Source organism: Coturnix japonica, chromosome 9, assembly GCF_001577835.2.
Source record: "Coturnix japonica isolate 7356 chromosome 9, Coturnix japonica 2.1, whole genome shotgun sequence".
NCBI lineage: Eukaryota > Metazoa > Chordata > Aves > Galliformes > Phasianidae > Coturnix > Coturnix japonica.
The window spans coordinates 10,835,590-10,904,787 of NC_029524.1; the positions used below are offsets into that span (position 1 = coordinate 10,835,590).

Below are 69,198 nucleotides of genomic sequence, written 5' to 3' on the forward strand. Positions count from 1 at the left end.
AAAGCCTATGACACGATACTAGTTATAACCTTTAACAATTAATGCCAATACGACACACATCAACCCAGATCATCTTCCTCCACACTTTCTGTAACCAGGACTGTGTTATATAATATCAGCTTAACAGCTTCTTAGTTGACTTCCTGATGTAAAGATAAACATCATTATATAACCTGCCTATTTTAACTTTCTGAGTCAAACGAAGCAGAGGGTGCTGAGTTGAGTGGAATGAGTCTGTGTGAAAACCCAGCCTAAGAAGTAAACCTGCCAGTAGCAACTTACACCTTAGGAGCGTTTTGCTATGAAAAGCGCAGCAGTTGCTTTGAGTTTTGACTGATCACATGTAACAAGTGTGGTCAGAATGTTAGTTTGGGATTTTTTCTACTACCAGGCATTAGGCAATTAAAGTAAAATCTAGTCAGTTTAACTCTCACATCATATAAACGTTTGCCATCTCTCAGGCTGCAGGCTGTTTGCTCTGTGCTGATTTTGGTCTCTTCAGGAGCTGCCCCAGAGTCCCGGCACTGCCCTACACTGGGTCGGACATCTGTGCCTCAGCCACGCGGTCCAGCAGCACGCAGCAAATTGACATCACTGCATATCACATCCAGATACCTTTGTTTCCTCAGCACAAACAATGCAGCACTTGTAGCAGAGAGCACAGGGCTGTGCCTCACACACCACGGTCAGATCTACAAACCTCTGCTGACATCATGTTGTCTACCATGTGCACCTGAAGGAATAAATACCCTTTGAGTTTTTGGCATTACAGAGACACAAAGGATTAGGTGAGACAAAAAGACAAGAAAGGAAGTTTGATGGTAGTGATTTCTATCTGATGGAATCAAAGTCACACATGTCAGAAGTTGCCTTCACTAGCAGCTAAGTATCACCGTACAAATGAGACGCTCTTGCAAGACATAGGGACACTGCAATTCTCACCAAGGACAGTTCTTAGCCTGGCCTCCACACACTACCCCCCTAGCAGTTCTGCTCTCTGCTACATACAGGCTGTGCTGAGGACACCCAGATCACCAGCTTTCCACCTCCTACCTCCACTCCCTGCTGCTCAGTGCTGCAGAAGGGTTGTGCAGAGTTCTTGGAGCCAGCAGCTCCACTGGCCCCCAGGGCTACCTCTGTGGTGAGCAGGTAACTGGATTGTCGGACACACCTTCCTTTTCATGGGCTTCTCCCTGCTTGTTCATGGAGAAGCTTTGAGAGGATAAAGGTGACTGTGTGCAATAGTTATGTGGAGGAAAAAAAAAAAAAAAAAAAGCAGCTCTAAAAAGGAACTCACACACAAAAAAAGCATTCAATAAAGGTTTGATCTTGTTTTGAATTTTATGAATAATTTATATCACAGGAGGGAGAGGCTGCCAATGAATGAAGCTGAGAGGTGAGTCCGCCAGTGTCACAGCTCTGAGTGAGCAGAGAGAAGAGGCTGTGCCTGGCTGAGCTGACCCTGCTGATGAGAGAAGCAGCTCTGTGGGGTCACAGACATCACCCACAGGAATGAATGAGTTTCCTCATGCCCTTGGGTGGTGCTGAGCTCACACTAACAAGGCACTCCATAGTGCCTGTATGCTCTTCTGTTTTTCTTCGAGGTATGTTTAGGTGCAGGAAGTCCTTGTAAACTTGTGGTGTTTTTGGGACAGAACACTGCTTGGAGCCATCATGAGTTTCTGTAATGCCTTCAAATCCCAATGATATTGTTTCTACCCTTACGGACACAAAAGAGGCTGTCAGAATCAAAAGGAACCTGTTATTGATTCACACATGGATTCCAGTTTCTCCTTTCAGTAAGTCCTGTGTGACAGATCGCTCATTTAAGCCTTACAGCTTGCGTGATCCTTTTCTTACTCATATTCCCTAATGAAATACTGCTGCAAGTTGAATTCAATAGAAATTTAAGCGGTTTCTGATACATTCCTACTGGCCTCCTATCAGGCTCTCCATATTACTTCCAAACACGCATAGACCACAACTGTTGCCAGCAGCTTGTGTGGAAACACAACTGCGGCAGCCAGGCCTGAGGATCTGTCTTTGTGCTCCAAAAAGCTGCAGGAAACCAGCTGCAAACATCAGGCATACACACAGAGACGACGAGCACTGTCATACCATTCACTGCTGAAAATCCAGTGCTTCTCATTCCATCTACTCGCTCTTCACTCCCCAAAAATAATATTCTTGGAAATATATATAATTTTTTTTCTCATTTTAAGATTTGTGTGTGTGTATGATGGGAAAATCTTCCGCTGACTGTGGATGTTCTTTTTAGCAAGGTAAAAAATGATGTAACCAAAGGCCATACCACATTCCTCCCCAGATCTATGCTATTGCAACAGCAGAGCACATGGAGTAACTAGTTTGTCCGATACCAAGACTGACTCATAAGCACAAGAAAAGTTGGAAGACAGGTGTATGCTTGCAGTCCTTATCCTATTTCCTTGATAATTTAGACATCTGACAGAAGAAAATATCATCCTGGTGATGCAAGGGCTCTCAAGGATGAGACAAAACTCAGCTATGAGGAAGAGCAACATTTCTCTCAAAGCTTCATGGTTTCTTTTTGATGAAGGGCTGCTGTGAGCACCCAGGTCTTTGCACCAAGAGTGGGCACAGAGGCTTGAGAGAAGAGCTCAGTCTGTGTTGATGGCCCAGCTTGAAGGACTTCTTGTTACCTTCCTGATCAGAAACATCTCCATTTTTGTCCAGGTGTAATGCAGGTGTAGAACATGTCTCACATCTCAGAATCTTACTAAGGATTTATTCAATTTGTTACTTAAAAGCTCATTTTTAATAATCCTATCATGTGCTGGAGGAGACATCGAGTTTCACTGCTAACACTTCATTCAGACTCCAAAGACCCTGACTATCCTTCTAAAAGCAAACGGTGGTCCAAAGAAAGAGAACTGTATCATTATTTATGGCATTACATTACAATTCAGATGAGATAAACCATCTCTGTTTCTAATCTCTTTACAATATAATATGATAAAACATGTTTGCCACGTTAGTTACTGTTGGCTAAAGCTATTTGTGCAGAATACATCTGTTACATAGTCCCAGCAAATTCCTGATACATCTTTACTTTTGCAGATACAGTTTTACTGCATGTTACCTTACTGTAACTAAAAACTATAGTCCTGTGGTTAGTCCCTGCAGTGAGCCTCCTGCTTGTATTTATACCAGAAACATCTCATCTTTGAGGAATTAGTAAACAAAGTGTACCAATTTCTGCCCATGGCTGGAATTAGGTGCTATTAACTCACTATATCTGTTTTCCAGAGGCTCACAAAACCACAAGCATCAAAGAGAAGCTGCATGAGGACAACGCAGCCCCCTCAGACCTCACTCGCTTGATGCTTTATGTGCATTTCATCGCAGCTTGTGCAATTGGTGAGGAAACATTGGGTTCTGCTGACTTGCTCTATGTACAGCACTGTGCTCCCTGCACCAGAACGCAATGGCCCGTTGGCCCCAGTCCTACTGGTAATGTGTTCAGAGAGGTGTCTGCTTTTCTGCTTCTACAGACCTTTAGAAATGGCTCTATCCATGCTGTAAGTGTTGGTAAGTAAACGATGTGGCCTGCCCCAGTGAGTTCAAATGAACATTTCCACACAATACATGCACTTGCTGCTTTTTATAGTGTTGTGGTATGTTATTTCGGTGCACTGCTTGGATGGGTGGAAAGTATTTTTGAATATGTGGAGAAGTTATAAGCCACCTCCCAGCACCCTGCAGATCTTACCAGCCCCACTCCTGAACCAGCTGGGTTACATGGCTGATGCCCACAAAGGAAAGCTATCTGTCAGCCCTAGGCAGCCCCCATCCATGGCAGTGGCACTGGTAAAACCCAGGGAACAGCTTAACGAGCACCACGGAATGAAATCATCAGCCTCACACCCCAACATGTTCTGCAGTGCTGGATATTTAAAGCAATAAGTGTTTTCACTGCACGGATCCCAGTGAATTCCTGGGAGCAGTGCTGTGCAGGCAGCACAGGGAAAGCTTTCCTCAGGGAGTCCTAACACACTCCTTAACACTGCCTGGGAAGGGCACAGACATTTCCCATAGGGCATCTCAGATAGGATTGCTGATAAGAAATGTCTGAGCTGCCTACACTGACTGCATCTGCCTCTTGGGAAACAGATGATGTGGACTTATTCTGTGTCAGAACAAACATTTGAAATCATACAAACCTGAATTGGGAATGGCCTGAACCAGCAGTAGTTTTGTGTGTCCCTCTGTGGCTTTTCAGGTCAGGCACACTGACAGTGGCACTGGGGAAGCCCTGCCTCCACCAGCAGCATCTTTGGGCAGGAGTGAAGTAACACATTCTCCCCCAGCGTGGGAAGATGGCTGAATTGCTTGTCCTAATGAATATTTCTGGCAGTTTTAATGTGTTATATCACTGCACAACATTCCCTACAGTCTCACATTGCTTCTTCCAAAGCTCTCACATGTGGCATAAGAAACAGCCTCTGCTGCTTTTTCTGACTGTATTAGGGCACAGGATAATCACTAGGTCAGGGAATGCTTACAAGGCGCAGTGATGCTTGGAATGCAAACACCAACTAACCAGCTCCAAAGCAGAGCAGTGTACCTACACGCCCCTTGTTGGCTGTGGGATTGTGCCGCTTGTCACCTAACACTGACAGCATTTGAGGTACAGCTGCAAAAACAGCTCAGCTTCTGGTAGACTCTTTACAGCATTCTTTTAAGCACAACTGGGGGTCACTGTTCTTAATTTGGTAAGTAATACGTCTCCTGCACTGGCACTTTACATGAGATAGAATAGCTAATCTTTCCTCTACTTTTATTGGCAAAAAGAACTGTCGGAGTTCACACGATGCCTACACTCTGCTGAGGAAGCAGAATGGCAGCCCTGCCTGATGTCCAACTGGGACTGTAGCCCACTCAGCTGTGGGGCTGATGGTACGGATAGGTGTATGTATATCCCTCTTTCTTGAGTCCCACTGACCTGGGTTAATCCCCAGGATGTGCTGTGAAGATAGAGAGTGCTCAAAGGATGCCTGCATCCCCCTGAAGGCCACACAGCAGCTCCCATTGATCCTAAACAAACATCTAGGTACAATTTGCCTCAAAAAAAGAAATGTCAGTGCATCCATAACGAACAGGAAAAAAAAATGCATGCATATGTAAATGGTTATGTAGAATTGTTTAAAGTTCTGAAGAGTTTGCATGGAAAATAGACGCTGAAATCTCACAGATTTTCAGCATGACTCAGGGGGCATCCAACCAGTGAGTGTGACTCATGGGCTGCGTAGGCAAGCACAGGTATGTGGGTAGGCTTCTGGAAACCATATGGTTTCCAGCAGGAACTGAACTGCAGTACAAGTGGTGGTTGGGAGAAGAAATGTGATGTTTTATCCTTGTAATGTGACAGAAAGCACAGCAATGGCAGCACAGCAACAAGGTCCCAGGCTACAACAAATGTTGATTTGCCCAAACACAAAAGCAATGGGCGTGGAAAGACACTATTTACCTTCAGGTAGTCAAGGATCTCCATTGAGATACCCCCACCTCCCTTTGCCAACCCTTAAATGAGGTCTGGGAAGGGGTACATCCTGGATCCACCCCTTCTATTACTCAGGTACTTTGCACACACACTGCCTCCCCATCAGGTGCTCAGTCACTGATTCAAACTGTGTCTCACCATTTCTTCTGCAATCCCACAATGAGCTACTTGAGCACTGCCTGTCTGAGCATTCCCAACAGAATGGAGCCTGGTGAGGGCTGGCTTCCATCATCATGGCAGAATACCTCTGCTCTGCTGAGGAGTGGGGTCTATTTACAGGAAAGGCTTTGGAGTACATTGAGATTTAAGGGGGTGAGAGGCAATTATATTCCCAACTTGTTTTTGTTGAAACCAGACGTTAAAGAACTCTCCACAGGAGGCTGCGCTCTGGCAGAACAGGGACATCATGTGGGTCTTTGTGAAAGCAGCTGGAAGCAATTTCATCTGAAGCCTAAAAATGTTTCAAAGCGAACAGCCAAACTTAGATTCCCAACAAGACACCTACTCCATAGATGCCAAAGGAGCATTACCTGTTTAACCCAGTCTAAATGAACCGTGAAATATTACGACTACATGTTAAGGTGAGCTTCTATCATCAAAGAATGGACACGCTTCAGTAGCCAGTTCCTGGCATAGACAGGGCTCATACCTGCCATCCAGCAAGAACAAGGGAAGTACGATAAGCTGCTGCACCACTGGGGAACTCAGGACTCCCTTCCCAGGAGCCAGCAGAATTCACATGGCGATTTGCCCTTAGGGTGGGAAGAAATAAGCAGTTAAAGCTGAGTCATGAGTTTTGTGGCTTCTTGTGACATAGGACAGATGCTTTTCAAAGGTGGACTACACAGCACAGCCATACGCTGCCCCTTCTTACTAAGTAAATGCAGCCTGCCAACTATTTCCTGAAAGAGAAAAAAGAAAAGAGTGGATATTTTCCTGTGTTATCTTTCCTGTACCAAGCTCTTCCTCACTCCAAGTCCTACACAAAAACTGAAAAGGGGGAGTAAAATTTGAAATACACTGTTAACAAGGAACATTTTTATTTAAGTCCGTCTCCCTGCTATTTAGCATCTGCTGGAGATGGTGCATTTGCTCCTGTAGCTTCAGTCTTAAGTCCATCAAGAGCAGGAGACCAGTGAGGAAATCAGGATGGATTCATGTTTCTTTTATCAGCCAAAGGTATGTGGCAACATGAGGCTTACATCCTGCTTTGGGCCTGGATCTTGTGGTTGCCAGATGAATGGGGAAACATCTGAGCTGATCTTACCTACATTCACAGCAACCCTGAGCTGCTGTGGAGCTGGGGAAACTCTTCCTCTGTACTGCACAAGTATTCCTTGGAGTCCCTCTCTAAACAGAAATGTTCCAAAAATGTTCTACCTGAAGGCATCTAAGCCCGCAAGGACGTCCAGGTAGAGGGATCTGTGCTAGAGATTTACGCTGGGGCGTTTCACGTAGGGATCTCTCTGTGGCTTTCACAGTGATGGAAAATATTCTCATCACAGTAGAGAATATCCTTAGATTGCACAGATTGATTTGCTCTGATTCAGGAGTAAGTGAGAATTTTGCCAATAAATATCTGTAGATGAAGATATGACCCTTCTGCCAATGCTGCTTTTACGTTGTAGCAGGTTCAGGGAAGGGGAAGAGACAACCGTCTTGATCTAAGAGAAAAAAAATGAAATGACAGAAATAAAACACTGATCTCTGAGCTGTCAGAACATCTCCTCTGCCTTGGGGCCAAGCAAGGAGACAGCAGAGGAAGAGCAGGATACAAGAGGACTTTGACAGCAGTGATGAGCCATGAAAGTTTACTTCCAAAAGCCTTCCAGAAAGAATGGATGTGGGAGTGAGAGCCCCATGTTTGTGTGCCGGTCAGGGTGCTCACCTGCTGTCTCCTGTCAGCCTCGAGGGAGGAGGCAGCGAGCGTGAGCTCCAGAATGGGTCCTGCATCTCGTTCACTGGTGATTGATGCACTTTGTGCTTCATTCTTGATTTAGCGAGATCAAGTCTTTGCAGAGAGTGAATTGCTATCAAATAGACAAACTCTGTAAGCCTTACAGGTTTTGGATGGTGATCTTCCTCCTCTTCTGTACATGATGCTTGACTAAATAAGCAATTGAACTGATTAATTTAACCTTAAGGCAATAAAGATCTCTCTTTGAAAGCTTGAACACAACCAATAGTTAAATAAACTCCTTCTAATTACATCTCACTTGTATGTAATTATCAGTGCCAGCAGGGCTGGCCAGTTGGGTCCAGCCTCCAGCAGAGGGGCAGTGCTCTGCTCTGGGCCTGGCAACCTCCTTCCTCTATCCAATATGGAGCCTGGAGGGGATCCCTGCAGCACATGGCCCAGGAGGGGTCTGTACAGGCTCTGCTCTATGAGAAGGAACAGAAGAGTCTGATGTGAGATGAAGATTTGTCTTGTGACCTCTGTGGTAGGTTAATCAGCACTGATTACAAACCCAATACAATCTCATTAATTTGCAACACAGAACAACAAGAGCTGTTCAACAGAGAGCAGCCCTGCATCCTTCCCCTTCAAGTGTGAAATTCCTACATTTCTTAGCAGCACAACAGGGGGCTGTTTCTAAAGAAAATAGTGTGTAGGTCTGGTAAAGGCCAAAAGCAACTGAGCAGCAGATAACAGCTACCTGCTGAATAGCACATGGTGTTTGATGCTGCTTTTCCCTTTTAAATGTGACCATGGTGCTCGTGCAGTTCAGTTTGTATTTCCTCTTCCCAGTTGGGAGAGAGCAGATCTGAGCTGAGGATTTCTGTGAGACTGTCCCTGATGGATGATGGTGACATAAGCTGGCTGTCTTAGGGATTTCACGTAAGCTGAAGCTTGGAAGGCTGAGCTACACAGAAGAAGCATCAAAGCACACCCAGGAGCCCAGAATAGGAAGCAGAAGCAGTCACACAGACTGAAGTATCTTAGAAGCTCTAGAACTGGGCAGCAGATTAAATATAAATTGCTGTGAATATGGTCTTAACCTAAGCCAGCTCCAGTGAGATGGGTGAGATATCCTGCAGCATGCGACCCTTAGGGACCAGCAGCCTGTGCAAAGGGAGAGGGGACGGAGGGCACAGCCTACCTTTATTTGGCATGCAGCCCTCAAAACACATGGCTTATCCCTCCTTTCTTGTGGCCAGGCAGCAATACAAACAACCAACTCACCTCCAGGTCACATTCAGAAAAATCATAGCCCAGGTGTTTAACATGGACACACCTGTAAATGAAAACTCACAGCTATGCCTTGCAGCACACCATGGAGCAGCATGAAGTCAGGGCACGAGCAGGCAGATGTGCTGCGTGGACAGGTGTGGGGGCACAGATCCGATCAGTGTTACACTCAAAGATGACAGGCAGGTTTTGGGAAGTGCTCATCCTCCCTGTGTGTGAAATACGTCACTTCACTGCTAAACCCAAAACAACTACTACAGCTACTGCATTTTAAAAAGCAAGACAGATGAGGCACACGATTCCAGTTACCCCAGAGGGAGCAGTAAGTAAAGCTTAGAGTCTCCTAAGCAGTTTATAGATTATATGTTACACTTCCGTGCCTCCTTTATGTAAAGCAAAAAACCTGCAAAGTCCTTCATCTCCGGCACCCCTGGGAGCAGCACTGGCACATGGGTCACCGGGTCAGCACAGCAGCAGAGTGTGGCTGCAGTCGGAGCATGTTTGCACCTTCCTCCTTACATACGTTTGGTGTCGGCTCCCCCATCAGCACGGGACACGCTGCGGGGCTGCATAGCTCCCTCTATTCTTCGTATCACAGTCACACCGCACTGTGGCTCAGCATCCCCGGGAATCAAGGGGCTTTTTATCTGGATGAGCTCCGTGTAACGAGGCTGAAATACATCGCACAGGAGTGAAAGTAATCCTAATAGGAAATGAGGGAGTGTTCGCAGCAAGCAACCTGCTCTGCGCCTCTGCAGGAGATGGCCGGACACAATTCCCTTTGCAGCTCAGCTCTATTCATATGTAAATCAAAGCGGGTTCAAAGGCTTTAGCTGAATTCTTGATTCCCCCTGACTCTGGCTTTCAGTTTTCCCCATTATGCCAACAGCTCAGTCAGAAGTCTTTAAAATCACCGGAAACATCTCAATTATATAATTAACTAGAATGCGAATATCTGCGAGCTGCCACAAGGGAAGGATTGGCTGCCCACGGTTGCGAGCACGGTGGAAGCTTTGTGACAATGGTTTTCAGCCAGGGCCCGAAGATCGAAGGTACAGCTGTGACTCTGCCCGTTCCTCCAAGGGCTCGGCAGCCACCGACTGGAGATGGCTTGTGAAAAACTCAGTTCAGAGCAAACTTCTTTCTTTCGGATTGAACTGGAAAGAAGCAGAGATTTGATTCTGAATCCTGGGACTTTGACACAGAAAGGAGAACATAAGACTGCAAGTGGAATGGAGAAAAATACAATTGCTTGTCACTTCTGGCAGCACTCAGAGCAATCTGTGTATCACAGGGGATACCAAACATACAGAGAGGGGCATTCAGATACGTAAGAAAGAGGGATAAAAGGACAGCCTAACTTAACACTTTGCTTGGTTTTCAATAGGAAAACAATAATGACGAATATGAAGAAAAGGCAAAATAGATAATAGGATAAGTAAATACTGTGTAAAAAGCAGTTTCAATACTCAGGGTGGATTGACATGACATCCGAAACATCTGTATCTGAATGAGTCTCTCATGTCTGGAATATTAGCATATGACTTTGGAAAAGAAAACCTTAAGGGAGAAGCAGGGAGGCAAGCTCAAGCTACAGTGCTTAAATTAGGAAAGAATCAGCGTTAATGGAAAACACAAGAACGTTTAATATGGACTTTGCAAAGAGAAATGTTGTCAGACTTTATTCTTTCTTCCTTTGAAAGTCAAAGGGAGCCCCTTAGAGCTCATCTCTTTGGACTTCAGAGAAGCGGCTGACATGGCATCAAAGGGAGATCAGCAGACTGGAGACACTTCAGCTAAAATGCGTTACAAAGAAGGAAGGAACCAAACCAGCCCCAAGGGCAGCGATGAAAAGTAGTGCTGATGGAGGGAGGGTGAGCCTGAAGAGGAGTGAACGATGAGGAGCCTTAAGGGGTGGCTGCTGAGATTTGTATTTCAATGTGTGGCACAATAAGTACCTGTGGTGCTGGGTCACCTTGGGGCAGCAGCTCCCAGGTGAGCAGGGATGCTCATGGCAGCACCGGCCCTGGCCACGGTCCTCACACACTCAGAGCCATTCACCAAGCCAATGACACAGGCGTTGCTCCACGGTGGTCAAACCCTTTGGCTCATAAAATAGGAGCTTGGGTTTCCTGCCTTTCATCATTTCAGGAGCCCTTCATGATCCAGCTCATTGAGGGAAGATAACATCTCTTGGCGCGCGCTCTTTCCTCACTTGTAGGTTAACTTCATTGTTCAGCCCCTGCACAGCACATAATACATCTCACCCCTGGTAATCTCCAGCAAATTTCCCGACTGATGTGGATGGATACCAGCCAGGCACCACCAGTTATGGTGTCAAGGGTTTCATTATCTCTGTGCTCCATTTTTCTCCTGTTTCTACCACCAGCAACACACTGTGGGACTGCACAAGTGTCTGCGAGTGCTGCAAGTAGCCTGGCTCTCCTCTGGTTCTCCTTAGGGACCATGCTCAGCAGTGGTTACAGCCAGCATCAGGTGCTCCTATTCACTTAGATAATGGCACGACTCCAGCAAAGTCAGTGCAGTTCAAAGAAGTTAAGGAGTATAATTTTAATTAAAATTATAAACTAATGAACCAGGTTCCAAAGGGACACAGTAAAATATCTACCACAGTGCTTTCAGAGCAAGGCTAATTGTACAGCCAGAAAATTCAACAATCCTCAGTCTGGAACAGGCGTGGGAACCACACAGAGATCTCTGTGCTTCCTTCAGAGCCCAAACTTCTCAGCATCAGCCAACCTGGGCCTTCCTCCATGGCTGCTGTGGATATTAGCCAGCAGCTCCCCATCATTATTTAAATAGATGTGGTCACCAACCAACAGCTCACTCCTCACCCCCAGGCTGTGCCCTTTATAGCCATCTCCTCATTCCCACAAACCTGCTGCTGCCTGATAGATGCATCGTGCTTTATGTCACGCTACCAGCTGAAATGCCTTTCGCTGCTGTCACTGAGCCTTACATGGAAGTATGGTGAAAAGCAGAAGTGCCTTTGCAATTCAGAAATGCAGCGCTGAGCCTAAAAAGCACATCCCGACAGAAGGCATTCATCTGCAGAAAGGGGACTGATCCAAACTGGGGCCTCATTGAGCTCACCCACAGAGTACCAGGGCTGATCTACTGCAGCAGAGGTGAAAGCAGGAGCAGTCCTTCTGCTTTTTGCTCCACCAGCAACCACGATGTGAGGTTGTTACAGCTCAGTGCTAAGTCATAACTAGAAATGCAGCACTTCTGCTCTGTCAGACTGCTGCCAGGACACCTAGCTCAAATCAGTGCAACACAGCTCTGGTCTGCAGCACACACGAGAAGGCGTGAGGTCGGAATGCAGCTCTGATTTGAATCATTAAACGCTTCCTGATTTACTTCCTACTGGAAATGAGCTGAAGATGTGGACCTCAGGAACTCAGACAGCTTTCCTCACAGCTGACTTCTTAGAAAACCAAATAGTACTACATTGGTTAATGGTGGAAAAAAAGCATTAAATTGGCACCTTCGGAAGTCCATGAGTTCATCAGCTCTGAAGAGCAGTGCTTCCAGAGAGCAGCATGGGGCTGTTTGAAGACAGTTGGAGACCCAGGACGGGAGTCTGCCATTTGCACTGCACTGCCCACAAGCAGGTGGATAGAGACAGCTGTTCCAGATGTGGATTCACAGTGCAGACCAACTTCATCTTTTTTCATGCCAAAACACTATTCCTATTCCTCCAGCGTAGCTTTTCTCATTGAAAATGCCTTTATAGAATCCACAGTAAGGGCTTTTTTTCTTTCTGACTCATCTGATCTACCAAGGTCTATCGTATATGACTTTGCTTAAGGAATAAGAACGACAGAAAGTCACACACGTAAGAATACGGATGTTATTCATACAGAAATTTCTGTGATGCTGCAGCTGTTCATATTTGGGCAGAGATACCAACACGCTCCGGGTAATGATACAAAGGAGCAGCTAACTGTGCTGCTTCAGAAGTTTCACAGAAATAATTCCTTACTGGAAAGTTGGATCACAATCCAGGATGAGGTTTGCACAGTACCTACAAAGGAGGGATTTCTGTTGGGCTGCTGATCAATTAACTTTAATTGTGCAAGCTTTGCCTAAGCAAATCCAGCTGTTCTGCCTGCAGAACTCTGTGTGATGCCCTGGGTATCCTGCAGTGCTGGTGGCTGGGCAGAGTGCTGGGATGCAGCTGGCTATGGCTGCTCTCCAGCACACGAGGCTGTTCACAGGGCAGGGGCAGACTGGTGTCAGCAGGGAACTGGGGCCTGACACAGCAAATGGAGGCAGTAACTCCTGTCGTCAGGAAGGAGTTAGAGTTAGGTAGAAAGAAAGAAGCTTTGTGTGGGTGGTGAGTGGAAAAGGGGCAGATTAAGGAGACAAGGATAAGAATCTGCAAATCACGCAGAACCAGTTCTGTGTCAGGGAGTGATTAACTCGCTCTTTTTCTAGACATGGAGTCATGGTGCTGATCTAGAAACACCCTGTCTGACACCAGGTGGATCTCGGCACACTGAAGTTTGTGTTTTGTTTTGGATTTTCAGTGTTTTTTGTGCATGGTTCTGTCACTGCAGATGGATGGATGTGAATGTTATTTCCACCGCATGTCGCAATCTGTTGGAAAAGGCACAGACCTGGTGAGGGCCAGTGCTTGGGAAAGCAGCTCAGGACAGCTCTGGTCGTAGACCTTTGCCTCCTCAGACCAGCACAGCAAGGAAGGGGCAGATCTTGGCTTTCCAAACCTCTGCAGGACTCGGCTGAAAACAGGGTTCAGGGGACTTCATAGCTTGTCCTGTGAGCAGCCATCAAAAGCCTTGTACATTTTCACATGTGAGAGAGTGCATAACCAGCCTGCATTTAGTGAAGCCAAGGACATGCAAAATCCACTGCTGGGAGAAGAAAGTCATTCCAAAGCAGAAAAGACAGGCAGTTATTATTCTGTCTATACTGGACTCATTAAATAACCCCATGTCTGCAAAACGTAACCTGAAAATGTTCCCTGTCACACCATGTGCCAGCCCACAGCTACATGAAATAGAGAAAACCCATTATGAGTGACCAAAACTATTGGAAAAATAAATAACATTGCTTCAGGCTTCAAGGCCCTTTCCTGTGGAGAGAAAATTTTGCAGTTGTCTCTTAATACTGTTCATGGCATAGAATGAATACTCGTACACTTGGGTTTCATCAAAGGGGTTTTCATATAGGCTGTTCTGAAGTGAATACAAAAGGAGAACACTTCCTTCCTTATTATTCTGTTGTATTCCTACCTCCCTCTCCCCTCCCACCTCATGCATCAGGCACTGGGGAGTGTGAGAACCTAAAGAGCAGAATATCAGTGTGTGGGGACAAGCAGCCATACGGCATGGAGGACCATCACTGGGTTCTCCAGGTAATGACAGATTTCTAGACTAAGAAACGTAAGGAGGTGCTACGAGAATGCTGATTCCATGCAGAAACAGCCCAGGCTAGATCCTACCTCCTCCAATACAAGCCAAGAACTCCTTTGTCGTCCTGTTCAGAGCTGGCTGGGTTGAGTAACCCAATCAATGAAGGCCATCTCCACATCCTCAGGGATGCAGTGAGAATGCTGTGCTCCAGGGTGCAGGAAGGCCTGGTCTGCAGGTGCTGGGTATGGAGAGCTCTGTCCTTTGGAATGCACCGAAGCCCTGTGCTCAGTGAGTCATTTATGACTGCAAAGTCCCAAGTAAAACAGATGAGCTCAGCAGGCAGAGGGCAGGCCCACGAACATCTGTTTGTAGCCATCCCACGTGTTAAAATGGTACTGCTGTGCTCTGGCATCTTAATGGCTCAGAATCAGGGCAAAACCACACAGCAAGCAGTTAAACGGTTTTCTTATCTCACAGAGAAATTAAATGTATTTGTGGCTCTTGCTGTGTACAGGATGGAGCTCGTAGGGGTAATTAGGGAAAACATACTTGAAATAAAGAGCCTTGTTGGGTTAAATATGAGATACTATTAGTGTTTAACTGAGAGATAAGTGCTGGCCTTCTGCACCCTCTGCATCCCACTGTGCCCACTGGAGCTGCATGTGACTCCATGCTTGGCTTCCCACTCAGTGAGCCATGGCCATGGCCAAGCCCTGGGGCACCAGGTGCTACCTGCCCTTGGCCAAACGGCCCAGAGCTGCTGCCCTGTCTGGGGTCTAACAGGCACAGCCCTGCTCACCCCCACTGCTGCTGGGCCCCCCTGTGGCTGTTTGGGTTTGATCAGCAACAAATGACTTTTACTGCACCCAAATTAAACCTGCTCCTTGAAGCTATTGAGAAGGCGGCTGTGATCAAAGGCAAATGGAGTCGCTGCTTATGGAAGCAGCCGCAGCAGTGTGTCAGACACAGGGATGGTGTAGACTGGGGTGAAGATGAAGAAGACACCGTGGCACCTCCTGTGGTCCATTGTTCAGGACTTCAAAGGGCCAGAGATCTGCAGCTCTGCTACTAACTGCTATCTTCCAGCAGCTGCAATTATGGGCTGAATGAGGCTCAGAGACAGCGGCTGCAAAGGGCCGGTAAAGCTGCACCTTTTTGGTTCATTTCCCTGATCACCTCTGTTTCCATTATATCCACCCCTCCAGGATATGTCTTTTAATCCTCCGAACCGATCTATCTCCATGAATATGCACAGTCTGTGGTACACTTATTACTGCTGTCTGGATGTCTCGAAGCTGTTATCAATCATGCCTTAATCTCGCATGCAGCTCCCAGGACTTCATCTAAAATTAAGATGGGAAACATGGAAAATGTAAAGAACCAGGAGAAGAAAAAGCTGAAGTCACTAAATGCTGAAGTAGAGGATCCTGGTTCAGTTTCCCATTGATTTTCCCATTACTGATATTGGAGTAGCTTCTGATCTGGCAGCATTTGCTGTAAGGCTGCATCTGTAGCATCGTCCCATACCTTGCTCAGGAGCTGTTCTAACCCCCAGCCATCGTCACAGCACAGTCCTGCTCCCCCTGCACCGAAGGGTCGCACCAAGCCGCCCTGGTGCTCAGCGCAGGCTGCGAGAACCGGAGGGTGTTCCCTGAAGCAGGGACATTAATCACCACTGCTTTACACATCACTTCGTTCGCGTTTCTTCTTCTACATAAAAAGGGTAAGAACCCTTTTGTCATCAAACGACTGGGAGGAACAATAGCTCTGCTCGCTCCGTCACCGCCCCGCGGAGGCTGAATCACCACCGCGAGGCGCATCGTCCCCGACCCGCCGTTCATCTCCTGCACACCGGTGATTCATTGTGGAGCGGGGATAGGAGCGGAAGGCGGACGCCACAGCCCCCCTGAACCAGCCGTGAATTGAGGGCTGATCTGCGGCTGGCATCGGTGGGTCAGGGCAGCGAGGGGGCGGTGGGGCTGAGGATGATGCGCAGCCAGGAGTGGAGCTGTGCAGGGCACAGAGGGCACAGGCAGCCCATGACTGTCAGCTTTGGGCACGCAGTGCTAATGTTGGGCTGGAGAGCCTCACCTCGGGGCTTGGATCTCATCTTAGTCCCATCTTCCAGCCCAGCTTTGCAGTTAGCAGGGGATCCCCCTGCCCAGGACACTGCAGGAGCCATGTGAGCACCCGGTCACTCCGGGGGTTTGGCTCTGCCCAGTGTCTCCCCAGCACAGGGCAGTGGTGGGAAGGCAGCGGGTGCCGCGGGCTGCTCTGCTGTAAATTAAACGGTGCAAGAGAAGGTCAGAGCATTAGCTCGTCACTAACAGAAAAGTTCAGGCAATTAAGCTTTAAGACACATCGGAGGGTACTGGCAGTGATTACAAATGTCAGAAAAACATTTTACGGCAATAAATAAGAAATGAACGCAGACTTTTACCAGGCTCTTGAAGTCTGGAGGAAAATAAGGCCTTTTATTATTTTTTATCTTAGTAACTTCCCCTCTTCAAAGGCAGCCAGCAAATGCTGCTATTGTAGGAAGGAGGCTGCCTTACTCCACCATCTCCGAATAGTCAAATCTGTCCCCACAGATAACCTGCTCAGAGATCTTACAAACAGACCTGCAAATGAGCAGGACCAGCAAGCTGCTGCTGCTGCCTGAAGGGCGGTGTGGGCATTACAGTGCTGGGCTGCGGGTGGTTGGAGCTTATCAGAGCTGGCTGTAAAGCTTCACCTCGAGGTACTGTGTACTGCCTCAGGACATGCTTCCACAGCTATTTCCAAGTTATTATTGAAGCCAGAAGAATGAAATAGAACATTTAATGCAGCTGATAGCCCCAAGTTCCCATCTGCTGCCCACATCTGGTAGAGTGGCATCTCCCTGTACCCCGTGCGTGTGTCCCAGCGAGTCCAGTCCTTCCTTAGCCACCTCGGGGCCTCTTTGCCCCAGAAATGGGAAGGGTCTCCTGCTCCCTCCCTCGGTTTGGGAGCTTCTCAGGACCAAGCCAGGCTGCTCCCAGGAGCTTCAGCCTGCTCCATGGTGAGGGAAGGCTGACACTCCTTGGTCACTGCCCCAGCCCAGAGGTTACAGCTCCAAGAAGAGGAGAGCCGTCAGCCTCCTGGGCTTATACGGCCACCAGGAGCTGCTGGCACTGCAAGCCAGGTCTGTCACCAACGGGGGAAGGCAGAATCATATACAGGGATGTGATCTGGCTGAAATCCTGCTCTTATCCAGTTGCTGCCTTCCCTCACAGAAATCCCCCAGGATGGCTGCAGTCTCTTCCAGAACGCTGCTATCTGCACCCCCAACTTTGTCCACTGCTGCAGCACTGCATGGGCCCACATGAGCTCTCCCACTGCATCTCAGATCAAAGCCAGCCAGCCCAAGGCACTGCTGAGAGTGGGTTTTAAAGAGCTGCAGCTCAGTCCTAAATAAATCCCATCTGCTTTCATCCTCGCTGCAGTTTAACAGACATTTACAGGCCCCTGGGTAGTGCCTCAAGGATTCCCTTTCTCCCCACTGTATCAAATGGGGATGAATCCCATTGAAATACCCATTTCAAAGACATCGGCATCTCCTCTGCCCCATATGCATGGGTGGGGAGCAGTGAGGGAGGTGCAGCACTCTCCAGGAGCACATTGCCATGTGCTCATGTTGCCTGCAGCATTGGGCTCCCGGCCCTCACCGAGTTCCTGCTACAACAAACCTGCTCTTTCCTGTGTCAACGATGCGCAGACCTGGTGTGCTGGTTCAGCTGTGCTTACTGACAGCATTCAGATTCCTAAGGCCTGAAAAACTGGCTGCAGGTCTCTGTGGCAACACGTTATCTCACAAGATTTACGGCCCACCCGGCTCCAGGTGAAGTCAGAAATACCACTGCAGTGATCCTTCCTGATGTTGCTACATTTGTACAATGCTGCTCTGATGCTCACCACTAAGGGAGATGTGATGATAGGAACCCCAGCTTGTAGTACTGGTTGGAGAATAAGATTAGGTTGGACTCGGGGAGGAGTACCTGGGTTAGCCTAGGGATAGAATTTGGGCTTTTTTTCTTCTATTATTTCCTATTTCCATCAGTAAAGGTGTGGCAGAGGAGGTAAGTGATGGGACCAGCGCGATGGAGTTGCTCAGAAATGCAGTCCCTGCGCTCCTGGGATGGCTGTAGTGGAACCACAGCTTCCAGGGTGCAGTTTCTTGTCACCATCTGAGCTCAGCTGGGCTGAGGGTGAGGTGACCTGCTTGTCCCATAGCTGTGAAACAGGGCCAGCCCTGCCTCAGGAGAGCACTGCTTCTCCAGGACTGGGGTGGTGTGTGATGACAGCTCTGCTGAGCTCTTCTGCTAAAGCTTTCCCACGTCACACCAGGAATTACACAACCTTATGCTAGAGGAGGAAGGAGAGAGAAAAACTCGGTGAGTCTGCAGTGAGGGCAGCTGCATGGCACGTACTGGTCTGATCCCTCTCCCAGATCATTATGTATAACCAATGGTAGAGCTCCATAAGCACAGAGACTCATTTGCGATCGGAGACAGACACTGACAAACAGTCATCTTCAAACAAGCACATAAACAGCAAACAAAACACTCTGTTAGCAAACACGACTCTAAAATAGCAGCCTACATCTTACCCAGCTTCCCCACCCCCTCCACTTCCTGCAGGCTGCCCTGAGCTGCTGGCTGGGTGTAGGAAACCGGTCTGAATTTTTCCTGTCTGTCCTTAAGTCCTGGGGCCCTTCCAAGGCACAGTGGGAAGCAGTTGTCCCCCCCTGCCCCTCACCTGTTGTGCAGGAGCTGCAGAACTCATTGTGCCATTGCACACCTCTCTCAGCATGGTTGTGGGTGACACCAGTGCTCTGTCTCCTGGGAAGTGCTCCTGGAGAGCCATCCTTGGGTCTTTTCTGAGCTATGCATTCAATCCCCTCCTGGTTTGCTGGGACCAAGCTGGAAGCTGCTCATTTTTTCAGAGCCAGGGACCCAGAAGTGCCAGCAGCTGCATATCTGCTCTGCAGCAAGGTCTCTGCTTCAGTCAAATCTCAGTACAGACTTTGTGGCTCAGCAGCTGAGCTGTTTGCATGTTTAATTCAGTAAGCACTTCATTCTTACACTCAATTCACTCGGGGGAGGCATCCTGCGCTCAGCTATGTAACGCTGCCAGGGCTGCATTGACCCCTTTCACTTTCTGTTTCCAGAGCAGCGAGTCTCAGGACAAACCCACAGGGACAGCAGTCAGATTCCTGGCCATGAGATAATTTGCTGTTTAATCGGGAGATCCCCACAACCAGCTGTCACACAATGCTTGTCTCTAACACCACACTCACTGTCCTCAACTCAAGGAACAACAAGACCTTCAGTGGGTAGGGCTTCAAGATTTCCTCGCTAAGGCTTAGAACAACATGTAACAGCTGTAGTTAAAATTACCCCATCTCTGCTGCCTCCCACCACACCACACAAGTTATTTTTAGGTTATTAGAGTCTTACCATGGAAAGCACTGGTGACAATCTGCTCATCTCCCGGGGAGCTGAGGCAGATCTCAGCCTTGTGGATGCATGGAGAGCAGTGCTGGCCAGTGGCTTTCTGACAGCCTCTGCTCAGTAAGCTGAGCAGTGAACCACTTTTCCCCCATTTGATTAATTATGTAAAGAAAAAGCAGCAGATCCCCCGTAGCTCTAGCAAAGAGAAAGGATGTGTTCCCCATCAGCAATGTGGTCTCAGCCCAGCCTGCTCTGAAGGTCTCTCTCCTACCTTAAACTGTACACACACCTGTTTCTCCAGTACTGCTTGTTTTACTTTCAAATAAACTTGGTGGGCTGAAGCTAATCCAGGAGTCCCAGCAGCACCATACAAGCAGGACTCAGTGTGCACTAAGTTGCAAGGATAGTCAAGCAAAGCCGAAGGAGATTAGCTTTTAATGCGATTCTGAGGGCAAACCCTTAAACTGTGGGATTGCCAGGATTCCAGTAGGAAAACTAACAAGCTTGCTGCCCTCATGGTCATCAATCAAACTATCCCAGTGTCAGGGAAAGTCACTAAGAAACCCAGGAATGGCCCAGACACAGAGGAGCATCCCAGCCATTGCCTCCCACACCACATACTTGGCAGCACAGTCCTCTGAACCACACTGCATTGCAGCCACTGTTATCCAGATGTTTTGCTCTGCCTCGCAAATTAGTACCTGCTGAGTCTCTTGTGGTCTATCTCACATTCTGTCCCAGAGAGAAGGCCACGTATTGGAAAATGTGGCAATGCTCCTCCCTGTACCACCAGATGCAGCTTCCACATCCACATCACTTCAGGACTCATGGGATCACGAAGGTCTGGAAGCTGGTTCATCACACCCAAGGTTTTGTTTTAGGTTTGCCAGGGTCCTGCTGCACGCTGCCCTGCTGAATCATTGCCATCCCCCTCCTCCCCTCTCCATAGCTCAGTGTCTCTTCTTACTCCGTGGGAATAATCCATAATAATCCTTTGTAATCCGTGGGAGCCTGGTACAGATGCAGGCTTAAGAGCTGTGAACATACAGAGTGCAGGGGTTAGATGTGTTTGTCACAGGAGGCAGGAGAAGGTGTCCGGTACTCGTACTGAAGCCCTACACAAATGTGGACATGTGAGACTCAAGGCTGCAAATAAGGCTCTGAATGAAGCATGCATGTGTAACAACAGATGTCCAAAGTAAACAAACAAAACAACTGAAGTATATCAGCTTTTCACTTTAAATACCAAAAAATAGAGAAGGAGCCTCAGAATTTTGTTACCATCCATGTACACATTTATTAAGCCAAAGGAGTTCAGTCATGTCATGGTACATCACTAGAGCACATGAGATCCCTTCTCTTCAACTTGCTAACAACAGTTATTTTAATTACTTTGTTTTTTGCCTTTTGAGCTCAAACAAACGAACTCTTTCCACACTTCCCCATGAAAGGCTCTTTTGTGGCTTTTTCTTTCTCTTATCCTCTCCTTTCAGTACAAAACAAATGTTTCACAGATATGTAAACATAACCACCATGGAAATTAAACTGCTCTAAAAGTTACATTTCTTATGTTACGGACGTTTTGTTAAGATTTATATCCTGTTAGATGTACTTCAGCTCGGTGAATCCTTCAATGAAAGTTATGACCAGAACCTGCACTGTGATAGTGCCTATAGACCCTAGAGAGGGTTAAGGCCCTTCTGTGCAAGGTGCTGCACAAATACTTTGCTGTAATACACTGAGGTCTCTGGCAAAAATGACATTCACTAATGCTACTACAACCCTCTATGCTTCCCTCTGATCAGCGATGGCCCTCTCAAATGACAGGAGATGGAGTGAAACTCCACATGAAGTCTGGAGTTGATGTTCAACTACCATTGAAGAGAAGAGAAATGTTACTATGGGCCAATCCTGATGACTGCAGTCCTGTCAGTAAAGCTTCTCACGCTCACGGGAATGCTCATATGGTTAACAAACTTCTGTGGGAGAGATCTGCCAAACTGAGTCCCTTGACCACTGAGCTCCTTCCTTTGCAAGAAAGCACACAAGAAAAGCAGACTGGTTCCTTTCTCTAGCAATTATTGGTACATTTCTAAGAGAAAAAGGGATATGGTCAGCTGCTTGATTTCAATGTTGTGTTTTGAGTTCTGATCCCCAAATGAAAGAAGCCTCTGCTTCGCTTTGGGCTACTGTGACCAGGCCTGGAAAAGCCTGTTGGACTCTCCCAGTCATCAGGAGGCAGCGGTTTGCCACTACAGCATGGAGGGCCTATATGGTGTGAAGGCTGCATCTTAAGCAGGAATTCTGAAGACTGTGGATGATCAACAGCAGAAATCATTTTGGTACCATTTCAGAGCAATTGATATTTAAATAATGATTTTATCTCAGCATTTGAGGTGAAAATAAAAAGATCACATGAAATAAATAGCAAAGAAACAACGTCCCTGCAAACATAATACATTCCTGCCCACGAAGCATCCTTTGCGAGTTATTGCCCTGTAGGTTATATCAGATGTTTAAATGAACCCTTTAGAGCTACAGTACTCTGAAATGAGGTTAGAAAAATTTAAAAAATGGGAATTGTGTACAATGCTCTCCTTAAAAGAAAATCCCCCCCTGGGGTAGCCTAGGAGTGTGAGGCCTCAATAGACATAGAGCCGGTCTGAAATGGCTGCAGGCATGTGCGTCATGATCTGCATACGCAGCCACCAGTAGTAATCCATGGGGTGGTAGCGAGTGTAGGGGGCCGTGGAGGTGAGCGCGTGGGCAACGCTTTCAATGACGGGTGAGGTGTCTGTCGAGCCGCTGTTGCAGTACGTCTCCATCTTGCTGACCTGCTCATCAAAGTACTTTCTGCCGTAGTCTTTGCGCACGATCTCGGGGAGCTCGTCCCACATTTTATCGGCTATGGCTTTGATTCGCTCGGGGCTGTACAGGTTGGTGGCAGCTATGAAGTTGCCAGGCTCCACGATGCTGACCATCACCCCCTGGGGCTGCATTTCGTACCGCAGGCAGTCAGAGAAGGCTTCCACACCAAACTTGGTGATGCAGTACGGTGACCGGGCGGGACTGCCCATCCGACCCATCATGCTACTGATGTTCACTACACGACCTATGCAGAGGCCAGGAAAAGCACAGCTGAGCTGACACATGTAGAGCAGACACTTGACACACACAACCCACCAGATTTGTGAAAATGCATCTAGTTCAGTCTGCATATCTTTAAGAGCTGCCTGACAGACCTGCTGCTGGTTCTGTCTGAGTACTGCTGTCCCATATAACGGCCTTCAGGCAGGAGAACAAGCCCACTGCAGGGTGCTCCCTTTACATGCGGGCATACACGCATGGTGATGCAGAAAGCACAGAGCTATGGGGAATACAGAAGAGGCTGGACAGAACCTGCACAGTGGGAAATAGGAATGCTCAGCAGCAATCAGGACTGAGCTCAGACAAGAGGAAGAAGCAACAAAGCAAACCTCTGTCACCAAGGCTAAGCTTGGTTATTTGCAAGGCTAAGGCACAATATTCAGGAGCCCAATGGTGCCTTGTACTGCCTGCCTCTCAAAGTGACTGCTCCTGTACCACAACTGGGAAAAACATTCTAAGTCCACTGCTTCGTTTTCTACATGACAGCTGAATTGTGGCTTCAGAAATAGAGCTGGGCATTCTTCCCTCACCAGAAGCCACCCATTTTGGTAGTGGAGAGGACTAGTAGGAGACTGCAGATGCTGCAGCCTAATCAGAGGCTGTACATCACAGCACTATCTATCAGTGCTCTATGCTGAGTTGCACTAAAAAGAGAAGGTTTGACCACAAAAACAGCTATGTTCCCATGATGGAAGAAATGCTTCCTGGATCACATATAGCCCAGGTGTCCAGCAAGACATGGGGCAAAGGAGAGATCCACTTCACAGAATGCCAATCAGGAGGAGATCACTCACCCTTTGACCTCCGGATGAGTGGGAGGAAAGCCTTGGTGGTTCGCACGGTCCCCCACAGGTTCACTTCAGCTACTTCCATGTAGGTGTCCATGCTGGTGAACTCTACCTCCCCAAACGTGGAGATCCCAGCATTGTTAACCAGCCCCCAGAGCCCTAGAAGACAAATCAAACATAAATCTCCTCTATGAGACAAATGAGATCAGCTTAGGAAAAGCTTTGCTAGCAGATCATTGAACCATTTAACAGAGCACTTACAACCTGTAGTGATGAAGCCAGAGAGAAAAGAGCCCAGAGACTTAAAACTTCTGAGCAAATATAACCACTATCGGGATCAGCCAGAAAGTACTGGGGAAAATGTAGCTTGACAGACAGTGGAATGGTTTCAGGAATGCATGAACAACTGGGATTTCCACCATACTGGAGCAAACTTTGCTCATCAGAATGAAAGACAGGTACAGCTGCCCCCTGAACTTGGACATTTATGGTAACATCTACAATAGCATTAATGACAGCCAGCTTCAGGAGAAAACCTTTGAAGAACCTCTCTACTTCCTTTGCCAATCTCTGAACACTGGCCAGGATTTATGCCATAAAGGGAGTCACAGGAAACCTCTGGTCACAAGAACAAAGCACCAATCCCAGGGTCTTGAAACAGCACCCCAATTTCTGCTAATGTTCCCTATAGGAGCTGAGAAAAAGCAGAGTGTTTTGTTTAGTTTTATGGAGATGTCATCTTATGGTGCAAGTGGGAAGCTGCATTCTGGTATGGCACATTTAAACAGATCACCTGCTCCACACTGCTGCTCCTCAAAGCTTTTTGCTCTCCGATGGCAAGTGCAGCTTCTGAGGTATGCCCTGAAAATGCTTTCAGAGCCCAGCTGAGGGAGCTCTTGTCACCCATCTACATATGACCTTACAGCCCACTGAATGCACACACCTTTCTCTGGGTCCTCCAGGCTGCTGTTCACGTGCTCCACTGCTCGGTCCACCTCTTTGCTGTCACAGACATTGAGCTGCACGGTTCTCATTCGGTCACTGTTCATGTTGTCCAGCTCCTTGGAGCCACCCTCTCCCTTATTCTAGAGGGGAAAAAAGAGCTGGTTTGAATTTGGCCAAAGAGTTGAGTACAAGATAAAATACACACTAGCCACCACCACAAGGAAAAGACAGTATGCAGGGCAGACAGCATTATCAGGAAAGTCCTCCAGTTCAAAGAGAAAGGAGATGAACAGGGATGTTCCTGAAGAAGAACACCATTCCCTGAGCCATCTGGCCATCAGCTCTGCCATTGAGTCAGCTGGTACCAACTGCTTTGACCCTGGGAAGCAGGCAGAGCTGGATCTGTCCCAGCAATGTAACTCGCACCCAATACAAGCTCCTGAGATCAAGCTATAATCCACCACCACAACAATGTAAATGTGGTACCACTGCCACTTTTGCCTGCATATGGTGCACAACAAATAGCGTGGCAGTGGTGTGGTATAAAATAGTTGGTGAGTGGCTGCACATGTACACTGCATGTGTTTGTCAGTCACACTGCCTGCTCTGGGAGCAACAGTCCTATAAGAGGGACTGCCTGCCTACTGCTCTCTCCCTTCAGCTGATCTGTACACGCAGCTCCCGCTGCCTGGAGACGTATCTGCTGCCTCCAACAGACTCCTACAGAGTACAATCATCAAATGTCTGGCAACTTGCCTGTTAGTAATTCCCCAGGAGTCTTCTCCAGCATCTTACTCTCTTCTCTCTCCATTAGCTATTTCTCACTCCTGCTTCCCATTTCCATTCCTTTTTTCCTCATCTCAGAGCAATAGACTCCCACAGCTTACACATAGATATCTGCTCATAGTGCAGCCATGTAACTGCAGCCAACTCCTCAGATACCTTTCACATGAGCAAACAACAAGGCTGCCATGTCCTAGGTGTGCTACTTCAGTGGTCTCACAGCCTAGTTTTGCTACGGTGCTACAAGGACACAGACACAGAATATTAATAGGAGTATGTAACTATTCCTGAATTGCTTTCACAATTATGAACTACTGTGTTGGCCATGCCAGGGTATTTTTGTGCAGGATATTGATTACATGGATCTGAAAAAAAACACTGTTTTGAAACATCTCTGTCTTTACTCTAAGAAATGCCCCATGTCCTTTAAAATCATCCCTCACCAGAAGCTCATGAACACGAAGCATGTTCCACAGAATGGTCTGACGATTGCTCCCCTTGCTGAGCTCTCAATCCTTCACGTAGCCCTGCTTACTTTGTTAGCATCAGTACGTAAGCATCAGAGTGTTCTTCACTCCTCAGCTTTAACAAGGCAGAAGCGTAGATGAGGCCACAAGGGTGACCATGTTCTCAGTGCCACCTTATCTTTCAACACACCTTCTGGCTCCTCTTGCTCCTGTGCTTATCTGCCACACTCACATGCAGTACCCCGAAATTCATTAACTTAAGTGCCCAGTCTCTCCAGCATATTCTTCTCTACCCTCTCTTATTTTAAAGAAGACTGTTAATACTGTTTAGTGCTTTTCTTTAAGAGAAGGCATTTACTGCACTCACTTCATACGGAAACACACTGCATATGGAATTGAGCCACTAAAAGTTCCATGCATAGTTTAATGATGTCTGGTTTTATGGTGACTGCAAATAGTTTTGTGCTGTTTGTTGCTCACTCAAACCCACTTTGGTGCAGTCAGAGTGCATGGCAAAGCACTGAATAGTGTACCAATGGCACAGGTGGGAATGCCAAGAGGGAATCAGCAAGCATACAAGTCCCTTAGAATCAGCAGCTATAGCTAAGAGAGAAAGGACAACAGTGAGGCCAATGCGCTTTACCCCCTGTCCCATATCTGCCAGGTCACCTCCCAGAAAAGGAAACTTCAGGGACTGCCATGAGAGCACGAGGTTAACCAGAGAGGAAAACAAGACAGCTGCAGTGTGATTGTACATTGAATCCACTGTCTTTTGACAATGAAGAATCAATATAACTCTCAAATTAACATCTGTTAGAATAGTGAAACTAGTGAAATAGTGCTGTTAGCACAGATGCACCCTTGCACTGCCCAAAGTCATGACTTCAAAAACCCCTCAGATTTCCTTCAGTAAAAAATACAGTCAGGTGCTCAGGATCTGCCCACTCTAGGAAATGCTCCTAACAGAGTCAGCACTGCTCATAGTTCGTATCTGCAAGGAGAGTGCGTACCCCGGGGATATGACAGTGCCCTGAGCTGGAGCGTGTTCCTGATGTGCAGCTGTGCTCTAACAAGTAGTCATGTGAAAATAACACTGAAGTTTCATACTCATTTCCTCTCAGTCAGGGCAAGGTCAAATATATCCAGTTTACAAGCGCAAAACACAATGCTTCTTATTTCCACCTTTATTTCTTTCTAGATCCAAAATAAATACTAGCATTGTTCTGCCCCTAAAATCAGCACCACCAACAATAACACTGTTTTTATAGCATGTGGTTCTGCTCACAGTTTTGCTAATGAAACCTGTGGCATAAACAGAAATCAGCTCAGTGCTTTAGGGTTTAGTTCTACAGGGTTAAGAGCCCGTTGTTTTCCATAATGAATATGATCTGAAGAGCCGCAGTACACCAATTTGTTCACTGTGTCATTTGTGGCATTTTTCTGATGACAGCTGCTGTTACCAGTCTTGCCATTGTCACACAGGCTTTGGAACATGGTATGTGAATCCAGCTAAAAACTCAACAGTCAATTACACAGGGATACAGTAAAGACTTTTGCTGATTCTTGGAGAGGAAACAAACATTGATCAAAAAGTTCTGGCACGCTGCTTCATGTCAGCTTATGCTGAAGTTGTCAAAGATCAAGATTTTTCACTAACATGCTGTAGGGAAAATGCTAAATCGTGGCCCGAAACAGTGATTGAGCACCTGGTGGGAAGGCAGGGCCAATCCAGGGGAGCTCAGCTGCACACAATGCACCTGAGTGACTGGAAGGAGTGGAGCCGTGATCCACCCCTTCCCAGACCTCATTTAAGGGTTGGCAGTGGAAGTGAGGGCACCTCAGTGGAGATTCCTGTTTACTGAAAGTCTTCTAAAGGTAAGCAGTTTTTCTTATTTTGCTTCTGTGTCTAGGCTATTCTATTTGGACTTGTTTGAATTTGCTGCCACCAAGGATTGTACTATTCCATTATTACTGATGCACTTTCCATCACACTACAGCATTATGCATGCATTCAGCAGCACGCATACTGAAGGCACCAAAATGGAAGGGAGGCTTCAGCAACACTTAAACACATACTTGTGTTTTTCTGGCTCAGACTGAGGAAGTGAAATAAGGAAGTAACCCTGTGGTTCTGATATTTTTGGCTGCTGTCAATATACAGGCAGGCTATTATTCTGAAGAGTGGGTCTTTAAGTTTACAGTATTATCTTCACCAATGCTGACTTCTTTCTACAAAAGCATAGTAAAAAAAATCAACTACTAAAACAAACTCTTTTATTCTTTGTCTTCTCAATGTCTTTAGAAAAGTAGTTGTTTATAGCACATATCCTGTTCTGCTGTGAAGCCTGTAGAGGGAGCCAAAGTTATAAAATGAACCCTTGACTCAAAGCTGAGACCACAAGAGTCAGAGCAACCTAAATGTATTTCTCAAACTGTGGTAGAAAGTAATAATTTAAGCAGAATGTTGTGATAATGGCAAGACTAACAACAGAAAGAACTGATAATACCTACAAAAGCACCTGATGAAGACACTTTAAGTAATGTAACTATTTAGGAGACATACACAGGGATAAGTGAACAAAAAAGATTAGGCTCAAAATAACTGATTCACCCCAGGATGTCCTGAGAAGTAAGCTGGGAAATAACTATGCAGCTGAAAAAGAAAGCCTCCTAAGTAGAAGCTAAAACTCACTCTCATTCTTCATGACCAGGTACCTTGGACTGCTCTTGGAGAGTAAACCAAAAATTGCATTGCTGAGTTATGTGTGTCCTGATTCTGCCTTGCATGTACTAGTGAAGCTATTGCTTTCACATTGATTTCAGTGTGTAACTTCAGTGTGTGCTGCAGCATGGTTGTATTCATGAATGAAGAAGAAAATACTCATACCACATGCTATAAAATCACCAGTGGTTTGTTGGATGTCATGACTAATCAAAATAAACTCTGCATAATTATGTATAACCTGAGTGCAGCTCCAAAGGTTCAGACTAAACTAATTCTAAAATCACTTGCAAATAAGCCTGTAAACTCAGATTTGTGGTTTGAGTCAATTGTATTTGAAAAAGACCGGGATGTCTTAATTCAAATAGGACCGTTTCCAAGCCCTGATGAGCTCTTGTTATGGTCTAGGCCAGGTGATGCTCTGTGAAATTCAAACATGCATGTATTTTCCTTTGAGTGATTGGCAACCTTCCTCTTCACTGGCAAAATGTTGTGGAGAGTGGAGATGAAAGACATGATTTACTGTGTGTCTGCTCATATGCCACAGATGAAGAATGAAGCTTTTGGTTTTCCTACCTTTTGCAAGCATCCAGCATAGATAATGAAGCCTTTGGTATGTAGGTGCTTGGCCAAGGCAAATCCAAACCCAGAGTCACAACCTGTTATAAGCACAGCCCTGCTGCCAATCTGCAAAACAGAACAAAACAATGCACTGAAACTGAGTAATCAAAAACAACAATCTGTGTACACTGAACAAATGGTGTCCTTGGCCAGGAGCAACCTGTTCTAGGGATGTTTTCTATGTTCACTGCCAGCTACTGCCACCCAGTGCCTCCTGAAGACAGGAAACTAAGGCTTCATAACAAACATCACTCCAGTGAGGCAGGTTCACTGTCCTCCCAGTACTTTTGGCAACAGGCTTTCAAGGCAAAAAGACCAAATAAACCAGCATTCTCTGGCTGTTTATATCTATTTTGGGAACTGTCTGGTTTATTTTCAGATTTAAAGAGAAGCTTTTCCTTCAGTAGAAACTGTCCCTTTATTTTCAGAGTAGGCAGGAATCCACTCTTCCCTACCTTGCAGCCTGTATGGTGTGGGGAATATAGTTTACCTGAGGAAGATGACGACAGGTTAATATTACTGACTGCTCGTTTATCTTCCCCCTTCCAGTACATAAAATACAGTGCTAGAGGGTTTAAAAATTAAGTAGCATCACAAGGGTTGTATACTTGAAATTGAGATCAGTCAGTGATTAGTCTTTTATTTAAATTACAGGTTTGGAGAATAAGTACATTTATTTCCTTCTCCAAATCCCTTGCCATAACACAAAGAGAGGCAGCAGCTAAATGTTGTGTTAAGAACTGCATCATGTATCAACCATTCCCATTCTAGCAGCACCAGGTGTGCACACAGCAAGGTGCTGCTGTGGGTGGGATTAGGTAATGGCTGTTTGCAACTCATTTCAGCTTATCTCTGTTAAAACTAGAAGCTTGGCTTTTCTTAGGATACAAGAGGACTGATGAGAGTTACACCAGAAGCCTGACAACACAAGGGCCATACAAGAATTCCTTTGAAACTCTGTCCTAGGTGAAATGTGCGTATTCATGTAGTGTTATAGAGCTGAGTTCTATGCCATGTTACAGTGCCAGGTAAAAGGAAAGAGGATGTTATGCACTATCAGTTTTTTTTCCCTGTTAGTGCTTTCAAGGAAAGACCTATTAAAGAAGAGGGTCAGTCTCCAGAGAGAGATGTGAGGGCACACCAATTTATTTACATCACTTTATACAGCTGTACTCTGGAAAGAGTGCTTTATTAAGAACTTGTCATGCAAATTCCCTCCATGTTAAGGTGGAAGATTTCATCTGCTGAGTAAGTTCCAGAAATAGAAAAAAAAACAGCAGTCTGATTGTTTATTGCTATCCTTAGTAGCATGTACCATGTTGCGTCAATGGAATCTCTGTGCTAGGAAAGAATGTGGAGTATGTTGAAGAGGTCTAGCTTAGAGTTGTTCTGGCAAATAGGAAAGAAGAACTTGGTCACCAGACTCCAGAGAGTTTAAAGCTCCAGCTCAGCAGGACTAGATCTTGGAAACTACAATAATACTCACCTGATCAACCTCACTTGCATAAGAGCGGCTGCCACATGAGGACAAGAGAGGGAAACAAAATTTTTGCACGGGTCTGTTAAAGGAAAAACAACAACATGGAACAGTCAAGCATGGAATATCCCATCCATACCTTGATGCTGAAGCATACATATGAGACTGTCATCTGAGAAGACCATCTCATCTACAGTTCTCCTTAGTCTGAGCCTGTTTCCTACAGTAGGTAATGCTTCTTTCTCACAAGGCTCTGATGCTATTTCTATCTGCTGGATCTGTATGGATATAAATGAGAATTCTAAAATAGCTCCTGGTCTGAAGGCACAGAGTTGCCTCTGCCTGCAAAACGGGTAGTACAATGTTTTCAGTTTCAACAGCAACAAACTCTCACATAGAGCTGCACAAAGCAGGGGTAGTGGAAGTTATACATCTGTCTATTGAAAGTATGCTGCTGTGGCATTGTGTCTGATATCCATCCTAATGATGATTTGCTTGGAGTCATCTTGCTGTTTTTTACATACAGCTCCACCTTTCTGTCATCTATAACGCTTCTTCTGCAGCATGTACCCATTAGATCCTCTTAGATCTCATATCCCCTCTTAGCAGCTGTTAAAACAAAGAGATGTTTTCGCACAATGTGTGCCACACAGATCAAAAGCTACTCTACAAAGTATGTTTGACTCTGAGGAATATATAGTGCGTTCAAAAATACAGATCAGAGCAAAGCAACAGTGCCTTCCAGAGGAGTATCTGTTTAGAGAAGCTTTGTTACCGGTAATATCTTATCTTAGGCTTTGCTATCATTCAGCAAAGCTGGGTCTAGAGAACACACCTGACTGACCTTGCCCTCTGACCTTGCCAGCCACCTCTCTGGGCTATATCAGCTTTTTCACAGTTTGCTTTGAGCGCTGTCATGACCTGCTGCCTTCTTGCTTTCCTCCAGATACACTGTATTTCAGCTGCTCTGGTTCCTCTGATAATATCCTTTAGTAGAGCTTCTCTTCCAGGCTGAGTTTGCTTAATAACTCACAATTATCTCTGCTCAGATATCACAGGCACTCCCAGGGTGACCTATGCAACATTGAACTGCAAGCTGCAGACGCTGGCCTCTGAGCTGCATGGTCAGAAAACAAGGCTAAAGAAAGGTTCTAATAGAGCAGAGGCTTTGAACTAGGTGGAAAGAGAGCTGATCTACAGTCATATGATACAACAGACGTCTGCTGCAGGTCAGTATAGGAAATATCTAACAGATCAGCTGTCTTAACTTCACTAGCAGAGTTGTAAAGAGCAGTCTTTGCTCTTTACATCTCTGTCTCAAGAGCCAACCTTGACAGTGTGGTGCCATTATCAACAGCAGCGGAACAATTGACATTGAAGGTGTCAATTCTTGTTTAGCAGACCATTAAGTGGCTTCTCTACAATCAGTGTCACATGCTGTTGTGTGGGAACCCTGTTCTAAAGCTGGTGGAAGTACTCAATTTGCTCTGGGTTTGGACTAGCAGGGTTCATGTCACAAACCAGTATAAAGCTGTTTGTAATGGTTCCTTGCACTGCACCAAAGCCTACTTGCTGATATTCAGGAATGCTCCAAAAGGTTGTGGAATCTCCATCCTTGGAGATATTCAAAAGCATCCTGGACATGGTCCTGGGCAATCTGCTGTAGGTGGCTCTGCTTGAGCAAGGGTGTTGGCCGTGTGGCCTCCAGAGGGCCCTCCAAACATTAGCCCTTCTGGCATTCTGTAAGTAAACTGCCCCACTGAAATCGAGTAAGCCCCGATGTATGCTTTACTCAAGACCCTGTTCTTCTTCTCTACCAAGTTACTTACCTGAAGTTGTTCCCTGGATTCTTGAAAGTCAGGGTTTTTACAGGGAGGTTCAGGAGAGGCCGGGACAGCTTGGTTGCCAACATGCTTCCAATCGACACACTCTATCAACAGCAAACCTGCTCTTCCTTAGTTCTGCAAGGCAAGATAGCGCCTCACCTTTAGTTGCTCAATTATTTTGTAAGCCATGCTGACTCTGTACGTTTTTAAAGACAAAATAAAGTCCAAAGGAGCTCATCTTTCCACTTTGTGGTTCCTCACCCTGAGATAAACGGCCCAACCTTCTGCCACCTCGACATGCCTTTAAATAAAGAAAAGACTACGTGTGGGCTGACGAGCAGGAAGTTGTTTGAAGAAAATGTCCGTTTCTCTTTGTCTAATGCATCTTAAACTGTATTCTCTGACACAACTGAGAATCGAGTTATTTACTTATGGATTTTATTATTTTGAGTAAGATATATGATGTAAAACAGATGCTCAAGACACAGGTGACATTGTGCTCCATGTTCCTGAAGCAAAGCAGCTCATACAGCCACGTGGTTAAAAATGCATTTCCTTGTAATGGAGCAGCTGTGACCTGGGGGAGAACACGGCTCAAGAGTGGGAATTAAGCTCAGAAAGTCTGCTGTGTTCATTTCCTTTCTGTTTAAAACCGATCTGGTGCACTCACCCCATCTTAAAGCCCCGTCTCCTTCACTGCAGCTGAGAAATGCCCTCTGTTAAGCTTTATGTACGTTTCCCTTGAATCCCGAAGTTTTAGGGCCTGCTGGAAACGGGCCTAAACTTGAAAGAGCCATGAAAGAGCTGCTGTTGGCCGCAGCTCAGCAAAGAAAGGTCTAGAAAGCGAGCATTATAGCGCAACTACGTCTCTCCGCTTACAGGAGGCACCGGGTGGCTGCGGGAACCCCCTGAACGCTGCCGGTGTCCCGGTGCCGCCCCTCGGCCGTGCCCAGGCGGTGCCACCGATACCGGGCGGGGGGCGAAACACCCGGCGAGCGGCTGTCACTTGGATGCCAGGGGAGCGAGGGAAGATGTCGGCGGCGCCGCGGCCTGCGGGGCCCGGAGGAGGAGGAGAAGGAAGAGAGAAGGGACGCAGCTCGCCCACCCCTTCCCCGCAGACACACGCGGTTCTCGGCAGCCCGTTCCTTACCTTGCGGCCGGCGGGCGTCCCGGGCGCTGCGTTTGAATGAGGCTGGGCCGCTAACCCGGCTGTGGGGCGCGGTGAGGGGCGGGACGGGGGAAGGGCCGGGGCGGGCGCGGGCGGCGGCGGCGACAGGAGGCGGCTATAGGCTGAGGACGAACCGCCGCCGCCATGCGCGGTCCCGCCGTGCTGCTGGCGCTGGGCGCTGCCTTGGGCCTGGCCCGACGCCTCCTGCAGCGGCTCCGCCGGGCCCTGCCCGTGAGTACCGCGGCGGGGCCTGCGGGCGGTGCGCCAACGTGTCGCTGCTTGACGAGCCGCCCTGTGGGGCCGAGGGAGGCGTCGTGTCGGCGGTGCGAGGGGGAACCGGGCTGCTGAGAGCAGGAGCCGGGCATCTGCGGGAGCTCCGCGGCTGTTTGCAGCCGAGACCGCGGCGTTCGGCGGGTGCTGAGTGCACGAATCTTCATACGGCCTTTGAAATTAGGAAATGAATGTAATGGAGAAAAAAGCCCCATGAATAGAATAATTGCACAACCGGCCTCATTTAGTGTGTGTTCAGAAGTCTAGGGTTGTGTGGGGTGCTCTCAGTGGGAGCTAACTCTGCTCCTGGTTGTGCTGCAGGAGGAATCCCCAGCTCCTGCCCTTGATGCAGCCAGGATACAGCTCGTACTTCACTGCCCTCCCACGCTTCCTACACCCTTGGCACTTCCCATCGCCATCCTCTGCCTTCTGTGGCACAAGGAACCCCTGGCCATGGTGGTACTGAGTAGAGGTGGCACCGTGGCCTCCAGAGACCCAAGGAGTAGTTCAGTGTCCCCATCATGAAGGTGATGGATGGCGCATGACTTGGCCTTCAGCCTTTGCCTTTGGAGGCCTTCCAGGTGTGATGACTTGTGACTGGCTCCTTGTGCTTTAACATGCCTATACGACTTTGCCCTGTGAATGTTTATTCTACTGAAGCAGTGGCAGTGCCTGTGCATCGTAACCAGGCAATCCATGGTAGCCAGAACTGTGAGAAAGTTAATAATTCAGAGATTCCTGTAGCAAAGGAATCTTGTGTCTGCTGGCTGTTCTGCAGGCAGTGATTTCTGCATGTTAGGAAGACATCTTTAGAATATACCTTTAGTTCCTTTTCCTGGGATTGAAAGCCCCAAGTTCATCAATAAGGAACAAGGAAAGTATACAAAGTAACTGCTTGTTCTTATCTTCAAATTAACATACCTGATAACAAGGAAATGATCAGGCAGGTCATCTGAGGCAACAGGAAGCAGAAAATAACATGGCACAAAGTAGTAAAGGAAAATGTCAGGGCAAGGATGGTGGGCTCTGAAACTATGGGAAGGCTGGGGCTGACAAAGTAGCCTTGCTTAACTTTTACTGCAATAAATGGGTGTACTTGGATAAATCACCTATGTTGGTAAAAGCTTCTACTGTTTAACAAAGCACTCGTGTCCCAGTAGGAAAAGCTTATGGAGTGTGTGTGCCTCTGAGTATAACAGCAAATAATTAACAATCACAGGAGCCTTCAGTAATGTAAATTGTTACTCACCTTTCTGGTCACTGTAGGGAGCTGGGAGGTGTTTTCCTCATCCTTGTTTTTTTACATACATTTGGTGGTTGGTTTGTTGTTTTGTTTTTGTTTGTTTGTTTTTAACCAGAGGAAACAAAAAAGCTGCAGTGAGTTAAACTTGATGGAGATAGGAACACAGCTCAGCCATTTATAGAGGGGTTGTCCTTTATTTCATGCACCTGGGCTGCCCTTACCAAACTGACTGATGAGGCAGCTGCTTCTGGCTGAGGGCTGCACTTCTTTTGACCATGGTGGTCTTTGGATCAGAGCTCTTTATGCACTATAGTTCTTAATCCTTTAGCTGTCCTTAAAGCTTCAGTAGAACTAGCCTGTAGCTGGGTGTGTTTTTGTCCTACTGTAGGAATGGGTATTTATGTGGGTGTTGATATAATAAATGCAGGAGAAACTTTTCATCAGCTCTCGCTTCCACTTCTTGATTGTCCTTTGAAATTTGTGGATGTGTGAAATTTGAAAGTTGTGGATGGGAGAGGGCGTTGCTCATTTGCCTGTTGCTGTTTGCTTAGGCTCATTTAAGTACGTGCAGTAACTGATCACTATCACCCTGCAATTATCTGCAATTATCCCTTATTGCCATTTCACTATCACATGTCAGCAGATCAGAGCAGTGGGGGCTGCCTGATTTCTGTCTGAAACAGTGGTTAAGCAAGACGGTGCAATTCCTACACAGCTAGTATAAAATACAAATATTCGTATGCCAGATGCCATTAATATGGCAGTGGGAAATATTAGTTGTGGGTGCCTCCACAGAGATGGAAATGACCTCACTTCCTTACTGCATTCTCCAGGCATTTATTGCCATGTCACGTTATCATCTGACAGATAGGGTTTCAGTTTGGAGCAGTCTGGAGCTCTGCATGTGGATGGCTGCTTGTTGGGATACATGTTAAGAGTTCACTGCTTCACAGTAGTGCCAAAGAAAGGCTTTCAAGCAAAGAAAGGGGATGAATGTGCAATGTTTTGGTACAGAATTCTATTAGGGATTTTGAGTTCTGTTTTCAGAACTATCACAGGCCTGTTATGTCAAAGCAGATGTAGTATCAAATCTTCTTTCTCAATTTATCTGTCTGTCAAAAGATGATAATGTAGGAGAGAACTGTGGGATTTGATAAATGGTTCCTGTTAAGAGTTCAGTGCTTCAAAAGGAAGCCCTAAGCTGTAGTCACACTCCAGTGTGCTGAAATACAGCATGGAAAGTACTGCATAGAGTGGGAGTAAGAAGGGTGCAGACAATAGTCACTGCAGTTAAAAGAGCTGCTGTATTGATTGGACAGGTGACATACTGTTATTGGAACTTCTATGTAGTTCTTTCTTATGGGCCTATGAGCTGATAGATCACTAATTTAATTTAAAATACCTCTGTACAGTTTTGGCCGCTGATAGCTGCAGTTTGAGCTGCTATCAGTTTTGGTAGCTGCAGTTTGAGCTATGGTGTCAAGATAACACAAGTTGTTACAGACCAGTGATAAAATAAACTCAGGATTTCATGGTAGTTGGGAGCTGGTTATGCTTCTACACAGGACTCTTGTGTTCTCCTTTATGCTGGTTGCCCCAGCAGGAGCTCCATACAGTCATTGGGTCTAGATTGCTGTGAGACAGGTTAGAGGTTATTGTGACTTGTATCTGTGCCCACCACTGTGCACAGGGGCAGAGAGCTGAGCTGCAGAGAATTATAGCTGGGTTTTGTTGCATTTAGGTTATTGCTGCTTTCAGAGTGATACTTGTCCAGAATTGTGCACCAAATCTGAGATGGTTATCTGAGCTCCCTCTGGTCTGGAGGGAGATTATCCCAGTTCTTCTGGAAACACACTGAGGTGAGCTATAGGGCCTACCTTTCCTTCTCTGTGGATTTCACAAGGACATTTGACTGCTAACTTGAATGGCCATCTTTCACATAGTTCTGATCAGGTGAGCTCAGTCCCACAGAGCCCATGTATCAGCCATACAGCCTCTTAGTTGCTAGCTTTACCTTCATGACACTGACTGCAGGTCTGCAAGCTGCTCTTTTGCTGTGTAGCTCAATGCTGTGGGTAGCTGCATGACTGCAGTGTCTGATGATGATAACGTATTGTCTTTCCCCATACAGGCTGAAGGGAAAGCAGTGCTCATAACAGGCTGTGACAAAGGTTTTGGACATGCCTTGGCAAAACAACTTCATGCAAAGGGATTTACTGTTTTTGCTGGATGCTTGCTAGCGGTGAGTAATAATATTGAGCAGAATTTTTCTGGGACTGGAGGAAGATTTTTCTCGAGTAACAGCCTTTTTATTTGCAGCTTCCATTTGCCCTAATCCAAAACCTGTGGGAGGTAAGGTGGGGACGGATCTTTATGTATCTTGTGTTGCTTCATCCGCCTGTTGAATCTTGTTGGTCCTGTAATTCTGAGCTCTTTAGGGCAGGGACTGTCTGTCAGCTGCATGTCTGTACAGTAGCTTGTACAGTAGCTTGCACAATAGCTTGCAAGGTTTGAGGTTGCTGCTGGATTGCAGCAAAATTTGCAATAAACCTGATGGTTCAAAATTACTATGGCATTGTGCTTTCCTGTCTTCTCAGGTATCTCTGTTGCTATTTTTCATTCTATCACTTTCCTCTAAGGACATTTTACTCAAACTTCTCTCCAAGCCACCTTGGTTGGGTTTATCTCCAGGTGCTTCTGCAGCTTCTCTGGAAGCTGTCTGCTTTTTGGATAAACAAAAAATTCAACAAACTGTACCGTTCTGATACCTGTAGGTCTCACCTTCTGTCATTTGTACTTGATAGGTAGCATCAATTGTAAGAGATCAGTTTAGGCACACTGAATCAGAAGAGGCTGCAGCACTGCCCGTCCAGTCCTGCTCTTGCAGGCAATCATGTTGTGTAATCCCCTATAAACTGGGCATGGTCTGCTTCCATCTGAAGTTTTATCCTTTTTTTTCTCTTTAGACTATCGAAACTTATGTGGTTTCCAGCATGAATTGGTCAAAATCAGTTCATGCTCACTTGTTTGTCTAATTTGATTTATCTCTTCTCCAGATCCCATCCCTGTGATGTAATAATAATGCGCTCAAGGCTTCTCTCAACACTGTTTTTCTAGTCTAAGCAAAGTTGCCCATATAACTTCTCTTAAGCATCCTCTGTTGCCTTAAACACTCCCATCTAAATGAATGTCAGGCTTTCCTATTGTCTATTTCACACTCTAGTTTTTGTTCTGTTCTTTGACTTCAGTCTTGGTGGCCATCCGTGTTGTGCTGTTTCTCTGTACCTCTGATTTTTGTCATACACACTCCTGTGTTACGGATTAAAGTCACTGATGAAAAATAGTGGATGAGATTTGTCATTTGGGAACTCCAGTGGTGACTCTTAACAGAGAGTATTTTCATTCCAGTATTGTCAATTGCCATCTCTCTTAATGACTGCTTTACATCCTCATTTCAGTCTCTCACTTTTTAGACGTTTTGTTTTCTTTTGGTGCACTTCTAATCAGCACAAACACTGGAGAGTTAGAGAAGAAAACTGACTTAAGCCAAGGTAAGAGGTAAGTAAATCAAGTGTAGTAAGTAAATTTGGTTGGCAGTATAACCATCATCACTTCTAGCACTAACAGGTGACATTAAATAGATAGTGGAATTCTTTGTTTTTGCTCTTACTACTTCTCAGTGGAACAGATGCTACTTGACTACGTCTGCTCTAGTCCATGTGCTCAGAGTGATGACCACAGGATAATGAAAATTATGAAGGGCAAGAACAATAGAAAAGCATTGTGGCCATCCCTGTCTGTGTGATTTCAGCGGAGGTTACGTTCTTCCTCCAGACCAGCAGGGAAAGTTATTATCAGCTGACATATTGTGTAACTTGAGAGCAAACAAGTCCTCTTGGAAAGGTGATGTTGTTTGGAAATTTCCACGCAGAGGCTCTGTGAATCCTTCAGTAATGATGTCATTTGCTACTTTGGGATGTCTGTCTTTGTAGTGGTAGCAAGTCAGGCACTCACTTTATACAAGAGCAGGTGTAAGGAGCAGAAAATAGGTGACATGAGAATTGGCAGTGTACAAGTAACTGCTTATGGCAAATGCATAGCAACTCACCCTGTCATCAAAGAACACCCGAGCTGCTGTAGGTTCACTGCAGGGTCAGAGCAGGTATGGGAACAATTGGCACAAAGTAGATGGCAGCCTATTAGCTCACTCATAGTTGTTCTACCATTGCTTACGTCCTTTCATGCTGAGACCTGAAGGTTCCCTGATGTACTACCAGAAAGCTCTTGTATTAAATAGAAGACAGCATACCATGAAGTGCATTGGAAGCTATACATGAGCAGAAAGTAAAAAAATAAAGGCATTTCAAGAATACAGCAGGCAGGTTGGGGTAGAACTGTCAAGAATCAAGTGTAGAAGGAGTTCTGTTTAACAAAGACAACTCCACAGGGAATATTTTCCTTAATACATAAGAATTAAACAACAACAACAAAAATGAAATCAATTAAAAATAACTGAAAAAATAGGAAGTACTGAAATAATTAGTCTTATCTTTGATTTTACTGAAAAAAATGATTTGTTTTCAGATGTGTATGGCCAGCTGTTTTCATGAGGAGATAAGGGTTTTTGTTCTGCAAGATGGGAAAAGGGAAAAATAAGGAGTGTTTATGTCAGTGTGTATTGAAATTCACCAGGCCTAATTGAATGGAATAGAGTAGTTCAGATGGAAAGGACCTTCCGAGATCATCTGGTCCAGCTGCCTGGTTGCTTCAGCCTTAACCAGAAGTTAACACATTATTGAGACCTTTTGAACACTGACAGGTCTGGGGCATCAGTTACCTCCTAGGGAGCCTGTTCCAGTGTTTGACCACCCTCACGGGGGAATTAAGCTTTTCTTAATGTAGTGAATGTTCCAAAAGAGCATTGAGGGGGTGAGCCAAAGTGTTTTCTACATGGGTGATATTTTCAGGAACTCTTGAAGGCGAGGGCATTTCCAGGAGGTTGAAAAAGGGCAGATGCTGTAGTTGTCTCTCAAAAGGTGGCGGACCTCTGGGGTTATCAACCAAGCAGCTTACTTACCTTCTGCACACGAGATGAAGCTGCAACACACAGAGCTGTCAATTTGATGATCTAGGCGTTTATAGTGTCGTGTGTCATGTACGAGTTCACTGGGAACACGTTGTGCCATGTCAGCCTAATCTCATTCTGGCTAAGCAGCAGCGTGTTTAAAGAAGAAGGAATAAGTGCACCTCAAATAAGGCTTTTGATGCAGTCCCTTGTAGTCTGATGATCAAACTTACGCTCTAAGCCTGTGACTGCTGTTAAGCCCCAGTGAAATTTTCTTGGAAGTGCCCTGGAACAGAGTTCACATAGAGGAAAAAATAAATATGAGAGTAGTGCCAAGCGGGGAGGATTGCATGTCCCTGTGGGAGCAGTATTCAAAACGGTGCCAACAAATCAGTTGCGATCTGAAAACAAATAGCTGGAATCTGGTAATGACAAATACAAGCTTTTTTTTCCTGAGGAAATGTGGAGAAGGAATGAGTGGGTAGGCAGCAGCGAGGGAACTGAAGGTGACAGGAGAATGCAAGCCCCATGAGTCAGCCCATGTCCTGCTGTGTTTGAGTTGCTGTGTGGTGTGGGTCGGTCTGAGGCACGTGCACATGAGAAGGAGCACAGTGATGAGGTGTGGGAGGGTTGCCAGTGGGACAGGTGGCACCTCAGAGATGGTGCTCAGCACTGGGCTTGTTGCTTTTTGATTCCCAGTCAAATCACTGCAAGCACCCAAACCAGGGCCAGTGCTGCCAATGGGACCAAGATGTTGCCCCCGCCCCCTCCCCTTCTGGTGGCAGCCTGGATAGGATTGCTTGCAGGGATAGAGGAACCAGCCAATGTGTGAAAGAAGAACAAATGCCAGGTTCAAAACCAGTCTTCAAAAAACTAGGAGGAACCACGGGAGCGTATGAACTGTACAGTGTGCTCACTGTCCCTGAGGTGCCTTGAACTATTGGTTTTATAGCTAAATAGTGCCTGGAATGGTGGCTTCTTGCTGAAATCAGTCTTCCAAGATAGCTGTGTTTTGTTAACAGCGATTAACTTCTAGCTGGGAAGGTAACTTTGTAGATGGGATTGCATTGGCACAGGGGAAAATTTCTTTCAATGTGAATAATATGACTTATATTGGATTTTTAAGTTGCTGATCTGCAAGTTTTTCCTCAAAAAACAACCAACCAACCAAAGAGTGGAATGATTTCTTTATGTCATGAAGGTTATGAACGATAAAAAAAAGCAAACAAACAAAGAAAAACAACACAGGAAAAGGGAAAGGTGTGTTCTGTGCTCTGTGATTACAGCTGTAGTTAAGTGTTTGCAGTGAGATACAGTAAACCTCTTCAGAAGCAGAATTAACTCTGCTTTATTCACAGTTCGGTATCTGAAAGTCACTTTGTGTAATTCAGAGCTGAGATGCAAGAGCATCTTCCAGAAATACAGAGAGACATCGCACAACCTTCACTCATTTCAAAGGGAATTTAGTATTTTGATGACTGTGTTATTAAGTACTTTTAATGTCACTTCTAGAGATTCTTTTTATGTGTGGATAAGAGTCACAGTGCATTGGAAAACTTAAAGTCTTTCTTTTTGTGATACTTTGAAATAGGTCAGTTGTGACGTGATCTGCAGCCATAGGGACAGAAGCAGATTCCTACTATTGCTGTAAATCTGGAGTAATTATATGCTCATATTAACAGGGGTACCCTGTTTTTCTCAATGCCCAGATGGAATTTCAGCTCTTTTCCTTCATAACATGACACTGTTCACTGAACTGAAGGTGCAGGCAGGGTGGTTTATGCTGTGTTCATTGAATAGGTAGCTTGAGATGCATGTAGGAAAACAAGTTGTTACGGTTTTACATTAGCTTTGCTGTGGAGGCAGCGTGTTGCTCTCCTTGTTTGCCCTTGTGCTGTGGGTGGGTGTTGGTATCAAGTACTAAAGGAAGAGTGGCAGCCAGGCATGTGACTCACCTATTCATAACTTCTTCCTCCCTATCAAGGCAGATCCTGTAATTCAGGGAGTAGTTTGGCGAACTGAATCTTGAGCCGGCTGAGGAACTGCACGGCTAATCAGTGCTCTGTTCAGTTTCATTTTTGTATGGTGTCTAAACATGGCTATCTATCCTGTCTGGAAGCAACCAGGTAAAATTTGAAGTGTGAACCACATTTAGGTTTGGTATACACAAAAAACCAACCCCAAAAGAAACCAACAAATAGTAATAGAATGTTAAGCTGTTAAGAAGCTAAGGGCTCATAAAACTATCTTCATTATTCCAAGTGAATTGTACATTGCTTTTCTTAAACGTATCCATATTAAAAATGAAGTCTTGAGAAGGTGAGAAATGCCTGGTGGAAAAGACAAAAGAAAGGAGAAGGAGAGAAAGGAAGCCATCATATTATTGGTAGAGTGAAGAGCCTTGTTCTTGTTTCTTTGGACAGAACTTCCTCCTTTCATGCTCCAGCCACACAAGACAAAATTAAAGACATCTTCACTGTTCATGCTTTCCTGTGCATCCTGTTCTGCTGCATATTTAGAGCAAAATATTACTATTATATAGGTTAGAGGCTTTCTGCTGTATCCTGTAGCATCAAACTGTTTGCTGGTAGGGATGCCAGAGGTGACCCTACTGTTTTGCTTTCTGATAGTTCCATCCCATTAGATGCTAAGTAGTATTTTAGAATTAAATGAGTAAGGTGTCTAATTAGCCTTTTGCTTTTAAGCCTAGAAAAACTTCCTCTGATTTGTATATATATGTTTGCTGTGTTACCTATGGAGCATGGGGACTGGGGCAGCAGAGAGCCACCTGAGGCCATTCTGAGCTGACACAGTATTTGATATTGTTACAGTTGTGGAACCCTTCAGGTGAGGAGCAAACACAAACATTTTTAACCATTCAGAGCAGTGGGTCACTAATGTAGATGTAAGGGCTGTGCTGGAGGGAACAGATTACAGCCATGGGTTGCACAGCGGGTTGTGTGTCTTTGTGCCTGTTTCTGTACCAGGTTTACACCTCTGCATGCAGTTTTTCAATAGGTGGCATTTTCTGTTCCTGTGAATGTGCCTGCAGCCTTAGCAAGGCATCTTTCTTTTCTGTTGAGAAGGATAAGAATGGAGACGGAGCCAGAGAGCTGAAGGACATGAAGTCAGATCGCATGAAAGTGCTACAGATGAATGTGTGCAGCGACCAGGAGGTGGCTCAGGCTGTGGATTATGTGAAGATGACCCTGAAAGACCCAGAAGAAGGTGTGTGGGGACCTTTGTTTTTCTGGGCCAGATGCTACTTTGGTGCACTCTCAGAATCCTTCCTATGGCCAGGTTGTTCCAGTGCTGCAATGCCAAAACATGATTTACAAGCTTGGAGGCCTGGTGGTCAGGTAGCGTTGTATTTAGGTCAGTGGGAATTCCCATGTGGCCAGGACATCTGTGCCAGAACAAGAGCCCAAGACTGGCTGAGATGGTAAGGCTCTAACCCTACATCCCATAAAAAGTGATGAGTGGCAGCAAGTCCCTAATAACTGATTTCTCTGAGAGACCAAAATGACATAGGATAGCAAGACCTTGATTCCCTTCTTCTGTTACAGCTCCACAGATGTTTCTGTAGCAATCCTGCTTGAGGAGAGGCCTCAACCCCTGGCTGCTTATTGCTATGTTGGTACAACCTGATTGTGTAATCAAGTGCTGAGCTGGTCCATAAAACTCACCTGGCCTCAAATCTAGATTGTTTTCCAGCTGTACCAGTACAGGCTTTCAGTTTGCCACAGTGTGAGACAGAATTCAGGATGGGCTCAGCACAGACCACCTTGATCTGCAAGCAGCTTCAAGTGTGAGTCCAGGTAGGGGCCTTAGGAGCATGCAAAAGAAGATAATTCTTTCTTTATGTTTCTTCTTTCTTGGGAGTGTGTGGAGCTGGGAAGGCAGGAAAGGAACAGCCCACGAGAGCGTAGACAGCTCAAGATACAGATGACAGGATACTCCATGTCTACCCTTGCACAGGGCTTGAATGGAGCAGAGGTACTGGGGAAAGGGTGACTGATTGCATTGCTGCTGCAGCACAGCTTGGCTCCTGTATTGGGCTTCAGACGGCTTCTGTGAGTGGTTTGGCAATGGGATATGAGCTTACAGCCAGAGCCTGTGTGATACCTCACCTCTTCCCACATGATGAGGCTGTGAGGTTTTCTTGCCCTTTCTGGGTTTCCGTGCAGCCTCTGCATGAATAACAAGCTGGGCAGCAGCTACAGTGTCTGGCTGAGGGTGGACTGAAGCTTCACATCTGTCTCCAGCATTAATGGATTGTGTGTCTGGATGGTGATTGCTCCTGAGGCTTGGATGAGGCTACCGTGAGCCTGTCCTAATTCATATAAATGCATAAAGCAAGTAAATAACAGCTCTAATCTTCTTGCAAATTATGTAGCACACCCTTCCACCTAAAACAAGCATATGAAACTGAGTTACATACAAGCTCTGTTCCCACACATGCTCTGCATGATTTTTCTTCCTACGCAATCATCCAGCCCTCGTCACACATTTCACAGCTTCTCAAGCTTTCCCTGAAGAGCCCAGCAACAGCAGTGGTGGCACAGTGCCATTTCCCACTGTGAGTTAACTTGTAAGGGGGCAGCTCTGCTGCTTCTATAAATGCAGCAGCGTTCACAAAATCCTGTGTGCAGAATGAACAGTGAAAGCTTGTGCCCTTGATCAGCGAGTTGGACCGGTTCCTCCTGCTCTTAAGAGCCTTACCTTGTAGTTGGTTGCTGCAGCACAGAGTGCAAAGCAGTAAAGACCTCTTTTTAGGAGGCATGTGACTGAGGTTTGGAGCTTGCTTATAAATAGTGCTCAGTAACATAATGGAATAGTCTGCATTCAGACTGAGGTGCTTTGCACACCAAGTGTGGCCCTGAAGGTAACACAGAACAGTTCTTGTGTTAGACTTCTCTATCTCTATCCACTGTGTACATAAGGCTAAACTCATTCTGATGTTGGGAGTGCCACTGTTTGTCTTCGGTGTTATGTAGTTCCCACTGTATTATTGACATTAAAGAAGTAATAGCGATAAGGCTGTGCTCTATAAACACACCACTGTCCTGCAAACGGCCTTGTGACCATTTAAGTATTAGCTCTTTGTTCTGTTTGTAACATGGCCTGACTGGGACAGACTGTGAGGGAATGTGTGGTTATCACTGGTAGGACATGACTCCCTCTGTTCCCCTCTACATGGGGTAGCCAGAAGTTTTCAGGTGAAGTGAACTCAGCTGGGAGCAGGACAAGGGAGGGCTACCACAGCCATCATGAAAGCCAGCCTGGCAGGAGCAGGTTGGGCTTCTAAAGTGATCCAGGAGAATACATTCTGTTCACATTTATTGGGTGAATGGGGGAATGTTACAACTTGCTTAGACTATGTGTAGTAAAATATGCGGTTACTGTCATCCTGCAAACAAACCTAGGCTGGAAGACTTTCATACATGAGAGCAGAGGAGGTGTGGAACAGGCTGGGCAAACAGCCCAAACTTTTTTCAGAGGTTGATAAGTTTTTGTGTCAGGGTGGCATGGCACGGGTACTTGTGATAGCAGTGTCTGAGATCCCTGTACGCAGATATTATTTCCTACTCCTGTGTGTGTTCTTAATACTAGGAAGAGAGTCAGAAAGCAGAAAGGCTCACCAATTCAAGCTTGCTACTTACACAAAAAATGAGAACAGCAGGACATCTAATTAGGACAATTCTTATCTTGTTCCAGCTCTTCTGTTTGTTCTTACTGCAGTTTATGGCTGCATAGTCCTGTGCTTCAGCAATTTCACAAAGCGTGGACTCCGTCCTAAAGTATTTGCCATGGGGACTCCCACAGTAATGACTTCAAAGGGTCAAATGCTCAGTGACCTGCTAAGTCTTGGACATGTAAGGAGCTGAGTGCAGGAGCTTGTGGTAAGTGCAGTCTATTTAATCTTGATGGGACTGCATGCACAATAGAAGTTCAGTTTTTAGTTCCAGTAGTTTAAGGGTTGGTTGTAAATTTGCCATGTCCTGCATTAGTTAGGATTGAGGGAGTCCAAATATCTGGACTGAAGTACAGGAGCTGGTAACTGTACCACAATCTTGCAGGTCAGTACTGCACGCTCTCCCAATTAGTGCATCACAGCCTGGAGTAGTGAAGTAGATGTAGAAATCTAAGATGTTGTTTTTCTTCTGTTTTATTGTTTGCTTAATTGAGGGAAAGTCCAGCCCTCTTAAGAATGAAGGATGGCATCATAAAGTCCATGAGAGAAGACAAACCTGGGACCTACAAGAGGCATAAAAGAGGGCCAGCCGGGTCTAACCATACAGAGACAAAGTAGAGCCTCCGGCCTTAGAGGAGACATTCAGGATTGCTATTCTTGTGGACCCCCCTCCCTATCCCAGAAGCTCCAAAGAAGCCCTACAGGCTTTATATCTGGTATCTTTAAGGTCTTTTTTCTCTTTGTTTGGTTTTTATCTACAACCTTTTTCTATGAAAGTGTCCAGTTCTTTGTCAAGGTGCTGGGTTACTGTGAACAGAGCTGCTTCTCTGTGACATTTTTCCTTGCTCCATTCTTTAACTTGTTGTTGTTGTTGGCAGGTCTGTGGGGCCTGGTGAACAATGCTGGCGTCTCAACTTTCGGAGAGGTGGAATTTACAAGTTTAGACAACTACAAGGAGGTGACAGATATCAACCTGTGGGGCACCGTGAGGGTGACAAAGGCTTTTCTGCCCCTCATTCGCAGAGCTAAAGGTAAGGTATATGCTGGGTATTGTGGCAAGGTTCATGGATATTTTGCCATGCAGCAAAGAAACATAGCTAAAATGTATGAACCAGGCTGCTTCAAAGGACGCCAAGGAGGATGTCTGTGGCATGCAGGTAAAATAGACAGCATCGTTTGATGCCTTATGTTCCAGACAGGGGGTCTATCTAAGCACTACACAGCAGGTGTGGTCTTAGACATTCCAGGAGATCAAAGATCTCCAAGCATTGCTGGCAGATAGGACAGGAGAACTTGGACCACCTTTAGAAAAAGTGTCTATGGCCATAAGAAAGATACTTCTGGCTTCCAAAGTTACAATTAGTGCTTAAGTTTGGACAGCTGAATCTTTCCCTTCATGTTACTCAGCTCACAGATGACTGCAAAGGGGTTGTCATGGAATAAATGAGTCCATAACAGCCATTTTAGATAGTATGTGTGAAGGTGGTTACCATCAAAATTCTATTTTATGGAGGGGGGAAGATACCTATGAGCAAAGCTCTGAAGAATTTCTTTATTTAGTGTGTGTGGGAGGATGCTGGTACAGCTATGTGTTCTGTGAGGACAGAAAGAGGCTATATTGAGCAGATTGCTCAGATACCATTTCCAGAAGGTACCCACTAAACAAGCTCCATCTTACTACAAAATGCCACTTATCAATCAGGTCAGTAAGTGGTTCTCACAGTCTCTCCGAACTTGGGTCAGTCATTTCTCATTGCTTTTTTCCCCTCCAGGCCGTGTAGTGAATATCACAAGCATGTTAGGACGGATGGTGAGTCCATCTCGCTCCTGCTACTGCATTTCCAAGTATGGGGTGGCAGCCTTCTCCGACTGCCTCCGACAGGAGATGTATCGCTGGGGGGTCAAAGTCATCCTCATTGAGCCCAGTAATTTTGTGGCAGCGACCGGTATCCTGACAGAGGACAGCATCGACAAGCAGGCTGAGGTGCTGTGGAGTGGAGCCAGCAGCACCGTGCAGGAGGACTATGGGAGGGAGTATTTCACTCGGCACGTAGCCCTGATGAAGTCCTTTGTTAACAGTGGCCTGAAGGACATGTCTCTTGTCGTGAATGACATCACCAACGCGCTCATCTCCGCACACCCGAACAACCGCTACAATCCCATGGAGACCTACTGGTGGATGAGACTGCAAGTCATGACTCATCTGCCCACTGCCATTGCTGACTGGCTTTACATTCCTGGAGCCACACTGTGAAAGGCCATCCTTCAAGCATCCTTCCAGTGCTTGTTTGTACACACAGTTTAGAGCTGACTTAGTTCTAATCACTGGTGCATCTCCTCTTTATAGATTTTATGTGCCTTCAGTTTGGTTGGGTTATGGCTTCACATTTTGTGTTGAGGGATACTGAGAAAAGTTATGTCTTTTTCCTAACTTGGTCTTTCCTCTGCTGCCCTGATTAAAGTTGAAAGGTGTTTTGCTTTTAACTGTGGAGAAGGCAGAGGAAGGTTAACATAACAGGTCAAATATGTGGCTAGTGTAACTAGGTCAGCTGAGTTCCCCTAGTGATAAATTGGACTAATTGCTGGGCTCCTGGTTTTCCTTACAAGGATAGGCTGGTAATAGCAGAGTGAAGCTGTTGCTATGAGATGTCTCAAAGGGAAAAAGCTAAAATGGGAAACAAAAGCAGTTTTCCATTTGATTAAAAATGGGTCAGTCACAGCCTTGTTTTGTTTTCACAGTACTGGTTGGAAGCTCAGCTGCTCCATAACTGTTTGCTCTTTCTATGAAAACAGCCGCACTGCCTCTAAACAGCCTCATTACCTAAGTGCAAAGAAGGGCTCTTCCCTCCCAGCACTGTGAACAGGAGCTGCTGGAGCCAGAAGACAGGAGACAGACTGAGCAGGGAAAAGCCCTGTAATAACTCCTGCTGTGTGAGCTGCCCCTCAGCCGGTGGTCCTTCCACCCACTGCCGATGAGCTTTATGAGACAGGATTGAATCTGATGTAGCAAAGAAATTTGGCTTCTTTAACTGCAGTATCAGGTACCAGTTTTAAAAAGGCACCGTGTGGTCAGTTTGGCCTGACTATGAGCTCTGGAAGGATGTTTCAAGTGATGCATTTCTTTTGAATCAATACTGCACAATGAAATTTCCACGTCACACATGATTGTCTCCTCAGAACTTAATGACAACTGATATGAGCTACTTCTGCAAAATCCCCCTGAGGGGTGTCTCCTGTTGGCCACATCCAGAGCATTCAGTCATTTTTCCAAGTGCTGAGGCTGCCAAACCTCACACCTTCTGTCCTCTTTCCAAGTGGTGACCACCAGCAAAGCAGCTAGTGGGGATCTGCCCTCTCATTCTAGGGTGTTAGCCTCTCATTCTGCTAAATTTTGTTCTGTGTTGTCTTATGTGAGGTTAAATGAACGTAAGAGCTTGTAATTTGCTCTCACCTCATCTATCTCAGGTAGCTGTGACTTTGAAGCTGTGCCATAAACTTTTATATGCTGCTGTTTGTAACTGCTTGGAGACTGGATGCAGCTGTGAAAGCTGTGATGGCTAAGGAGGGAGCTGGCTTCCTTTGGGTGTGCTGTGGAGGTAGCTTGTATTACAGATAATTTCTGAAAATGCTGTCCATGCAGTTCTTTTTCTATTTCAGACCATAATCACGTGGAGACTGTCTGGGATCCAGCACCCGGAATGATCCCACAGTCCTACTGAACTGCAGCTTGTTCAGGCAGTGTTGAAATCACTTCTGCCCCTTGCACTGTGAAATGTGAGTAATGTTAAGTAGCACTAATTTGCACAGAGGAAAATAAACTGTGAGATTTGTAAAGCACATGCCTGTGTCTCCAGCTCTCATTTCTCCAATGTTTCTTTCCCCCTCTGAACATCTCAGTGCCCTGAGCAGTTTTGTGTTGGTTGATTATACCCGTTATTGCTTGGGTTTACTTGGAGAAATGGGAAGTGAGATGTTTGAGCTGCTATTTGAGTTGATGGCTTCAGTTACCAGCTCTTCTGTGCGAGGTGGCTTTGTACTAAGGCAGTGACAGTATTGAGATCCTTCCTCCAGCAGCTCTTGGCCTGGACTGCTGGAAGGAATGGGTGGAAGGGAAGAAGGAATTGGAGAAAAGGTTCTTCAGAAGATCCCTGTTCTGGAGCCGTGCCTGGGAACCGCTCACTGCTGGCTGTTTGTGTTCAGTCTTCAATGTAAAGCAAAAAGCCTCTTAAGTTGTGCTGCCTTTGCTTAGGTCTTCTCAGCTATCCAGCTCAGGGAGGTCTCAGCAAGCACACTGCCTGTGCTGCGAATGCTGTTCCCAGACCAACAGTGCACTTAGAGTTCCACAGGTCCTGTGTTTCATTAGCAAAAGATATCTGGAGAAAGGCCTCTGGGAACACACACATTACCACTGTTTATATTTTATGTGGTTTCCCTCAAGTGACATTGGTGAGAAAGTGTTGATACAAGTTATTCATTGCCTCAGCATTCTACATGTAACTAATCCGAATGCTACAGCTGTCAGGTAATAAGGATTAGCTCTTCTTACAGGCAGAGCTGAGACTTGCAAGCCAAGTAGTGCCCAAGGCCATGCGAGGACCTTCTGCCAGAGGCAGTGTTAGGATTTCACAGCATGTGAGCCCCAGTCCCTTCGTCTGTCCCTCTGAGAAGTGCTTGGGTGAGCTGCCACAGCCCAGACTGATTTCTGCCTCGGTGAGAGCTCTGCGTGGATGGCTGAGGGTGAGAAGAGCAGAGTGCTGACGTGGAAGAGCAACTATCAGATGTTTCTGCACAGTACGCAGGCTCTGATCCAGCAGGAGAGAGCCAAGCTGACTGAGCTGGGTCCTTTACCATCTTTAACCTCCAGCAGCTGTTTGCTGTCCAGTGAAAACTTGGTTTTAAAGTCTGCTCCCCGAGGCAGATTGCTGTAGCATATTGCATTATGCAGTCACTGAGGGCAGGTTGTTGTCTTGCTAATGAGTAACAGGGAAGAAAACATTCAATCTTTTTGGGAATGACCTTGAAGTGTGGAGGACAGGGAAGTCAGAAGCTAAGTGATATCCCATGGAAATCCATGTTTGTTGCTGCTGTGGCAGACTGTGAGGAGTTAGGCTGTGGCTTTCCTACAAAGGGCCAGCTGCTAAGACTACAGCAGTGCTGCCTTTTCCTGCATGTTCTTCATGGTGCTTTAAGACATACAGCACCTTCAGTCTTTGCAAAATAGTTTTGTTTTCCTGGCCATGTTGAGTTAGTTCTCTATGATGCATCTGGGAGCTGAGGAGTGGTTGTCTGCATGTCGTGTTTGCTCTGGTCCAGCTTAACACAGCAAGGGGACTTCTGCAGCCTCCCATGTGAACTCTGTGAATTTGTCTGGGTGCTCCAAATAGCTCCAGAATCTCTCTGTCTGAACCACAAAACAAGTCCCAGAATAGTGACAAGTCTCAGCTTGTGACCCTGACCTCAGAGCACCCGTGGTACTTGGCTTACACCCAACGTGAATCCTCAACTGGCAGCACAGGGAGAGAGTTTACAGGGTGAGGTTTATTGGGGGTGGAGTAAAGAAAGATCATCTCTAAAAGTCTAGAGAAACCAGAAAGCTCTTCTAAGCAGCAAGAGCTGCAGAGGAAGTGTTTCATCTCAGGCAGAGGCGAGGAGTTGCTATGGAGATCCCTTGTTGATGATCTTGTATGTGTTTAGCTGTACAGGGAGATACATAGAGAATAAGAATGTATGCTTCTTCCTCTGGGCTTCAGCAGTTGTTACCGCAGCTGTGAGTGAATTATACCATAGGTCTGCTGTTCTTGTATGGCTGGGAGAGCTCAAACAGGTGCAGAATTGGTCAGGAGGTGAGTGATACCAAATGTTAACTGCTGTATTGGAATGGTAATCTGCAGTCAGATTAAAAAGGCAGCATCTAGAGAAGTGTTCATAGGTAATGGTGTGTGATTTCTCTTTGATGATGTTAATAATTGGAATATTTCTATACTTTCCTTCCAAATAATGGTCTTGTAGGCACTGTCTGGTCACTGAGCACCATCAAAAAGTAACAATAAAAAAGACAAGGGATGTGAGCTGCTCCACTCTGCTAAGCAGGCCCAATGCTCTTTTGCCTGGCCAAAGGGTGCAGCTGAGCAATTCATGGTGTGTTGGCAACAGCCTGTGGAGCCTATTGCTTTGACACCTGGGATGGAGGTGGATGGGTGTCGGATTTAAGGAGCCCTTTGTGCATGTCTGGCTTTGAACCTGTAGCTGAGGAGCTGTATTTCTGCCAGAAACATCTCTGGGAAGGAGGCCAGTGATGGCAATGTTCTCACACACAGCAATGGCCCTGAAAGCACCACGGGACATTGCCCAGGGCTGCTCTCCTTTAGCCCCGTACCTCTGTTGCTGCAATGCAGTCCTGTTTCCAAAGGTCTACATGGGGACTGGGGTACCCAGGGCTCCTGCAATTCAACCCTCAAACACCTCCACCAGCAGGGGATGCAGACAGGAGAGCCTGTTCCTTTCATAACTACTTTTCACATATCTGAAGACTGTACTCAGTCTTGACTACAGAACCTTCCATCTTTAAACCTTTCCAGCCAGGTCGTTTTTGAGCACTGAAGTGCAGCACTGTGCAGGCAGCTGTGGCCTCCCGCTTAGGTGAGGAGTGACATTCGGTTTGAGAGACTCAGAAGGTTAGACAAATAAATTCATGTGGTCTGGCTGAGACAAGGCTGAGGGTTTCAGGTGCAGAAGCTGTAAATGCACGTGCTGTCCCTACCCACTTCTGCCAGCTGGAGCCACTGGGTTAAAGCACCATGCACAAATTCAGTTGGATCTTGTCCTTGAGAAAAGATCAAAGATGAACATCAGCGTTATCATCTGGAAAAGAAAAGAGTATTCAGCGTGTTAAATGAAGGTCAGAAGGCTCAAGATTACTACAACAGCTACATCTGCTCTGCGAGGAGGCTGAGCCCTGCCCTGCACTGACTGCTGCTGGCCCAGCTGCACCCACTGCAACAGTGCCACCCAGCGTGCCTCAGCTGGAGGCTCATTATGTGCTTTACAAATGGAAACTATTCCATGTGTCCTAGGTCTTAATCTTCCTATCCTGGGGGCTGCCCTGGAGACAGCGATGCTGTTAAATAGCGAGACAGCAGCAGCAGCACTTGCCTTTCCGGCTGGGGTTTCAAAATGTGGGTTTTCAGCATCTTCTGTGACCACAATGCTGATAAATGCCTTTCTAACAAACCCAAACCAGCGTATTTCTCAGCCAGCTGCCTGAGTGCTGGGGATGGGAGAGATGCTTCAAATAGAACGAGAGCTTGTAACAGAGCCAGAGCCACCTGGTTCGGAGCCAGGTGGAGTGTGTTCATTCTCAGCATAGCTGGAAGAGCCTCAGGGATGGTACCGACATGGCCGGATCATATTCTCCCTTGGCGTGTGTTCAGGGTAAGGTAGCACAGCTGTGCCTTCACCTGGAGCAATGATGTGAAGTAACAGTTCTCCCCCGATAGAAGCTCAAGTGGCTCAATGGTGCAGTGCCTTCTCTGGCAGCCTCTTGAGCTCCCTCTGTCTGTGATCAGCATCCTCGCACCTTTGATGCTGTCTGGGAGGTATTGGAAAGTGGAAATCCAAATCTGTTTTGTTGTGTCCAAACGTGTCCAAACGGCTGTTACCTCTTCCATCAGCTGAATCACTTTTTGTAGCAGAATAGAAGACATTGCTCCAGAATTCTGCGTGAAAGCTGCAGAAGTGAATTAATCATTCCTGAAATCCCCTGACTTGTGCAAAGCTCACCATGAATGGTGTCTGTGTGCTGTTTCAAAGCCTAACTGTGAGTTGAAACAAAGTCAGAGCTCTGAGTGCAGAATATATGTGATTTATTTTCCATGCAGTGTAAGCTCCAGCTGGGGAACACTCAGGCCTGTGTTGCACCGGGGCAGCCCAGCATCCTCACTGCAGCCATTCCTTCTGTTGCAATGATTTGCAGCTCATGCAAAGTCCCACCACAGCTCTAAGTGTGCTCAGTTGGCTGCCTCCATTGCAGCCTGCACCGCCAGGATTGCTTTGGCATAATAACATCTTATTCAGTTTTACGACTCCTTAAATCTCTTAAATGCCTTCTTGCATTTTGAATGTGTAATTGGATGATTTCCGAGCTGGAAAATTACTCACTAATGTACATACATGAATCACAACATCTTTCGTGCAGTCACCTTGGAACACGTTCCTCCATCCCAGAGGCCACTTCTTGCTTCCAGAGCTTGTTTACTTCCTTTGGTGCTGTAGCTGTAATTGGGATTTTTACACCATTTTGCACAAACAGATTTCAAAGCACTTTCTGCCACTCCTAGAAACAGAGAAGAATTCCCACCTGCCCTTCTTTTCTCTGCCTTTTCCCCTCTGGGCTCATTTTTGTCTCTATACATGTTTTGGCCTGTTTGGTCTTCCCAAACCACATTTCCTTTAAAGAAGCAGAAAAACACCCCAAAGGAACTTGCAGGAGCAAAGACAGAGAAAGGGAAGGAAGGAGCCTTCTGTATGAGGAAGAGCTGCCCGTACAGTGTTGTCTGTGTGCTGGATCTCAGCCCTGGCCCTGGGACACTCTTGTGCCTGCACTAAGGGCAGGAGCTGCTGGTGTCCCATAGCAGAGCCTGAGCTCCTGGTGTCTGTAGCACCTCTGCCACAGGCGTTTCCAGCTGCTCTCCCATCCTGTACAGCTGGTAGATGAAATCCCACAGCAGCTCCACCACCCTGACACAAGCAGCAGCCCCAGGAGCCATCCAGCCCCGCATCCACCGCAGCCTGTGCTCCCTGAGAAGCACTTCCACACGAAGCTTCTGACCAGCACCACAATCAATGTGCACAGTGTGGTGCTCTGTGTGGCAGAGGTGGATGTGCAGGCAGCATTCCGGGCACCTCCTGCTCTGCCTTGGCCCCATTTCCCCCCCACACTCCTCCTTCCTGTGCTCCCAGCCCTGCCCCAGCTTCCTGCCCTTTGATGTGCCTCCCTCCTCTGCCCCAGGCTGGGAGCCACATGCCAGCTGGGGATGAGCTCTCTGCACCCCACAATTAAGCTGCTGGGGAGGCCCAGCTCCCCCCTGACCCTTGGCTCTGCGTGGCCAGGCAGAGACACAGGGACAGCCCAGGCACCAGGCAGGCCCAGCAGCCAGGGCCCAGCTGTCAGCCCACTTCAGTTCTGCCTTAGTGCACCCAGGGGGCCCATCATGGCCTGTCTCTGCATGGGCTTTTTGGGAGGGATGTTTGTGGCTCTCGGGGCACCATGTGGGCAGTCAGGGGCTCCCTAGGATGTGCACACACATACAAGGGCACACAGAGTGGAAGTCTCAGCAAAGATAAGGTTTTAAAGACAGTAATTGGCCACACAGGGCAGCTGGCTGTCACCCAGCTCCTTGCATAACGCACGGGTCCAGCGGACTCACAGATGACTGCGCTGCTGTCAGAGCCATTTGCCGGGCACCTGTTGGAAGAGCCGTCATGTCGATGCAGAGCTAATTACACTGACACCTTTCACTCGGGATGAGGCAAATCTGGAAAACAAACTGCCAAAAAACCCCATGGCTGCTCAGTGCTCCTGCGGTGCCTCCTGCGGCTTCATCCGCCCCATGCACTGGAACTGACCATGATGGCTGGGAGCTGCTTTGCACAAGCACAGCACACAGTGCCAGCCCGTGTCACTGGGCAGACCCCATGCAGAGGTGGTTGAAAGGAGACATTACTCCACCCAGCAGGAGACCCCACTGTGGGGCAGCCATGGGGCAGCACCACAGTACAGCACAGGCCCCATTCAGTGCCCTTGAGCACACTGAGGGTCTGTGGGATGTGGGACAGGCTCTGTGCAAGGCCGGCTCACCCAGGAGCACAGTGATGGGGCAGTGCAATAGGGCTGCTGTGCCTTCCGCGGGGTTCTCCCTCCTGCTACGTGCAGGGAGCAGAGCACAGAGTCGAGGGGTGCTGTGTGCATGGGTGAGCAGCCAAGGCGCAGCCCATCCCTGGCCTCGTACCAGCTGCGGATCCAAGGCAGCTGACCGGCCCTCCGCAAAGCAAAACACGTCCAGGGCCAGGGAGTGGCTTGTGCCGGTGCTGTATAATGAGAATCCCGGCACGCTTATAAAACCAGGGGCGGAGAGCTCCCTGCAGGGCTGTTCTGTGCGGACCTGGTCCTCCGCGGAGCATCGCATCGCTGTGCCTCGTCAGCCAAGGTACGTGTCTGAACTGGGAGATGTCGTGTGTCCGCAGACGGACTGTGCCCTGCGGCTGGAGGCAGACCGGGATCATCCTCAAAACTCGGGGAAATGCCGCTCCTTGCTGGACGCAGAGCAGCTCCGTGCCTGGAGCATAAGGGCAGGGTCCTGGAGCCGGGTCTGTGTGGGGTGGGTGGCACAGGTCTCACCCTGCTCTGCACTGGTCAGCACATCACACAGCTGCATCATGCCTGGGGGCTGTGCTGCAGGAAAAGTACCCCCTGCCTCCCCACAGCACACCTCGCAGGGGGCAGATCACATTTATTTGGTGTTAATGAAGCTGTGAGCACTGGGGCACCTGAAGATGCACTGTCCCTCCTGTCGCCCCTCAGGGCCAAATGCAGCTGTTTTCCTCCTTCCCAGGTCTGTTTCCCACCAGCACGGCCATGCTGGGAACAGCAGTGCAGCTCTCAGTCCTGCTCGGTCTCCTAGGCTTGGGGAATGCACAGATGTTCTACATGGGACCATGCCCAGACCCACCAGTGCAGGAGGACTTCAATATCAACAAGGTGTGAATTGATTCTAAAGCCTCACAGCAGGCGGTGAGAGGGGTTGGGTGGCACAGGAGCAGTGGCACAGTGCTCAGCTGCGGGCCGGTGCTGACCTGGATGCCCCATGGCAGCACTGATACTAATAACGCCCTGCTCCCGGTCCAACCCAGCCCCATGCAGGAGCAGCTGCCCTGCTCACATAAACCCCATGGGCTCAGCCGTTCCACCTCCAGCCCCTGTGCTCCAAGCTTCTCTCTTAACTTTCTTTTCTCAGTATTTGGGAAAGTGGTACGAGATAGAAAAGCTGCCCTCGAATTTCGAGAAAGGAAGCTGCATCCAGGCAAACTACTCGCAGAAGGAGAACGCGAAGTTTAAAGTGATCAACAAGGAGTTGCTGTAAGTGCCGGTGTGCAGCCTATGCCTGTATTGGTTGTGCTCCCACCGCCCCTCCTCCTGTCCCAGGGGGTGATTTTTCTCCACATCCCCTGTTTATGGGGAGGCACAAAGATGTTGATGTATCAGGCTCCATGGTAGCCCTGGTGCCATGGGGTGCCAGTGACAGGAGGAGCACATGAGCAAGCAGGGGGGATGTGCCGTCCCTGCGCTCCCTGGCATGGCATGGGGACTTTGTTCTGCCTCACAAGAACAGCAGTGTGGCAACAGGCACCTTGTGGCCGGTGGGGAGCTGTGCCCGTGCCGCTCTCCAGCTGCACCACATTGTCCCTGCAGCTCCCATGCTGGCAAACAGCTGTGTGCTGTTTGTGGGATGCAGGCGGGTTGCCAATGGGGCTGCGCACTGCTGTCCTGGATGTTCCTGTTTCACAAGAAGCAGTGAAACTTTCCTGCCCCATGGGCAGCACACAGTTCCTGAGGTACGTGGCGGATAAAGGCAATTATCAGATGGGTGGCCAAGTGGCAGAGCTTGCTACCAGCGACGGGCCACTGGTGTGTGAAGGAGTGCGCTGACCTGGAAAAAAGGCAGGTGGTTAAACAGAGGTGAACACACACTAACAGGGGCTGGCAAGCCCTGGCATGCTGCATAAAGTGCTGGGCTCTGCCTGTCTTGCATGGGGAGGTCTGTATCCTTGGTGTATTCTGTGCACAGGACAGTAGGAGGGGTGTGCCTCTGTTGGTAGGGGAGGTTTCTGGAGGGGAAATGTCCTGCCCACAAAGTCAGGAAATTGAAATGTGATTTCAAGCATAGCTGAGATGATTTCACACTGCACTGTGTCCTCCTGCCCTTAGTTCCAGTGGCAAAATAAATGAAATCGAAGGAGAAATGCTGCACACAGACGTGAAGGAGCCGGCCAAGCTGAGCGTCCGCTTCAGCTGGTGTAAGTACTGCTGATGTGAGTAGGCTGAGCTCGCTTGTACCAGAGGAGCAGAGCCACAAAGTGAGGGGTGAGCCTGCCCTGGGGCCTGGCAGCACAGTGGGGTGAGGGCAAGGGGCTCAGAGCAGGCAGGGGCCTGAGGCACTTAAGTATGGACAGCACTCTGCCAGAGGACTGGCAAGCAAGTTGGGTCATGGTGTGAACTCCCAGCCACAGCTTCCCGTGCAGGGCTTTGTGGCATTCTTGGGTCCCTCTGTGCAGAGCAAGGAGTTCCAATGGGGCTTTGTCAACAAGACCGGCAGTTTCACAGCTCGGCAAAAGGGTGCAGGAGTAGCTGCCTCCAGTGTAACCGAGCCTCTCTCCCCCAGTTATGCCCCCTGCCCCATACTGGGTCATCTCCACTGACTATGAAAACTACGCACTGGTGTACTCCTGCACCAGCATCTTCTGGTTTTTCCACTTCGAGTATGCCTGGATTCTGTCCCGAGCTCCTGACATGCACCCAGACACCGTAGAGCACCTGAAGAGCATGCTCCGGTCCTACAAGATCGACACCGACAAGATGATACCCACAGATCAGCTCAACTGCCCCGCCGAGATGTAACCGCAGCCCCGCGCAGCAGGACGGCTCCCAACTGGGTCGCTTCCCTTATTAGCCAGTAGTGTCTCTGTGTAAGCGAGCAAAGCAATGTTCCCTTTGCTCACAGTAGTCTGCCAACCCCAGGCACCCTGTGCATCACTCCTGCTGTTGCTGTTCCTGATGTTCCTCTCATTCCATCTCATCCCACCTGACTTGTGCAGCGTGGCTGACTGCAGGCTGATGGGGGAAGACAACCAGCCCCGATGTGCAGGCGTGGGGCTCAGCTGCTGCCATGGGTCCTGCAGCACGTGGATGCAGAAAGCATTGAGACGCAGGGGAGACCCATCACGAACCCAGTTTTGGTTCTGATGCTTCTAGGCCCGCTGGGAGGACAGGGGGGCAGGCATTTTGAGTGTGCTTCCTCTTCAAGCTGCTGCCACATCTGATCCTCCCTAGAATTCAGATTTGGTCTTTTGTATTTAAAGTCTCCAAGTGCCCAGAACCTCATCTCAGCTCCTTCCCGTGGTCTCCATGTCCCCCATCTGCCCCCATTGAGGCCCCGCAGAGCATCAGGTGCAGCACTCACGTTCTGATGCACATCCCATAGCAGCTCCTACCTGTGCCGTGCCATACCCTGCTTCTGCACCCTGCCCTGCTCAGCACCTCGCTCCCCCTGCAGCTCTGCTCGCATCGCACCACAGCAACTCATTAAAAATGAAACCAAGCACCCTCTCTGGGCCCTCTGTGCTTCCATGCGCCTGTGTAGGGGCTCGGATAGCCCCTGCCTCCCACCTCTACCCCCTTGTTGCCTTGGGGTCCTGGGGGCACCCCACAGCCGTGTAGGCCCACACCCCACAGCCGTGTAGGGCCGCACCGCAGTCCTCCGACCGCCAGGGGGCGCTGCAGAGCAGGCGGAGCGAGACCTGACCGCCGCCGGCGGAACTGACGCAGCGCGGCTCGGGGCGGGCCCAGGCGGGGAGCGGAAGGCGGCGGGCCGTGCGGCCATGGAGGCGCCTTCGGTGCCGGGCGCTTCGGCGGAGGGAGCAGCGGGGCGGGCTCCCATCAAGGGCATCCTGAAGAAGGGCGGCAAGCAGCCCGCCAGCGATGGGTCTGGAGCCCGGCCGGCCAGCCCGGCCCGCGATGACGACGAGCACGGGTGAGGGCCGCGCCCTGTCCGGCGGTGCGGGGCCGAGCGCGCTCTGGAGTGAGGCGGCTCGGAGCGTGGAGCTGCGTTGGGAGCTGCGAGGGGCATTGAGGGGTATTGAGGGGTATTGAGGGGCACTGAGGGGCTGTACGGGCCGGGGGGGCCTCAGTTGGGGGTACAGGGCCGTAGCGCACAGGGCTACCCGATGTCCGGCGGTTTGACGGCTGAGGTGGTTCTTTGGGCGACTTAATAGTTGCCGCAGCTGGATGTGTTGTTTGGGAAATAGATTTCACTGGGTCGGGCTTGTTTTCAGCCTCCTTTCAAGGCACCTGTTGGGCTGTAACAGTGTCTGCGGGGCTGGAGCGCAGCGAGGTTCCTGGTGCTCAGCAGAAGCACACGCTGACATCACTTGCAGACTCCCACGGGTTCACCTGCACCCCATATCTATCTATATTTTATCTATATCATAGTAATTCCTTTTCCCCTTTGGCTGGTCAGTCATTAATACAATCCGAGTCTGCAAGGCAGGACAGAAAGCTTTTCGCTTTCTCAATTGCTCTTGCTTTCCAAGGATAAATTATTGCAGTGGAAGGAATGACACGATGTTTTGGAGAGCAGAATTAAGTGTTAGTAGGAATTAGGAGCAGTACTGCAGTTATTTTCCTTTAAGATTCACAAATGGGCTCATAGATTAATGTCTCTGTTTTCTCAGTGCAGCTCCATCAGCTGCCTCCCTGCTTCTTTCTAACATTGAAATTCAAATCTGAACGCCTTTAAAAATAGCAGTAGATAAAGGAGCTCATTGTGTCAGCTGTCATCTTTTAAAGTACCGTGTTCTCATGTACTTTCATCATCAGCCTTGCGCTATTGTTAGCAGTGCTAATGTTCTTTGGAAGATGCCCTTAATGAAGATATGACTCAAGAGAGAAACTGGCAAAGTTGAGACATCACTGGGACGGCATCTGCAGAGCTGAGATTGTGGCTCAATGGTAGAGACGTTCTTAGCAAACTAGAGGTGAAGTATTTCTTGCCTTCACACTCCTGGCAGAGGTTCAGTGGGGTGGCACTGTACAGAGTAGCTGCATTTAGCTGGATACTGTTCCTTGGCCCTGTTTGCTGGGTAGTCCTGCAAATAACTGTGTTGGAGTTGGAGTAAGAGCCAGGCAGTGTGTTCCTTTGAGCAACGCTGCAGCACAAACCTCTGAGCTGTTGGCTTGTGGTATTAAAATAAATGATTTATATATTTGAAGACATGAAAGAATACAAATGAACACTCGTGGAATGTTTTGTCTTTTCAATCGGATTTTACTAAGGGAGAGTGTTTCACATATAGAAATATGAACCTGCCGCTCTGAAGGGATGTCAGGAAGCATTTGTGGTGATGGTCCTAAGCTTTATTGTTAATGCTGGGCTGCTCTGGCGTGTTTAAGCATGTGGAATTGGAGGCAGCCAGGGGAGGTGTGTGTTTTTAGAGCACTTAGTCACCCTCCTGCGCTGCTGTTTTCCATGGAGGGCTGAGATGACATGATTGTCTCTTTGTCACTCATGATCACTTTATCCCCAGCTGAATCTTAACTTTTGTTCTGGGGTGTGTGTTCCATAGCCAAGGCTTCTCCTGTTGAAATGTAAGTTTAAATATGTGACCGTGAAAAACAGGGCCACTAAAATCTCTTTCCGTGCTGTATTTGTGAGTTACTGAATTGCTGGCTCTGAACCATCTAATTTCCAGGCTGGTGCATGAGACAGTGATTGGGTTTTGTGTTGAGAACTGGTGCAGGTTGTACCTGGATGTCCGCTGGGTGAATGCAGTGAGCAGTCACTACTTAAATATGAATACATGAGCTGAATTCCTTCAGCCAACTGTCCCTATACAGGGAGAAGAAACCTGGAGTGGAATTCAGTGCTGTTCTAGGGTTACATTTCTTGGTTTAATCGAAGGGAAAGGCCACCTCTTGGGAAGGTTGTGTTAATGCTTTAGGAAGAAATGTGGAACCTGGTAGGTCCTGTTGGTTAAATCTTTCATAGAATGGCTTTGGTTGGGAGGGACCCTGAAGATCCAAGCCCTGGTGTGGGCTGGTTGCCAGCCACTAAATCAGGCACTGGATCGAGTTGCCCAGGGAACCTTTCAGTGGCTTCTAGACCAGCAGAGCGGTGAGTTTTCCACAAGGCAGTTGCTTCCCTTGTGGCTTCCATGTTGTGTCAGTCTGGGGAGGCTTTTGTTTCTGCAAATACATATAGAATGGTCCATTCTCTGACTAACTGAGGAAATTCTAAATAAAGCAGCACGGCTGGTGGCTGCCTGTGTAAAGCACGAAACTCCCTTTGCTTAGTTACAGCAGTGAGTCAGTTCTGTTTCATGGTTCCAATTCCAGATGACAAAAGCAGTATTAATAACCACCTTGTTCACTGCAATTAGTTTTAGTGCAGGAAGTTGTTTGTTGGTCGGTATTGTTAGTGCAGTGGTTCTGCAGATAGCAGCTCACTGAGCAGCGGGGAAGTGGAAGTTGGTTATTTCTTTGCATCAGGTGTTGTGGGCTGTAATGACTGTTGCAATAACTTGTAACGAGGAGCTGGTTAATGGGGCGGTGAGTGGCCATGACTGGTAGTCTCTTAAAGATATGCACAGGTATATGGACAAATTTATGAGCACTGGGTTCATTTAAATACTGTGACTTGTTGGGGAAAGGTAAGTCACGATGGTAATTTGTCATGACACACAGAAGTTTGTATGAGGTGGTGCTAAATAACCACGTTTATAATTTGAATGTGCCCCTGTGCCTTAACAATGTTTTTTTTCCACAGTGTAGAATAGAGGCCGAAAGTCGTCCTCAGCATTCATTTTCTGTGGCCGAACACAATGAACTGATTTCAAGGGATTAAAACAAAACCACTTTGCTTTCTTGTTTCAGTAAAAAATCTCAGAAGTGGGACGAAATGAACATCATAGCTACGTACCACCCAGCGGGCAAAGATTATGGCTTGATGAAAATAGATGAGCCCAGTACTCCTTATCACAGGTAGGTTCCTGAGTTGCCATGTGACATGAGGCAAGTAGCAGGGTAGTTTTGCACTGAATTAGACTTTCTGCATCATGTATTATTTACCGTGCTGTCCTATTCAATACGTGCATTGTACTAGTTTTATAGCTATCAAGAAGGACTATCAGTACAATTTTGGAGGTCTGTGTGTGCTGGAAGGTGTATGTATCCCAGGTTTCAATCATGTAATTAATGTCTCATTTGTTCTGCTTTTTTTTAATAGTTATCATCTATGTACTAGAATATAAATTGCCACTCATCAGTATTTAAATAGATTTGGGAAGCTTTCAAAGTACTACGGGAGTCTTTTAATTGAGCACTAGGATGTTTTGATTGTTACATCAATTGAATTTATGCAACAAATAATTGATAAAGGCTTTGTTTGCATTCCAAGCATGGTAGGAGATGATGATGAAGATGCAGTGAGTGATTCGGAATCAAATGAGCCCTTAAGAGCAGATGTGTTGAGTAAGAAGTAAGTATTGTCATAGAAAATTGACTAAGTGTTAGAATCGTGTTCTTTCTGGTGGGGTGGTTTGCTTTTTGGAAGGATATTTCCTTTTTATCTAGATGCCAAATTTTGGCTGTTGTCAAACAAAGTGGTTTTCTGGGTTGACGGTCCCACTGGTACTTGAAATCTCTTGCAGATTGTTAATATACATAAGTAGAGCAAAAATAACGAACCAAATTTGCATGATGTTCTGAAATCCCGTGCATTTTATACAGTGGTAAACTGGATAGTTCACGGTGTTGTGCTTTTGTTTTAATCTTCATTAGGCTGGCTGCTGCAGCGGAGGGTAAAGGACCCAGGGTTATAGCAAGGCAGGAGGAAAGCAGTGAGGAGGAGGAGGAAGAAGAATTAACACCTGAAGAACGAGGTGGGCATAAGTCGGTGGCATTTTTATTATTATACATATATATTTTCTTGTTTCTGTTGTTGTTGTTGGATTTTTTTAATGCATGCAGTTTCTGCCATTCAGTAGGAAGGATTATTGAATAAAAAGTACTGTCCAAGGATAATTTTGTGTTTTGTAAATGGAGGTTTATAGTCTTTGAAGGGTAAGTAAAAGATTAGAAGCAAGCAGATCAGTTGCTCAGTCAGAACTGTTTGCTTTGGGATTTACATGAGAAGGGGAGTCGAATGTAACGAGCATAACGTATAGGAATTCCTCTTGAAACCTGGGCTCAAATGGAAAGCTTTTCAGTTTTGGGGGTGAGGAAGTATTTCTTAATTTTGATATATTTCAGGTAGACATAGCAATTTAATCAGTACTGCTGCAATTAAGACTCTACTGATTGCTTGCAAATAATACAGGTTTGTGTCGGTTTGTTGTTTTCCTTTTTAATTATTATTTTCAAAGCAGCTGGTAGATGGGTCCAGCAGGATATCAGTTATCCCTAATAAAATTCTCTCGTGGATCTTCAACACAGCAGTAATGTTACATTAACTTAGAAAACAATAAAGCTAAGTTCAACGATGAGGCTTCTAAAGTTTCAGGTGTGTGTCGTTTAGCTGTGGCTTCTCATCTTTCCTGACCCCAGTCAACAAGTTTGAGTGTGTAACTTTACAGTTCTAGAGGAAGAGAAAAACAGTGTTGGGGTCACCAATAAACAAAGTTTAATTTTAAAATTTACTTTGGGGATGTTGGATGTACGAAGCAAAGATAAACTTCAGGCTTACAGGGAAGAGGAGAATATTTTCTTCTATGTGCAGTAAATGTATCTCTTACAACTAGCGTTTGATAGCTGGCCAGGAGCCGTGTTTGGACGTCTGCAGAAGTTGATTTTCTGTTCCACCAGTATGTCTTAGTTTGCCCTACAGTTTCCTTGGAAACAAGGTTTGTGAAACTTCAGAATTTTTTAGACCATTACTGCTTACTTCTCTTGATTCAGACTTCCTCATGCTCGCAGGCAGTTCTCTTAAGAGCCCTTCAGCCATTCCAGTCCATTAATTACTACATTTTTTTTTTAAGTCAAACTCATTTAACAGCAGGGATTGCTTGGTCATACAGACTATATGTTTTCATGGTAGGAATAAAACAGACTTACAAAGCACTAGATACTGGTATTTCTCCAAAAGCATAATAATTGATACTAGAAGTAAAAAATAACTCTACGTATTGGCTTTATCCACAGAAAAAAAGAAACAGTTTGAAATGAAAAGGAAAATGCACTACAATGAAGGACGAAACATCAAACTTGCAAGACAGCTAATTGCAAAAGAACTACAGGGTGAAGATGAAGAGGAGGAGGAGGAAGCGAATCAAGAAATGCGTGATGCTGCAGATGAAGAAGCGATGAATACAGAATCTATCGAACATGGTGAGGTGCTGATTAATCAAGTACCACATATAAGTGTTGGTTGTCCTTTTACCTGTTGGGATGAATACACTGAAGTGTTAGAAGGAACAGAAAGAGTGAAGTATGTATGTAATGCTGTGTGCTGTCTTGATAGGCAGATCTGTAGTGGGATACCAAAACAATCAGTATAGTTAATTAGTCTGGGATTTCATTTGTAATAGCACAACAGAGAAACAAACACCTCTGCTTCAGGCCAGTTCTGTCTCCACAGCATTACTCTGGCATCACTCCACAGCATAACAGTGAAGTTGCCGGCATCCTTTTTAAAGAGACGTTTGTCCTGTAGAGGATGCTTAAAGCTGTGGCCACATGAGAGAGCCTGACCTTGTGTCATGGTGCACTTCCCTTTACTCTCCCAACTCATGCTGTAATCAGCACTGGGAAACTAGCTTGAATCCTTCCTCCCTATTGAGAGCAGCGTATCTAATGAGCTGCTACCTGTCTTGCTATAACTTAAAGCTGTTTAAGAGTTCAGAGTGCTTTTGTCCTTAAACAGCAATGTTAGTTTCTATATGGGATGTGAACCTTTTAGCACAGCTGCTGGAAGAAAGTCTGGGACCCTTGGCTGGGAGCTGTTTCTGGAGCCTTCTCTGCCATCTTTAAGCTTTTCTCTGGGGCTGTATAACAGAAGTGTGATTTTTGTGGTGGCCTTCTGGTGAATAACTACATCTGTTTAGTACCCACATCTGTTTGGAACAGCACATTGAACATATCTGGTTTCTTAATGCCAAGAAATATCTCTTGTTTATGAGACAAGTGGTGATGAATCTGGAATCTGTAAACCTCATCTGTTGCTTGGCAAGGCTAAGAGGCATTAGAACAGCACGCAGACTTGGGAAGATGCTGCATGGGTTTAGCTTTGCTCACATTTGCTTTTCACAACCGTGTGAACTAGAAGTTCTTCTAAAATAAGTTTAAATTCCACCAAACAGAAAGGTGATTTGCCAAATTGACTTTTAGTATTTTAAGCTCCGTGGATTGCACGGTTTACCTCCGTTATATCCTACAGGAAGGCTCATGCCTGCATAATGGCTTTGAGAGGGTCTTTCCGTATGTGAGTCTGAGACCCATTCATGGACCAAATTTCTATGGTAATTTATCATACGCCTTATGATGGCTATTTACTAGAACTTCACTCTCCAGGGGAAAGGAGTACTCCAGTAGGCAGCATTATGACCTTTCTCCGTGGCTTGAAGCTGCCATCTGTCTGCACTGTGCTGTAAAACAGAGGCAACTCCGCTCTCCAGCTGCATTCTCCAGGGAACAGAAGGCACACCTTTGCAGTATTTTTTCCATCTCTATTGCTGAAGTCCATTCCACCTTGGCTCATAAACAGCTTCTGAGCCACAACTGGTAACTATCAATTTTAGGCTGCTTGTGGCCAATAGATTCTATGAATATGACTGTACGCCAGTTTATCAATCTGTTAACTAACTGGTTCACTTCAGTGACATGGCATATAGAAACACTCTCCATTAATTTGATGTGGTTCTCAATTCTTCACTTCTGTTTTATGATGCTCTGCTTAACAGGCCCTGGTGTTTTGTTATCTCCTAATCTCTGTGTCAGCTGTCATAACGTCTGGTCTCTGTATTTGATCAGGTCTTTACAGGTCAAGTACTGGGCTCACTTCTGTAATGGCTGATGAATTATATGCCCTCAAACTGATTACATGCAATTTTTTTTTTTTGTGGCAGGGTTGCTCTAAGAACAGTGGAATCTGCTAAGAACTGTTGATAAACAACTGTCTCCTGCCACTGCCCATGCTATAAGAAATTCCTACACTGGGATACGTGTTCAGCAACATAACCATTAAAGTAGTGTCAAAAATTGACTAGAATCACTTATTCCCAGATGGTATCTTTTGATTATTCTCTGACTTTTATTCAGGGGGTGCAAAAGAATCTAAATTATCTCTCAAAATTTAGTTCCTTTTGATTCATTTATTTTGGCTATGGAGCATTTCAAATAGCAAGTTTTAAAACCAGCTCCTTGGATTCATTGCTAATCTGTACTACTATATATATATATACTAGACCATGTTAGGCAATCGGATATTTAAACACTGATGCAGGTTTGTTGTTTCCTTCATGGAAGTGGATCAAATGCCAATAATGTTCTGGTTCCTGAAGTTCCTTCCCTAGGACTGTAAGTGTGTCAGGATGTTTTTGGATCTTTCTGAAGCTACGTGGGAAGTTTTAAATTCATTTGGATGGCTTTTAAAGAGTCCTTTGACTCTTATAGAGTTTCTCATACAGCAGAGGAGAGTTTCCTTCACTCAGTGTGTTGGATGTTGCAGGCAGTGACTCTTGTGGTGGCTTGTTTTGGCTTCCTTCTGTTAAACTAACAGCTCTCACATTCCTTTTAACTGCAGAGGAAATATCTGTTTTATTCTGCATGTAGGTACAGTTTAATAATTCCTTTTCCCATTGACTTCTGAATTTGCAGAGATCATGTGGGGACATGACTGCTATTTGTTAGAGCTGACATGCAATGGCTGTTTATTCCAGTGGAATAGCATGGCTTCCCTTGCACCAAAGATAAATCCAGAGATGTGGCATGAGACATTTCTTGGTAACTGCTGTGACTCCGGGGCTCCTGAGAAGCTTTGGGGGCAGTTTGGGACCCCCTTGTCACTTGGAAGGTTTTAATCGGTGAAGATCCCTTTGTGGTTTTTTGCATCAATGCTCCTGTCTGCCCTCTAACTCTTACCTTTTTTTTTTGTTTCCAGTATAACTAACAGTACTGTCTTGATCACTGCAGATTTTCCTTTTTGTTATGTCTCTGTTGAGGAAAGGGCTGAAGACTTGAGATGAGATTTTAAGAAGTTTTCTGTCAGGTACCACAGAATCTGCTAATTTAAGTTGCGCTTCTTGATTACAGACTGAGATTTCTTGCTGATTGAAATGAAGATGGCCAGTCCAGTCAGTAATGGTGAGAACTGTTTGCACATTTATGCCTGTTTTCATCTCAGGCTACCAAGTATTTTAAATAGATGGGTCGTTTCTTTCTTGCCTTAAGTAGTTGTACCTTATCTCGTACATGTGGATTCTGCCAGCCAAGCTTTTTGGAGAGCAGGAAAGTTAAAGTTAAGGTTGCTTGCTTCAGCATTTCAGCTTCTGTGGCGTTTCTCTGGCTACTCCTTATTTATGACTCCACGAACAACGTGATGGGCTTTGCCAGCAAACTAGTGACATTTGTTCCTCTCCAGAAACACCTTTCCTTTAAAAATTCAGTTTGAAATCACTGAAGGAAAGGTTCCGCATTTGCATTGATTAAGCGTAAGGATTTCAATGCAGTCGTGTTTTGTACCACACAACAGAATCTCTCTTCAGGAAGTACAAGGTTGTGATCTATAGTAGATCCACTGACAAGCAGTATGACTGTTGTTCTCTGCTTATTTAACATTCATTGCTATAATAACCTTGCTCAGATACTGTTGACCCATTTAGCTGTCAGCTGACTGGGTGTGTTCTGTTGGACTTTGACATACAGAATGCATTGTGTTTTCCTAACTATAGTGAGCATCACTGTAAAAATGACTTATGTCAGAAGACTGGGAGTATATGCAAATCGTTTCTGCTTGTCAGACGTGCTATTTGCTTGTTAAATTGCACTTGGAACCAAGTCTAACTCTATGCATAAGCCTAACTGGCTTTCTTTAAGAAGGACCAGACATGACTTTCTGTGATCTTTGATTATGCAGCTAATTTATTTAGAAATAATAGGCAGAGTCAGTGGGCTTTTTCATTTGAAAATTGATAAGGAAAAGGAATTTTTTCTCTGACTTATTAAAGTTCTTTGATTGAGAGCTGTGAGTGGAAGGGTGCGTCAGACTGTGCTACCTCATTTATTGTTGTTTTGTCTTGTTTTGAGTGCCTCATCTGGAATTGAAGCTTGGCCTGAAAGGTGCTGAGCTTACTGGTGTTTCAGGAACCTTGTATGTTAGTTCTGCAAACTGATCTCTCAGGTCTTGGGTTAAGTCATCTCAGTTTCAGGGGTAGCAAGCAGTCATGTTGGGTATGCAGAACGATAGCTCTATTTCTTCAGAACCTGAGGGTGAAATCATTACTCTGAAGGTATCTGCACCCTGAAACTGGAAGTTGCTAAAGTAGGTTGCAAGCATTACCTTTGTGGAAGCAGAAGTGACTTCCGGAGTATATTTTAGTGATACGTGGGGTTTGCTT

At 46.6% G+C, this 69,198-nt stretch overlaps 4 protein-coding genes across 9 annotated transcripts in view; 3 read left to right on the plus strand and 1 right to left on the minus strand.

The window, feature by feature from the left end:
• Positions 1-20,874: 20,874 nt before the first annotated feature.
• BDH1 (3-hydroxybutyrate dehydrogenase 1) lies at positions 20,875-33,633 on the minus strand. The gene is made up of 7 exons (XM_015871715.2): positions 33,529-33,633; positions 32,382-32,513; positions 30,562-30,634; positions 29,031-29,141; positions 24,481-24,622; positions 23,544-23,696; positions 20,875-22,714 (listed from the first exon to the last, which is right to left on the minus strand). The coding sequence occupies exons 2-7, from the start codon at positions 32,462-32,464 to the stop codon at positions 22,245-22,247; spliced, it is 1,032 nt and encodes a 343-aa protein (XP_015727201.1). The 5' UTR covers positions 32,465-32,513; positions 33,529-33,633; the 3' UTR covers positions 20,875-22,244.
• Positions 33,634-33,668: 35 nt separating this feature from the next.
• Positions 33,669-49,658, plus strand: LOC107318190 (D-beta-hydroxybutyrate dehydrogenase, mitochondrial-like). Its single transcript, XM_015871717.2, has 5 exons — positions 33,669-33,777; positions 37,191-37,301; positions 43,211-43,352; positions 46,698-46,850; positions 47,592-49,658. Exons 1-5 carry the CDS (start codon positions 33,691-33,693, stop codon positions 48,071-48,073), a joined length of 975 nt encoding a protein of 324 aa, XP_015727203.1. The 5' UTR covers positions 33,669-33,690; the 3' UTR covers positions 48,074-49,658.
• Positions 49,659-55,894: 6,236 nt separating this feature from the next.
• APOD (apolipoprotein D) lies at positions 55,895-59,200 on the plus strand. The gene is made up of 5 exons (XM_015871676.2): positions 55,895-56,024; positions 56,430-56,575; positions 56,832-56,953; positions 57,803-57,891; positions 58,257-59,200. Exons 2-5 carry the CDS (start codon positions 56,453-56,455, stop codon positions 58,490-58,492), a joined length of 570 nt encoding a protein of 189 aa, XP_015727162.1. The 5' UTR covers positions 55,895-56,024; positions 56,430-56,452; the 3' UTR covers positions 58,493-59,200.
• A 215-nt stretch (positions 59,201-59,415) lies between these two features.
• The window catches only part of PPP1R2 (protein phosphatase 1 regulatory inhibitor subunit 2), an 11,181-nt gene continuing 1,398 nt past the window's right edge, over positions 59,416-69,198 (plus strand). The window contains exons 1-7 of one of the 6 annotated variants that reach the window (XM_015871669.2): positions 59,416-59,624; positions 62,522-62,629; positions 63,045-63,125; positions 63,428-63,528; positions 64,787-64,972; positions 66,155-66,364; positions 67,895-67,945. In XM_015871669.2, coding sequence (XP_015727155.1) covers positions 59,473-59,624; positions 62,522-62,629; positions 63,045-63,125; positions 63,428-63,528; positions 64,787-64,972; positions 66,155-66,234 — 708 coding nt within the window. In that variant the 5' untranslated portion in view covers positions 59,416-59,472 and the 3' untranslated portion in view covers positions 66,235-66,364; positions 67,895-67,945. The other 5 variants (XM_015871670.2, XM_015871673.2, XM_015871674.2 and 2 more) reach the window with 5 other exon arrangements.

Excerpts from the sequence above, each read along its gene's own strand:
- BDH1 (XM_015871715.2), bottom strand. The coding sequence starts at position 32,464 with ATGTTGGCAACCAAGCTGTCCCGGCCTCTCCTGAACCTCCCTGTAAAA. Across the intron at positions 24,623-29,030 it reads ATGCTGGATGCTTGCAAAAG|AATAAGGGAGAGGGTGGCTC; the intron begins GTAGGAAAACCA and ends TTTCCCCTCTAG. Across the intron at positions 22,715-23,543 it reads ACTCATCCGGAGGTCAAAGG|GTCGTGTAGTGAACATCAGT; the intron begins GTGAGTGATCTC and ends GCCTCTGCATAG.
- LOC107318190 (XM_015871717.2), top strand. The coding sequence starts at position 33,691 with ATGCGCGGTCCCGCCGTGCTGCTGGCGCTGGGCGCTGCCTTGGGCCTG. Across the intron at positions 33,778-37,190 it reads GGCTCCGCCGGGCCCTGCCC|GCTGAAGGGAAAGCAGTGCT; the intron begins GTGAGTACCGCG and ends TTCCCCATACAG. Across the intron at positions 37,302-43,210 it reads TTGCTGGATGCTTGCTAGCG|GATAAGAATGGAGACGGAGC; the intron begins GTGAGTAATAAT and ends TCTGTTGAGAAG.
- APOD (XM_015871676.2), top strand. The coding sequence starts at position 56,453 with ATGCTGGGAACAGCAGTGCAGCTCTCAGTCCTGCTCGGTCTCCTAGGC. Across the intron at positions 56,576-56,831 it reads AGGACTTCAATATCAACAAG|TATTTGGGAAAGTGGTACGA; the intron begins GTGTGAATTGAT and ends TTCTTTTCTCAG. Across the intron at positions 56,954-57,802 it reads GTGATCAACAAGGAGTTGCT|TTCCAGTGGCAAAATAAATG; the intron begins GTAAGTGCCGGT and ends TCCTGCCCTTAG.